The 63,488-nt window shown below is 49.0% G+C and overlaps 3 protein-coding genes across 5 annotated transcripts; 2 read left to right on the top strand and 1 right to left on the bottom strand.

Moving 5' to 3' along the window:
• The first annotated feature begins 6,813 nt into the window (after positions 1-6,813).
• LOC114603414 (transmembrane protein 229B-like) lies at positions 6,814-24,397 on the top strand. Of its 3 annotated transcripts, none has more exons than XM_028742394.2 (3): positions 6,828-6,978; positions 20,345-20,485; positions 22,747-24,397. In XM_028742394.2, exon 3 carries the CDS (start codon positions 22,757-22,759, stop codon positions 23,249-23,251), a length of 495 nt encoding a protein of 164 aa, XP_028598227.1. In that variant the 5' UTR covers positions 6,828-6,978; positions 20,345-20,485; positions 22,747-22,756; the 3' UTR covers positions 23,252-24,397. The 3 variants fall into 3 exon arrangements, with proteins under 3 accessions (XP_077788535.1, XP_028598227.1, XP_077788534.1); XM_077932408.1 differs by lacking the exon at positions 6,828-6,978 and adding an exon at positions 19,041-19,678; XM_077932409.1 differs by lacking the exon at positions 20,345-20,485 and having other exon boundaries at positions 6,814-6,978.
• A 12,747-nt stretch (positions 24,398-37,144) lies between these two features.
• Positions 37,145-37,667, top strand: LOC114601970 (transmembrane protein 229b-like). Its single transcript, XM_028739645.2, has one exon. The coding sequence runs from the start codon at positions 37,145-37,147 to the stop codon at positions 37,628-37,630; it is 486 nt and encodes a 161-aa protein (XP_028595478.2). The 3' UTR covers positions 37,631-37,667.
• A 1,714-nt stretch (positions 37,668-39,381) lies between these two features.
• On the bottom strand, positions 39,382-52,104 carry LOC114603103 (mRNA decay activator protein ZFP36L2-B-like). Its single transcript, XM_028741849.2, has 2 exons — positions 51,945-52,104; positions 39,382-43,308 (listed from the first exon to the last, which is right to left on the bottom strand). Exons 1-2 carry the CDS (start codon positions 51,996-51,998, stop codon positions 42,430-42,432), a joined length of 933 nt encoding a protein of 310 aa, XP_028597682.2. The 5' UTR covers positions 51,999-52,104; the 3' UTR covers positions 39,382-42,429.
• Positions 52,105-63,488: the final 11,384 nt, after the last annotated feature.

The following is a 63,488-nucleotide window of genomic DNA, read 5'->3' as shown; positions in this document are numbered from 1 at the left end:
GGGGGACTGAGCCTAACCAAAGTTTTCTCTGGATTTGTTGTTGTTGATGATGTTGTTTAGTCGTTTAGTCGTGTCCGACTCTTCATGACCCCCTGGACCAGAGCACGCCAGGCCCTCCTCCCTCAGTTTGGTCAAACTCATGCTGGTATCTTTGAGAACACTGTCCCATGGACCTAATAGGTATCTAAAGCCATTTGCACATGCAGAATGTAGGCACCCTATATATTTGTTGTTGTTGTTGTTTCATCGTTTAGTCATGTCCGCCTCTTCGCGGCCCCCTGGACCAGAGCAGTGTGCACAAATTCCTCAGGTGTGCCTTCTCAGACAATGAGGTCTAGCTGCTTGGTTTCCTTCTAGCCCTCCTGCCCCAACTGCTGCCTCGCCGGTCCTGATGTGGCAGTTTGCCTTCATTTCCTAATAAGCGATGAGCAATGCCAGTTTTTCACGCCAGTTTTTCATGCAGATCAGATTACCCATGCAAATTTCCCTGCGCATCGTGTCGAAACGTGCAACGCTGTTGGCTGATGGTGAGAAGTGCAACATGACAAGGGAGGCTCTGAGTCTTGCTTTGCCTGACTTAATGGGAAGCTGAGTTTTTGCAATCTCTGGAAAGAAAGTCCTAAAAGGGCGCTAACAACAACCACAACAATAACATTTTATTTGTATCCCACCCTCCCCGGCCAAGGGCAGGCTCAGGTAAAAATAGCACAGTCTACATAAAATCGCACAGTCAGTTAATTAAAATACATTCTAGAATCAATAAGAAAAGCTTGCTTCATCAGAACATAAGATGAGGAAGCTGGATCATGACCCAACTAATCCAGCCTCCTGCTCTGTTTCTTCTTTTTATTTTTTATTTTAATTATTCTTATTAAGATTTCCCAACAAAAGTAGTGATGTATGGAAGTGAGAGCTGGGCCATCAAGAAGGCTGACTGCCGAAGAATTGACGCTTTTGAATTCTGGTGCTGGAGGAGACTCTTGAGAGTCCCATGGACTGCAAGAAGTTCAAACGTATCCATTCTGAAGGAAATCAGCCCTGAGTGCTCACTGGAAGGACAGATCCTGAAGCTGAGGCTCCAAGACTTTGGCCACCTCAGGAGAAGAGAAGACTCCCTGGAAAGGACCCTGATGCTGGGAAAGATGGAGGGCACCAGGAGAAGGGGACGACAGAGGACGAGATGGTGGGACAGTGTTCTCGAAGCTAGAAACATGAGTTTGACCAAACTGCGGGAGGCAGTGGAAGACAGGAGTGCCTGGCATGCTCTGGTCCAGGGGGTCACGAAGAGGCAGACACAACTAAACGACTAAACAACAACAACAACAGTTATTAGCCAGTGTGTTGCATTTTTGTAAATTGCTTCCCTTTAGGGCAGTGGTGTCCAAACTTTTTTCAAAGAGGGCCAGATCAGATGAAGTGAACATACGTTGTTGACCTTCCTTTAGGGTCCAGGGGGTTACGAAGAGGCGGACACGACTAAACAACATTCATTCATTCATTCATTCATTCATTCATTTATTCATTTATTGTGTCCCCAGATTCACTGGAAAAAAAATCTGGTAACCTTATGCTAACACAGTGCTTTAACGTCACCCCCGGAGGCACACTCCATTTTCTCTTGAGGCAGACGGATGCCAGCCACAGCTATTCTTGTTTTGTAAACCGCTTTGAGGTGTTTACTGGTTTACAGTGGTCCCTTGGTTCTCAAACGCCTTGGTACTCAAACAACATGGAACCCAAACACTGCAAACCCGGAAGTACCGGTAAGTGTTCCGGTTTGCGAACTTTTTCCGGAAGCCGAACGTGCTCCTTTTTGAGTGTTACGCTTCCGATCTGAGTGTTAACGCTGAGGTCTGTCTGTTTTTGCTCTTCATTTTGTGTTTTCGGTTTTGCGGCTTTTTTTGTTTTTGTGACTGTGTGGAACCCGGTTCAGCTACTGATTGATGGATTGATTGTGCGACTGCAGTACATTGTTTATTGCTTTCATTTTATGGATCAATGGTCTCGTTAGATAGTAAAATCCATGTTAAATTGCTCTTTTAGAGGTTGTTTTTAAAAGCCTGGAACAGATTAATCTGCTTTGCATTCCTTTCTATTGGAAAGCACGCCTTGGTTTTGGAACACTTTGGTTTTGGAACGGACTTGCGGAACGGATTAAGTTTGTGAACCAAGGCACCACTGTATTTTACAATCGAGCGGAACTGCAAAAGTCGCCAAGTTTTAAATATGAAATAAAGGGTATTAGGCAATAACTTGTTTTTTACCCCGTGATCTTGAGAAAGCTGAGCCCATGTTCTCTTGAAAGGTTTTCTCAACCCTTTTCCATCTCACGAGGAGGGTGGGGCTCATACTTCAGTCTGGCCTGTTCGCAAGCAAACACTTTTGCCCCTCTCCGTCCGAACTTGACGCTCCTTGAAGGTTCAGACCAGAACATTTACCTGTCAGCAGCACCATGAACAAATGTCACCTGCAAGGACGCCCTTCACTCAGCCTCAAGAGGCATCACCAGACCTAAAGGAAGAAGTGGGGGGGGGGAGGGAGGCAGTGTGGCATAGTGGTTAGGGGGTTGGACTAGGACAGGCATGTCCAAAGTCCATTTTGGGGGCCTAATCCGGCCCGCTGGTCGGATTAATCCGGCTCCTGTGGAAGTTTACTTCCTGGGGTAAAATCCTAAAAAAAACCTCGACAACTTCAACCCTAAAAAAGGTCTGGTAAAGTCAACAACTTTGGTTGGCCCTCACGGCCCTTCACTTCATCAAATCTGGCCCTCTTTGAAAAAAGTTTGGACACCACTGGAATAGGACCTTGGAGAGATCAGATTTCAAATCCATCCCACCTCACACTCCCCCCCCCCCCCCCGAGCCAGATTTAGGTTTGATGAGGCCCTGATCTACTGAAGGCAATGGGGCCCTTTCTATGTCCAGCTGTCCTTTGTCGACAACAAATTGTTGCTGTTTTTTGTGTTATATGCTATACGGTCATTTATGGACCTCACAGGTATCTCGAGCCATTTGCACATGTTTGCATGCAACCAGTTAATGCAGAATGTAGGCACCCTATATATAGAAAGGAGCAAACCAGGGATATTTGAGGGAGCAGGCTAGCAGGCGGGGCCCATGACTTACATCATAAGAGCCTACACAACACAAAACACTGTTGCTGTCTTGTCTAGCCGTTTAGTCGTGTCCGACTCTTCGTGATCCCCTGGACCTGACCCCCTGGACCCTTCCGGGTTTCGACGGTCCGTAACCTGAAAAAACGCAACCTGAAGCATCTGTAACCCGAGGTAAGACTGTATTATTGGGACGCAGGTAGCGCTGTGGGTTAAACCATTGAGCCTCTTGGGCTTGCCGATCAGAAGGTCGGCGGTTCGAATCCCTGCAACGGGGTGAGCTCCCGTTGCTCGGTCTCTGCTCCTGCCAACCTAGCAGTTCGAAAGCACGTCAAAGTTCAAGTAGATAAATAGGTACCGCTCACGGCGTTTCCGTGCGCTGCTCTGGTTCGCCAGAAGTGGCTTAGTCCTGCTGGCCACATGACCCGGAAGCTGTACGCCGGCTCCCTCGGCCAACAAAGCGAGATGAGCGCCGCAACCCCAGAGTTGGCCACGACTGGACCTAATGGTCAAGGGTCCCTTTACCTTATTATTATTGTTATTATTATTATTACTAAATAATAATAATAATAATAATAATAATAATAATAATAATAAATTTTTATTTATACCCCGCCCTCCCCAGCCAAGGCCGGGCTCAGGGCGGCTAACAACCAATAATAAAAACAAGTTGAATAAATACAACTTAAAAACAAGATTAAAATACAACATTAAAACAATTAAAATGCAGCCTCATCACAGGAGGAGAAAGGAAAAAGAAAGAAAAGGCTGGTTGCTTGACCAGGCCTCCAGTCCATCTTCTCCAGCCTCCTTGCCTCACAATGGCCAGCCAGATGCCGCAATGGAAAACCCACAAGCAAGCAAGACCCAGGTATGATCAGAATCTCCTCTCCTGTTGTTTCCAGTAATTGTCCCAGCAAAAGTCGCTTTGGGCAGCAGCAGTTGGTACCTGTTTTGGATTTGAATTGCTTAGTTTAATGTATGTGCTGCTGCTGTTTCAACTCATTTTTATAAGTGCTGGTATATATATATTTGGGACGCGGGTGGCGCTGTGGGTAAAAGCCTCAGTGCCTAGGACTTGCCGATCGAAAGGTCAGCGGTTCGAATCCCCGCGGCGAGGTGCGCTCCCGTTGCTCGGTCCCAGCGCCTGCCAACCTAGCAGTTCGAAAGCACCCCCGGGTGCAAGTAGATAAATAGGGACCGCTTACTGGCGGGAAGGTAAACGGCGTTTCCGTGTGCGGCTCTGGCTCGCCAGAGCAGCGATGTCACGCTGGCCACGTGACCCAGAAGTGTCTCCAGACAGCGCTGGCCCCCGGCCTCTTAAGTGAGATGGGCGCACAACCCTAGAGTCGGACACGACTGGCCCGTACGGGCAGGGGTACCTTTACCTTTTATATATATATTTAACTGTTTTATATATGTTTGTAAACTGCTTCAGGGCGTCTTGTTGCAAATGAGTCACAAATGAAAGGGACTGAAATTAATTCCCACAGAAGAGCTCCCATCGGCTTGCAGCAATCACGTCTTGATATTTTTTAGTGATTGGTCACTTTCCTCACAAAAGAAGTCCATAGAAAGCTACAATTGCAAGACCAACTCTAAAACCAGTTCCTACGAATGCAGCCAATAATCTTATTTTTATTTATTTGTTAGATTCATATACACACCCTCCCCCCCCCCCCATCTGAAGATCCCAGGGAAGTTTGCAAGATAAAAATACAAAATGAAAACAAAAAATGCGTCAGGATAAGAGGAACAAGAGCAAAACTAAAACAATACCCCCCCCAATAAAACACATTTAAAAGGACATAATTAAGACGTTAAAAACCCTTCTCTTTGCAAACAAAAGTCAAGAGCACCAGATTTGAGAAGCCTTGATCAAACAACTTATTAGCACAGGTGAGTTGTGCAACTTCCAAATACAATATTGCAGGGATTATACAATACTCTGTATTGCAGAGATTAGGATTCCGCCCTTACGTCTGTGAACTTAATCAAGGCACAACCAAGCCTTCTTGTTGGAACCCTGTTTCATCAGATAATTTTTAAAAGCAATCCCAGTTCACAGATCTATGGGAAAGATTACTTATCGTAACCATTGAATACAGACTACTAAAAAGCAAGAGAAATATAGATACCGCAGAGAGATAGATGGAAGTCAAAAGGAAATAAATAAGGGACACAAACCGGTATAGAGGTTTGGTAAGAATGGGGAAAGTAGAAAAGTTTAAGGACGGAGGTCAATTCTTTCTAGGAATTTTGCATACAGATTGCTGTATTTTTCGCTCTATAAGACGCACCAGACCACAAGACACACCTAGTTTTTGGAGGAAGAAAACAAGGGAAAAAATATTCTGAATCTCAGAACACAGAACAGCAAGAGGGATCGCTGCGCAGTGAAAGCAGCAATCCCTCTTGCTGTTCTGGCTTCTGGGATAGCTGTGCAGCCTGCATTCACTCCATAAGATGGACACACATTTCCCCTTACTTTTTAAGAGGGAAAAAGTGAGCCTTATAGAGCAAAAAATACGGTATTTAAAATATGGTCTGTACTCCTGAAATGATTCTGTGTATTGGAAAAAATATGTGTTTTTGTGTTTTTTCTATTTCAGTTTTCAGTTTTGTCTGTTTGGGGGCTCTTTTTTAATCTTTATTTTTCACGATTTCGATCTGTTTTGATAATGGATTGTTCTTGTTCGATTGTTTTTTAATGGCAAAATCAATAAAGAATATTAAAAAAACCAAAACAAAGAAGCGAATATTTTTATTTTTCCAGAGATAAAAAAGAACACGGAGAGGGGGAAATAGGAATTGCACAATTCTGGGAATAATGTCACCAGAAATAAAAAAAGAAATGAGACCATTTTTTATGTACACAACAGTAACAGCCAGGATCTTAACTGCAAGAAACTGGAAAAGCGACAAAACACCTACAATAAATGAGTGGCAGGTTCAAATGATAGAATATCTACAGATGGCCATGATGACAGGGAGAATTAGAGGTTACCCAAAACAGAAAGTACAGAAAGAATGGAAAATCTTTAAAGTGTACCAGGGAAAACATTACAATAACAAATATCTCCTGGCAGAAATAGAATGATCCTTGTAAAACAACAAATATAATGTTTTTTGATATCTGACGAAAACAAAGAAAGCGAGACAACGATTTGGAACTGTGTGTGCAAAAATAGTAGAAATAATAACACAATGAGTCTAATCGGAAGTCAAATTTGTTTATTTTGTTTTCTTTTTCTTTTCGTTTTCTTTTTCTTTCTCTCTTATTCTTCCTCTTCTTCTTTCTTTTTTGTACCTCCTATCTTGGTCTTCCTCTCTTTGAAAAAGAGATTAAAAGTGTAATATGAAAACTTCAGCAACTTAAAGGTGATGCTGTGTAATTTGTCAATTACTATTTATATATTGTTAACCAATTTTAACAAATTGGAATGAATTGATGTAGCAATTACTGTGGGTTTTTTTCCCTTTGTTATTGTTGAATTCTAAATAAAGTTAATAATAATAATAATAATAATAATAATAATAATAATAATAATAATAATAATAATAATAAAGAAGGAGATGCCTGCATTGCATGGGGTCAGGCTGGATGACCCTTAGGGGTCCCTTTGGGCGAAAGCTCCCCATTGGCGCGGAGCCGCCACACTCTCCGGCGCCCTCACCTGCCACTCCAAAGGTGGCGCCGGGCCAGGTACAGCGACGCACGCGCGCCATGACGTCACTGGAGGGGCGCGGACCTCCCCTTAAAGGGCCAGCAGCGCGGCAGGTGAGAGGAGCTTCGCGAACAGCTGGGAGACGGAGGGGTTGCGGAGCGGGATCGCCCGAGCGCCGCCTGACACACCTGGGCTCAGGTGAGCAGCAGCAGCAGCCGCAGCAGCATCTGCGGGACGTGTGTGCGCGGGGAGGGGGAAAATGGGCGGCAGACACGTGTATGCCTGCGCTCGTGTGAATGCGAAGTTGCGTGTCGCGGGCAAGAGATGGGGAGAAAGGGTATTTCCCACAGGAAGGAAGGTGTGTGTGGTTTTTTGTCACGGGAAGCGTGCAAGGCAGGGAAGCGGGATAGGATAACAGAGCGAGCGTGCAAAGAAGAAAAAGAAGAAATTTAAGGCAAATCCGCCCTCTTTGCACGCCGGGCACAGACGGCAGCAGCGGCTCCCTCCGAAAGCGAGGGGCAAGGGTGTGTTTTCTGTAGGAAGCAAGGAGCAAAAGGGCAGCTCTTGAGCGTGCAAAGGGAAGGCAGTGTGGTGTTGCGGTTAGAGAGCTGGCGTAGGACCTGGGAGGCTTAACGCGGGGGCGGCCGAGCTCATCTTACTCAGAGTAGACCCATAGGAATCAATGGAGACAGTGTGGTGTAGCAATTGGACCGAGACCTGGGAGAGAGCAGGGTTCAAATCCCACCGGGAAACTCCTCTCAACCCGGGGTTGGGCTAGATGACCCTTGGAACCCCTTCTCACCCTACAATTATTCTTTGAGAGCGGGAGAAGAACTTTTCCCTACCCGCTTTCTCAATGCCGTGCACAATTTTTAAAATTCCTAACCTGTCTCCTCTTGCTTGCCTTAAGTCCCAAACGCCGCACTCTTTCTTCATAAGCGATTCGCTCCACCCCTCGATCATTTTAGTCGCCCTTTTCTGACCCCTTTCCAACTCTGCAATCTCCTTTTTGAGGTGAATTTCGAGTGTGCACTCGCACATTCACAAACAATTCATCAACATAAGATCTCTGTGATCCCAGTCGGTCGAAGCAGCATCTTGCATGTTTTATACGAACAAATTTAATGCGAATCCGCCTTTTTTGCTAATCTTCTGCCCTCCAGATATTTTGGGCCGCAGCCGGAGCAAACTGATTAGTTGCTGCCCGCCTCGGTTTTCCTCCTCTGTAAAATGGGGGCAAAAGTTCTGATCTGTGTGGGTGGATAAATGCCAGGGCAGGCTGCTCTTCCAGCATTGATGCTTAAATAACATATTGCGTGTTCATTTAATTGAACTGGAGCCTGGAGCCAAAAACTTTATTGGGAGCAGGAGAGAAAGAGCAAAGCACATTTTGGATGGTGGGAGCACATTTCTGAATGAGAAAGGATTATTATTTATTGGTTTATTAAATTTGTATTCCGCGCTTCATCCGAGGATCACAGGACAGTTCACGGCGTAAAAATACAAAATGGAAACACAAAAATGCCTAGTAAAACAAAGGCAAAACAAACCAATTATCCGTCTCCCAATAATTTATTTCCATTTATTATTTGGTTATTACCTTATTTGTCTAGTTAAGGCAGCCTTTGCTAACCTGGTGCTCTCCAGATGTTTTCAATTAAGACTCCCACCAGCCCAGCTCAGAACATCTGGAGGGCAACAGTTTGCCGAAGGCTGATTCAAGGCGTTTCTTCCGTGCTTCTCAGCCAAAAAGGTTTGCAACGTGACTTTCCTGCGGGCAATCAAAAGAACACAGGCTCACATTCTGAAAGTTGCAGTCCGAAAGGAAACTGGGATGGGGAGGGAAGAGGAAAAGCAGGAATCCGGGGTATCAATTTGCAAAGTTACAAAGTAGCAACCAGCAGGAATGGAAACAGTTCAGAGAGAGGATGCTTTGAATGGAGCTGGTCTCTCAAGCACCGAGCCAGTGAAGTGGTCTTGCTTGCCTTCTTTCATTAAAGGTAAAGGTAAAGGGACCCCTGACCACTAGGTCCAGTTGTGGCCGACTCTGGGGTTGCGGCACTCATCTCGCTTTACTGGCCGAGGCATTTGTCCACAGATAGCTTCCGGGTTGTGGGACGCGGCTGGCGCTGTGGGTTAAACCACAGAGCCCAGGACTTGCCGATCGGAAGGTCGGCGGTTCGAATCCCCACGACGGGGTGAGCTCCCGTTGCTCGGTCCCTGCTCCTGCCAACCAGCAGTTTGAAAGCACGTCAAAGTGCAAGTAGATTAATAGGTACCGCTCTGGCGGGAAGGTAAACGGTGTTTCTGTGCGCTGCTCTGGTTTCCCAGAAGCGGCTTAGTCCTGCTGGCCACATGACCCGGAAGCTGTATGCCGGCTCCCTCGGTCAGTAAAGCGAGATGAGCGCCACAACCCCAGAGTCGGTCACGACTGGACCTAATGGTCAGGGGTCCCTTTACCTTTACTAGCTTCCGGGTCATGTGGCCAGCATGACTAAGCCGCTTCTGGCGAACCAGAGCAGCGCACGTAAACGCCGTTTACCTTCCCGCCAGAGTGGTACCTATTTATCTACTTGCACTTTGATGTCCTTTCGAACTGCTAGGTTGGCAGGAGCAGGGACTGAGCAACGGGAGCTCACCACACCACGGGCATTTGAACCGCCGACCTTCTGATCGGCAAACCCTAGGCCCCACGTAGAGTGAGTTACAGTAATCAAGTCTGGAGGTGACCATCGCATGGATCACTGTGGCTAGGTCAGAGCGAGAAAGGTAAGCTAGCCTTTCCCACTGGGGAATCCCAGGTTGAAAGGTGCAGATCCGAGACCTGTGCTGTCCTCGGTCCTTGTCAGTCGCTCCTCCACCCTCCTTGGCAAATGTCCTTGGCCGCCCCATGGTCCTGTTGAGCAAGGGGCTGTGACATCTCCTTGCAGGCTCCTCCTCTGTTGCAAGCCTAAAACTGCTCTCTGTTCACCTGAACAAAGTTGACAAACATCTCCTTTCTCCTGGACGGTGGATCAGCCCACACACTTGACAATCAAGTCTTGCGTCCAAGCAGGAAAAGGAGCACTACTCACAGGCAAGCCTCCCGGCTCTCGTCGTTGTGTCTCCTGGGCCGGACACTTCCTGGCAGAGTTCCTGCACATACACTGACCCCACAGTGAATGCCAAGACCTACTGTGGGCACCAGGTAAGTTGTATCAAGCACAACTTTGCTTGGGTGAGCTGGGAAGCTGCCTGTGTTTTGGGGTAGGACTATCTTTCCGATGGACAGGTGAGTGGAAACAGCTGGAATGGCAGCCATCGGTCGATTTGTCTTTGCGTGTGAGAAGCGCCTTGAATTTCAGGTTTCTGCACTCAGGCAGGAAGAACCAGCTGCACAAATATGAGATGGGAGAACATCTGGCTTGGCAGTAGCACATGCGGAAAGGATCTGGGGGGTCTTGGTGGACCACAAGTTGAACAGGAGTCAACAGTGTGATGCAGCAGCAAAAAAGGCCAATGCTATTCTAGGCTGAGGGGACGCGGGGGACGCTGTGGGTTAAACCACAGAGCCTAGGACTTGCCAGCCAGAAGGTTGGCGGTTCAAATCCCCGTGACGGGGTGAGCTCCCGTTGCTCGGTCCCTGCTCCTGCCAACCTAGCAGTTTGAAAGCACGTCAAAGTGCAAGTAGATAAATAGGTACCACTCCTGTGGGAAGGTAAACGGCTTTTCCGTGAGCTACTCTGGTTCGCCAGAAGCGGCTTAGTCATGCTGGCCCCATGACTCAGAAGCTGTACGCTGGCTCCCTCGGCCAATAAAGCGAGATGAGCCCCGCAACCCCAGAGTCGGCCACGACTAGACCTAACGGTCAGTGGTCCCTTTACCTTTACCTTTTTATTCTAGGATGCTTCAGAAATATTATTACTATTATTATTATTATTATTATTATTATTATTAATTGAATTTATATATAGTGGTACCTCGGGTTAAGAACTTAATTTGTTCTGGAGATCTGTTCTTAACCTGAAACTGTTCTTAACCTGAAGCACCGCTTTAGCTAATGGGGCCTCCCGCTGCCGCCCCGCGATTTCTGTTCTCATCCTGAAGCAAAGTTCTTAACCCGAGGTACTATTTCTGGGTTAGCGGAGTCTGTAACCTGAAGCATCTGTAACCTAAGCGTCTGTAACCCGAGGTACCACTGTACCGCCCTATACCTGGATGTCTCTGGGCGGTTCACAGGATAAGAAGTATAAGGAAGTCCTAGTCCTACTCTCTTCTGCCTTGGTCAGAGCACACTTGGGCGTCCTGTGTCCAGTTCTGGGCACCCTGGTTTAAAAAGGAAATTGACAAATTGGAACATGTGTGGGGGAAGGCAACCAAGATGATCAAGGACAGGGGCCAGCAACCTTTTTCAGCCGTGGGCCGGTCCACCGTCCCTCAGCCCTTGTGGGGGGCCGGACTATATTTTGCAGAAAAAAATGAACGAATTCCTGTGCCCCACAAATAACCCAGAGATGCATTTTAAATAAAAGGACCCATTCTACTCATGCAAATGAGTAGAATCCGTGGGCCGGATTGAGAAGGTGATTGGGCCGCATCCTGCCCCCGGGCCTTAGGTTGCCTACCCCTGATCGAGGGTCTGGAAACCAAGCCTTATAAGGAACAGTTGAGGGAGCTGGGTATGTTTATCCTGGAGAATCGGAGAGGGGAGATGATAGCCATCTTCAAATACTTTAAGGGCCGCCACATGGAAGGTGGAGCCAAGCTTGTTTTCTCCTGCTCCGGAGGGTAGGACTCGAACCCGTGGTTTCAAGTTACAAGGAAGGAGATTCCGAATGGAAGAACTTTCTGACAGCAAGAGCTGTTCGGCAGAGTCTCCCTCAGGAGATGGTGGACTCTCCTTCCTTGGGGGTTTCTGAGCAGAGGCTGGGTGTCCATCTGCCATGGATGCTTTAGTTGAGATCCTCGCATTGCAAGGGGTTGGACTAGATGACCCTCAGGGATCCCTTCCCACTCTAGAATTCTACGATTCTATGATTCACTGTCATAGATAAGCCTCTGCCGATCAATTAGCCATGTGGATCTACGGCCACTTGATCAGCGACCGAAAACACTCTTTAGACCAACCCCTGGAATTTTGCCTGGCTGGACAGGGCATCCTTGACCTCTAATAATGCCTCTTGCTGGTCTGGAACAGGGCTGGATTGAGGTTTAAGCTACTGAAGGTAACGGGGCCCTTTATATGTCCAGCTGTCCTTTGTCAACAACAAATTGCCCTGTTTTTTGTGTTGAATAGATGCTATATGCTAATTCATGGACCTAATAGGTATCTGACGCAGGTGGCACTGTGGGTTAAACCACAGAGCCTAGGACTTGCCGATCGGAAGGTCGGCGGTTCGAATCCCCGCGATGGGGTGAGCTCCCGTCGCTTGGTCCCTGGTCCTGCCGACCTAGCAGTTCGAAAGCACGTCAAAGTGCAAGTAGATAAATAGGTACCACTCCGGCGGGAAGGTAAACGGCATTTCCGTGCGCTGCTCTGGTTCGCCAGAAGCAGCTTAGTCATGCTGGCCACATGACCCGGAAGCTGTATGCCGGCTCCCTCGGCCAGTAAAGCGAGATGAGCGCCGCAACCCCAGAGTCGGTCATGACTGGACCTAATGGTCAGGCGTCCCTTTACCTTAATAGGTATCTAAAACCATTTGCTGTGCAACCAGTCCATGCAGAATGTAGGCATGTATATAGAAAGGAGCAAACCCGTGATATTTTAGGGAGCAGGCGAGCAGGCGGGGCCCAAGACTTACATCACAGGAGCCTACACAACACCAAACACGGTTGCTGTATATAGGTTTTATTTTATTTGTTTTTATCTTATATTTTGGAAATGTACATCCAGTTTTTTCCCTTTACATTTTTTGGGGCCCCCAAGAGAGTGGGGCCCTAAGCTATAGCTTGTTTAGCTTATACATAAATCCTGCACTGGTCCGGAAGGAGGGTGGAGATGCTTGTGTGAATGTGCCTCTGAATCAGTGCCTGGGAATCACCCATGGGCAGAGTGCTTCCTCCAGTCATCTGGCCTCCCATTGTGAGAGGGCCTGTCTAGGATTTGGCCTGAGGAGTGGAGTTTTTTTTGGGGGGGGGGGCAGAGACAGAGGCAGTCAATCCACTCAGCTGTCTGACTTCTAAGCAGTGGAGTCCTATCTGTGAGGATGAATGGGCAGCCCTCCGCCAGTCTCCACCTGCTTACTTACAACCAGTAGTGGAGTATCTATTATTGCCATTGCCTCTAGCGCCCTCTACTGTTGGCCTCCCTGCCTTTCACCCTACCAGCTTCTCCCTTGCTTCTAAGACAGTTTTCAGGTGGGCTGTATATTCCCACACAGAAATTGCTGTTGCCCTGCACTTTCCTGAGCAATTATGCCATCACTTTTCTAACTTCTTGGGTTCCGGGCATTTATCCATGGAATGAAGGTCAACGGAGACTGTGTTGTCTTTGCGATGTATGATTTCATTTGCACATACAGTCATACCTTGGGTTACAGACGCTTCAGGTTGTGGTTTTTTTGGGTTACAGGCTCGCTGAAACCCAGAAGTACCGGAACGGGTTACTTCCAGGTTTCAGGGGTCGTGCATGTGCAGAAGTGCTAAATAGCGCTTTGCGCATGCGCAGAAGCACTGAATCGCAACTCGCGCATGCGCAGATGCGCCTCTGCGGGTTGTGAACATGCTTCCCACATGGATCACATTTGCAACCCGAGCGTCCACTTGGTGGTAACTTGGTTCTCAAACTTAATCCGTTCCGGAAGTCCGTTCCAAAACCAAAGAGTTCCAAAACCAAGGCGCGCTTTCCCATGGAAAGCAATGCAAAACAGATCAATCCGTTCCAGACAACCCCTAAAGCAGCAATTTAACATGAATTTTGCTATCTAACGAGACCACTGAACCACAAAATGAAAGCAATAAATGATGTACTGCAGTCACGCAATCCATCAATCGGTAGCTGAACTGGGTTACACACAGTTACAAAAACAACAAAAAAGAGCTGCAAAAACAAAAACTCAAAATAAGTAGCTGTTATGTACTGAGTTGAATAGGATCCAAAATGCAGCAGTCTGATTGGTCCTAGAACAATAGGATTCAGAATGCAGCAGTCTGATTGGCCCTAGAACAATGCAGCAGTATGATTGGTCTGCAGGAGCCACCCAATCCGGCTCCAGATGGAAGTGAATCCACAACCTGATTGGCCTACAGGAGAATTCCGGAATTAGCCAATCACATGCAGCCCATTGTGTAAATAATGTATATAAAACAGATACTTTGAGGGGATTTCCATTCCCTCCTCACCACTATGAGCTGAATAAAGAGCATGAAATCCACTCTCGACTCTGAGTATATTTCAGTAGCAAAAACATACAGACACTCAAATCGGAAGTGTAGCACTCAAAACGGAGCATGTTCGGCTTCCAAAAAAAGTTCACAAACCGGAACACTTACTTCCAGGTTTCCAGTGTTTGGGTTCCAAGTTGTTTGAGTCCCAAGGTGTTGTAGAACCAACGAACCACTGTACATTCATACCTCGGGTTACAGACGCTTCAGGTTGTGTTTTTTCGGGTTACGGACCCGCCGAAACCCGGAAGTACCGGAATGGGTTACTTCCGGGTTTCGGCAGTCGCACATGCGCAGAATTGCTAAATCGCACTTTGCACATGCGCAGAAGCACCGAATCGCAACCTGCACGTGTGCAGATGCGTTGCTGTGGGTTGCGAACGTGCATCCCACACAAATCACCTTCGCAACCTGAGCATCCACTGTATATATATATATAACCTGCACATAGTATGGAGGCCCTCACTGTGTCGGTTCCCAGAATATCTTCTTTCTCCATTCAGATCCAGCTCAGAGCAAGAAGGTCTCTGTGTCTCCAGCTTCCAGCCTCTTTCCAGCTCAGCACACAGACAACACTCTGGCTGTTGTTCTCCTGCCTAGCAGATAGGTGAGGGGGTGGAAGGAAGGCCCACGCATCATTCTTGCAGCTTTTGCAAGAACTGGATGCTGATGAAGACATTGAAGTGGCCAACTTAGGTCAGTGTCTTGCAAAGAAACTTGTCTGGCCAGTTAGACAACTCCCTCTGTTAGTCTCTAGCCCTCTCCGGGTGCAGGAACCCAAGATTTGGATAGTGCTCTGGGAATCATCCAGCCTGGCCCTCCCCAAACCCACAATGATTTTTTAAAAAAGAGAGGAATGATTCAAAAGCACCGAATGGATAGAATATTTGAATATTTCCAGATTCCGTTTCCAAAGGCTGCAATCTCCCCTGTGCAAAAGGGTTCAGGGAGAGGATAGCAACCACATAACTAAATAGTTTTCCTCCTACCTGTTGGAACAAACCCAGCTGGTTTGCAGGGCCCAAGGGGTGAAGCAACCTCCTTGCAAAGTTAAGAGAGCTGTCAAACTAAACTTTGCACAAAAGCACATGACAAATCTACTTTGTTTTCTTTTTAAAAGAAAAAATGTAAAGCGGCCTTAGGCAGAGAATCCAGAGGTGCGGAGGAGGCGCTTAAGATCTTTCCGAACGGGTTTCCCCCCCACTAAAAATAACATACACACTTTATTTTTCCCACCGGCCCAACACACACATTTTTATGGTGCTGGCTCCAGGTTTTGATGAGCCTGCGGGCAAGACACCTTGACCGACTCGCTGAATTTATATCCCTCCTGTCTCTCCAAAGAGCTCAAGCTGGCGTAAATGGTTCTTCTTCCACTCCTTATTTAATCCCTACAACAGTCCTGCGAGGTAGGTTAGGCTGAGAGGCAGTGGCTTCTGGCTGTCAAGGTCACCCCAAGGAGTTTTGTGGTCATTTAGCAACACCCTCGAGGTCCCGGGCCCCAAGGAAGTCAGATTAGCCTCAACCAGAGGCAGGGCCTTTTCAGCACTGGCTCCGGCCTGGTGGAACGCTCTGTCTCATGAGACCAGGGCCCTAGGGGATCTGATTTCTTTCCGTAGGGCCTGGAAGACAGAGTTGTTCCACCTGGCCTTTGGCTTGGAATCGACTTGATCCCCTTCCCCTCTTTTCTTTTCGCTTCCTCCTTCTGTGATGGAACTCCTATTTGGGGACTTCCCTGGCTTTTTTCTGGCCCACATTGGATAGTTGGCCTTGGTGAAGATTTGACGTTTTCATCCCCAAAAAGTTTTTGATTTGAGTTTCTACTAAAAGGAGGCTGCATGTTAATGTTGTATTTTAATCTTGTTTTTAAGTTATACAGTTATATCTCAGGATAAATACGCTTCAAGATAAGTATTTTCGGGTTGCGCTCCACGGCTACCCGAAAGTAACGGAGCACGTTAATTCCAAGTTTCGCCACCCGTGCATGCGCAGATGGTCAAAATGATGTAGTGCGCATGCGCAGAAGCGGCGAAACGCGACCCGCACACGCGCAGACGTATCTTATGTTGTATTCAGGATGCGAACGGGGCTCTGGAACGGATCCCGTTCGCATCCCGAGGTACCACTGTACTTTAATCAATTGTTTTTATACCTGGTGTTAGCTGCCCTGAGCCCGGTCTTGGCTGGGGAGGGTGGGGTATAAATAAAATTTATTATATTCTTATTATTATTTGAACCCTGGTCTCCAAGGGCCTAGTCTAGCGCTCTAACCACTGCACCACACTGTTTCCTTGAGAAGGTAAAGATCAGGCCAGAGGGAGCCCATCTAGTCCAGCCTCCTGTTCTCACAGTGGCCGCCTAGATGCTTCAACGGGAAACCGACAAGCAGGATTCGAACACAAGACCAACTCTCCCCTCCCACGTTTTCCAGCAGCTGGGATTCAGAAGCACTGCTGCCTCCGACTGTGGAGGCAGAACAGAGAAATCCTGGCCGGTAGCCACCGGCAGCCCTCTCCTCCTCCACAAATTTCTCCAATCCTGTTTCAAAACCGTCCAACTTGGCGGCCATCCATGTCTCTTGTGGGAGGGAGTTCCATAGTCTAACCCTGTGCTGTGTGAAAAAAAGGCTTCCTTTTCTCTGTCCTGATAGGACAGTGGGTAGTCCGGTTGGTTAGAGCACGGTGCTGAGAACGCCAAGGTTGCAGGTACGATCCCTGTATGGGACAGCTGCGCATTCCTGAATCTATGTCTATTCCTGAGTCTATGAAACTGAGAGGGAGAGAAACTTTTCCCCCACTGCTTTCTCACTATGAATTTATAAAGTCCCATGCTCTGCAAACTACAGTGGTACCTCTGGATCCGTTCCGGAGGCCCGTTCACAACATGAAAAGAATGCAACCCGCAGCGGCACGTCTGTGCACGCATGGGTTGTGATTCGCCGCTTCCGCGCATGTGCATGACGTCATTTTGTGCTTCTGCGGCTAAACCCGGAAATAACCCTTTCCGGTACTCCCGGGTCGCCGTGGGACGTAACATGAAAGAACGTAACATGAAGCAGTCATAACATGAGGTATGACTGTATTTCGTCATAAGGGAGTCACTCCATCCTAAGAATAACAATGACAATTTTATTATTTCTACCCTGCACATCTGGCTAGGTTTCCCCAGCCACTCTGGGCGGCTCCCAACAGAATACTAAAAACACAAGAAAACACCAAACATTAACAACTTCCCTAAACAGGGCTGCCTTCAGATGTCTTCCGAAAGTCAGATAGTTGTTGATTTGTATATTGATCACGTGGGCTGCTTGTTGCAGAATCCACTCTGGGCTTCGCAAGGTCACTGAACCTGCCCTTATCGCCAATGGCTTCTGCGACTTCGGTTCCTTATCATTCGCTACCACCTGCCTGTTTGCCAGGGAGAAAACGAAGGAGAAAGCAGACTGCGTTCCTTTTACCCGGCTCCCCCCAGTTATTTTCATGAATAAAGCAACTGATAAATATATAATTATTATTATTAATAATAATTACGAACAATACCCCCAAAGTGATTTGCCCATCCCTATCCCGGATGATCAGGGATGTGGGTGGCGCTGTGGGTTAAACCACAGAGCCTAGAACTTGCCGATCAGAAGGTTGGCAGTTTGAATCCCCGCGACGGGGTGAGCTCCCGTTGCTCGGTCCCTGCTCCTGCCAACCTAGCAGTTCGAAAGCACCTCAAAGTGCAAGTAGATAAATAGGTACCACTCTGGCGGGAAGGTAAACGGCGTTTCCGTGCGCTGCTCTGGTTCGCCAGAAGCGGCTTAGTCATGCTGGCCACATGACCCGGAAGCTGTACGCCGGCTCCCTCGGCCAATAAAGTGAGATGAGAGTTGCATCTAGCCATCACAGCCTCCTGTGGAAGGGAGTTCCATAAGTTAACACAAGAACATCAGAAGGGACTTTGGCATCAGCCCATGGTTTCCAGCAACTTTGTGGAGGTAGAGAACATACCCTCCAACATGTATTTGATGAAAATAGGGACGTCCTAAGGAGAAGCGGGACATTCCGGGATCAAATCAGAAACCGGGACGGCTTCTTTAAATCCAGGACTGTCCCTGGAAAATAGGGACACTTGGAGGGTCTGAAGGTATAGCCATTGCTGTTCTCCATGCCATATATCCTTAAATACGCCACCTTAATTCTCTTCTGCTTGGGACCGGTGGAATATTTCGCTGCCCTGAGATTGGGGTGCTGTGTAGCAATATCTATACAGCGGTACCTTGGTTCTCAAACTTAATCCGTTCCGGAAGTCCGTTCCAAAACCAAAGCGTTCCAAAACCAAGGCACGCTGCTTTCCCATGGAAAGCAATGCAAAACAGATCGATCCATTCCAGGCTTTTAAAAACAACCCCTAAAAGAGCAATTGAACGTGGAATTTGCTATCTAACGAGACCATCGATCCATAAAATGAAAGCAATAATGTATTGCGGTCACACAATCAACCCATCAGTAGCTGAACCGGGTTCCACACAGTCACATAGCTGTCAATGTTTCCCTTTTTTTAAAGGGAAATTCCCTTATTCCAAATAGGATTCCTCGCAAGAAAAGGGAAACGTTGGCAGCTTTGCACAGTCACAAAAACAAAACAAAAAGAGCCGCAAAAACGCAAAACAAATAGCAAAAACAGACAGACCTCGGCGTAACACTCAAATCAGAAGCGTAACACTCAAAACAGAACATGCTCGGCTTCCGAAAAAAGTTTGCAAAATGGAACACGTACTTCCAAGTTTGCAATTTCCGAGTACCAAGGCGTTTGAGAACCAAGGTGCCACTGTATAATTATTCCCTCTTGCTTTTCATCTCTCCGGCCGAGACGGCTCGCACTTGAACTGGAGACCCCACCTTTCGTGGCTCCGAGAGCTGAGATCATAATCCTCTGAGACCCGCCGGAGTCTAATTAGCAGGGGAGAATGAGATGTTCTCTAGGAAATCTTCCCCGCTGGCAGAGACGCTGCAGTTTGTTTACCAAGCCTGGCATCGGAGAGACCCAAAAGCAGAGCAAGGTGCCAACCTGGGAGCCCCAGGGAATCTTCAACGGCTGCTGGAAAAACCTACAGAGCAGAAATAAAATGCCAGGCAGTGAATTGCGATTGAAGAAGGCAGGGTGACTTCACACCTACGCTGGAAGCACCCAGGGAGGAGAGAGAAGAGGGGGCGGATCTTGGCCAAATGTGGACCCTAAGGCCTCTCATAAGATGGGAAGAGGGTGCTGGATCAGGCCAATGGCCCATCTAGTTCAGCATCCTGCTCTCACAAGTAGGATCCGAGCACAGGAGTTGGAAGGGGTTCCCAGGGTCATCCAGTCCAACCCGCTTTGCGGTGGCTGCGACGGGCAGTGGTGAAACCATCAAGCCTGATGAAGAACGGTTGAAGGAGCTGGGTAGGTTTAGCCTGGAAAAGAGGAGACCGTGAGGAGATTCATATCTGAACGAGGAGTCTTCTTCTGATATGTGATGGGTTTGCCGCATGGAAGAGGGAGCAAGCTGCTCTGGAGGGTAGGACTTGAACCCGTGGCTTCAAGTTACGAGAAAGGAGATTCCAGCTGAACATCAGGAATGACTTCCTGATGGGAAGGGCTATTTGGCTGTGGGGTGGAAGGTGGTGGGCTCTTCTTCCTTGGGGATTTTAAGCAGAGGTTGCGGGGGGCCATCTGTCATGGATGTTTCAGTTGAGATTCCTGCATTGAAGCGGGTTGGACTAGATGACCCTCGGGGCCCTTTTAACTCTACAATTCCATGGTTCTAGGATTAAGCGGCCTGCCAAGACGTGGTCAAAAGTGGTCTATGGAGGGGGAAGAGTTTGGAAACCACGGATCTGATTTTTGCGTGTCGGAAATGCAGCTTATAGGACGTAACTCAGAGTCCCAACCTTTGTTCTGCCCTGCCTGGAAGGCTCCCCTTCAGGGTTCAAAAGGTTGACGCATCCCTAGCTTAGAAGAAGTCACATCCCTTGACCTGGATTTCTTCTTTATTGGGGTGGTGGTTCGTCAAGTGATTAAAAGGCTCTTCCTGTGATTCTTTTAATTACGCCAGCCTGAAAAGGTCGAATCAGAGGACTTGATTGGGCTTTGGCAAGAGGAAGTGAGTCAACCAGAAAAAGAGCGAGTCGGACTTGTTCTCTGGCACACGACACCAGCCTAATAAAGACTCCTCTCTCCCCAGAGCTAGAAACAGGATTTATTCCACCCTGCTCCAACCACTGGACAACACTGCCTCTTCCAGAGCTGAGAAGAGCTCCAGGGAGTTTGCCTCCATCCGGCCATCTACTTGAGCAAAGCAGAAATCTGCCGCAGCGAATCAGTGGTAAGGACCTCCTTTTGGATGGGAGAGAGACTAAAAGGACAGGGTTCTAACTAGGGCTGGGAGATATTTGGTTTTCAAACAGATCACCAGCTAAACATCGCAATATACAAATATATCACGATATCTGGAAAAAGGATGGAACTATGTAGAGGCAAACAGCAGGGCTGGGCGATATCTGGTTTTTTGATTTGTGATATATCACCCGCTAAACGTCGCAATATATGGGTCGCGGGTGGCGCTGTGGGTAAAACCGCAGTGCCTAGGACTTGCCAATCGCATGGTCGGCGGTTCGAATCCCTGTGGCGGGGTGAGCTCCCGTTGCTCGGTCCCAGCTCCTGCCAACCTAGCAGTTCGAAAGCACATCCAAGTGCAAGTAGATAAATAGGTACCGCTTTATAGCGGGAAGGTAAACGCCATTTCCGTGTGCTGCGTTGGTGCTGGCTCGCCAGAGCAGCTTTGTCACGCTCGCCACGTGACCCGGAAGTGTCTCCGGACAGCGCCGGCTCCCGGCCTCTTGAGCGAGATGAGCGCGCAACCCTAGAGTTGGTCACGACTGGCCCGTACGGGCAGGGGTACCTTTAAACGTTGCAATATACAGATATATCACGATAATCTGAAAAAAGGATGGAACTGTGTACAGTGGTACCTTGGTTGTCGAATTGCTTGGCTCCCGAACAATTCGGTTCCTGAACGCCACAAACCCGGAAGTGAGTGTTCCGGTTTGTGAACGTTTTTTTGGAAGCTGAACGTCCGGCGCGGCTTCCGATTGAGTGCAGGAAGCTCTTGCAGCCAATCGGAAGCTGCCTTGGTTTTCAAACTCCCAGAACGGATTACGCTTGGCAGCCAAGGTCCCACTGTACTCATTTTTACATCCTTAAGATATCAATGACTTCGCTCCTTCTCTTTCCATGGTTCATTTTACATATCATGTTGTTGTGGTTTAGTCGTTTAGTCATGTCCGCCTCTTCGTGACCCCCTGGACCAGAGCACGCCAGGCCCTCCTGTCTTCCACTGCCTCCCGCAGTTTGTTCAGACTCATGCTGCTAGCTTTGAGAACACTGTCTCACCATCTCATCCTCTGTCCTCCCCTTCTCCTTGTGCCCTCCATCTTTCCCAACATCGGGGTCTTTTCCAGGGAGTCTTCTCTTCTCATGGCCAAAGTATTGGAGCCTCAGCTTCAGGATCTGTCCTTCCACTGAACACTCAGGGCTGATTTCCTTCAGAATGGAGAGGTTTGATCTTCTTGCAGTCCATGGGACTCTCAAGAGTCTCCTCCAGCACCAGAATTCAAAAGCATCCATTCTTCGGCAATCAGCCTTCTTTATGGTCCAGCTCTCACTTCCATACATTACTTCCATACATCACTATTTACATATCATAAATCCCTGCATATTTTACAAAAACTACACCATTCAGTATTCCATTACTGCATCCATCAAAACATGTTTACACTGTTGAATTTATCTTAATGCTGCCAGCGTTTTCCGCTGTGCACAATTATTTCCCATATATTAAATCAATGGTTTTCCAATCTTCTCTAAACGTACGATCTTCTTGTTCTCTTATTCTGTATGTTAAGTCTGTGAGTTGCACCTATTCTGTCATCTTAAGTTGCCATTCCTCTTTGGTCTCTCGTTTTCCCTTTTTTGGGCTGATAAAACACGGGCCACAGTAGCGGCACACATAAATAACCTTTTCTGAAACCTGGGAATTTCAGTTTGAATGTATCGGGAAATTTTTAATGCCTAATGTTTTGCGATTTTTTAATGTGCTGTAAGCCGCCCAGAGGGACGCAGGTGGCGCTGTGGGTTAAACCACAGAGCCTAGGACTTGCTGGTCAGAATGTCGGCGGTTTGAATCCCCGCGATGGGGTGAGCTCCCATTGCTCAGTCCCTGCTCCTGCCAACCTAGCAGTTCAAAAGCACGTCAAAGTGCAAGTAGATAAATAGGTACCACTCTGGCGGGAAGGTAAACGGCATTTCCGTGCGCTGCTCTGGTTCGCCAGAAGTGGCTTAGTCATGCTGGCCACATGACCCGGAAGCTGTACGCCGGCTCCCTCGGCCAGTAAAGCGAGATGAGCGCCAAAACCCCAGAGTCGGCCACAACTGGACCTAATGGTCAGGGGTCCTTTACCTTTAAGCCGCTCAGAGTGGCTGGGGAAACCCAGCCAGATGAGTGAGTAATAATAATAATAATAATAATAATAATAATAATAATAATAATTCACAAATGCCCCTCTGTCCCCCATCTGCCCCACGCAGGTCTCCAGCCATGGGGAGCACCGGCGAGCCTCTGAGTCGCTTCTGGCGCTGGTACATCTACGCCATCCACGGCTACTTCTCGGAAGTGATGTTCACGGCCGCCTGGTCCTTTGTGGTGGACCGGGACTGGAAGTTCCAGGGGGTGACCAGCGTCTGGGCCCTCTTCATCTACGGGACCTGCGGCCTGGCCCTCGAGCGCCTCTACGTCCTGCTCAAGGGCCGCAGCTTCCTGGTGACCCGCTGCGCCATCTACACCCTGTGCATCTACCTCTGGGAGTTCTCCACCGGTTATGCGCTGCAATGCTTCAACGCCTGCCCCTGGGACTACAGCCACTACCGGTACAACTTCATGGGCCTCGTCACCCTGGAGTATTGCCTCTTCTGGTTCGTCGGCGCCCTCCTGCTGGAGAAAATCGTCATCCGCAATGCCCTGAGGCTCAGGCTGGATCCGGCCGGTAGCACCCAAGGGCGCCCCTTCCCCAGGTTCGAACTGAAAGACGACTGAGTTTGGGGTAACTCAGGATGGAGAGAAAACCAGGGAGATTTAAGATCCCGGACAGTCAAACTCCATCCTTTTCTTCCTCTGGGCAAATCTGCGGAGGGGACAGCTATCACAATGGCCGCACTCTTCCTCCGCGGTCAAGCGGTGCTCCTGAAGGCCCGTTGCTGGAAGCTGCAGGCGGGGAGAGTTGTTCTCGCACTCAGGTCCCACTTCCGGGTTTCCGGCGGGCCTCTAGTGGGCCACAGGGTGTTGGGCTGGCTGGGTCCCTGAAATATACTCGGAGCCGAGTGTGGATTTCGTGCTCTTTATTCAGCTCATAGTGGTGAGGAGGAGTGGAAGTTCCCCCAGAATGTCTGCTTTATATACATTATTTACACTCTGGGCCCCACGTGATTGGCTAATTCCGGGATTCTCCTGTAGGCCAATCAGGTTGCGGATTCACTTCCACCTGGAGCTGGATTGGGTGGCTCCTGCAGACCAATCAGACTGCTGCATTCTGGGTCCTATTGTTCTAGGACCAATCAGACTGCTGCATTCTGAATCCTATTGTTCCAGGACCAATCAGATTGCTGCATTTTGGATCCTATTCAACTCACTACACAACAGCCCGGATCCAGCAGGCTTTTTCTTCTTCTTTTCAATATACCCCAAGCCTTGCTTTCCCTCCTTGCAAGGTGAGGGGAGAAGAGCGCCTGAACTCTTCCGACTTTGAGTTTGAGCCATGGGTTCGAATCCTCCCCCGCCAGCCATTGGGTGACCCTGGACTCTGGTGACGGTCTCCCACTTTCACCTACCTCACAGGGTTGTTGTGAGATGAAGGCGACAAACGCCGCGATCCTGTAGCCGTGGCGGAAAGGGGTCTCGCGGGATCAGAAGGATCGAACCCAGGACCTTCTGCAGGCCAGGCAAATGCTCTAACCACTGAGCCACAGCCCCCTGGGATCATAGACTTGCAAGCGTTTCAACCCCTACGTACAATGAGCTGGTCTCTCAGTGAATAGCAACACTGGGAGCTGGGTCTGTTTAGCTCATATTGTCAACACTGGGCAGCGTCGGATCTGCAGGAGTTCAGCGGGAGACTTTTCCAGCCCTGCCTGGGCATTTCTTTTTATTTCTATTTATTTATTAAATATGCTGCTGTGGAATGAATTTGAGTCCTGTTCCTGCGTGCGCAGCAGTCGCAACACCCCTGATTCGCGGCTCGCCCCCTAAAAATATACCAAGATGCCAGATTCTGAATAAAGGGATGGTTTAATAGACACACGGGAAGCGACCTTAGAGCAAACCAATCCATTGGTCCATGTACCTCAGTACGGTCTACTCTGACTGGCACATGGCTGTCAACCGTCCCTTATTTGGCGGGAAAGTCCCTTATCCCAGCGCCGTGTCCCGCTGCTGTCCCTTACTGATGATGTCCCTTAAATTTCCCGGGTTTCAAAGGAAGCAGCTCCTCTCCCTCCCTCCCTCCCTGCCGGCCAGGGAGGAGGGAGGCTCCAACTGTGTTGCTTGGCTGCGTTGCTCACCCAATGAGGAGTCTAAGAACGAGTGGGGGGTGGAGCTTGCATGCCTTGTGCCCATCAAATCGGCCGCGTTGCCTGGGGACTCGCCTTTGCTCAGCGCTTCCCAGCGGAGAGGTGACGGTGGTTTCCCTTGCTGCATCCCCTTTGCCGGGTTGCTGCGCTGTGGGAACCACCCTTGAGGCTTCGTTTGGCTGCTGGCTGGGCTTTCTGCCTTTGGCTGGGAGGGGCTCAGAAGTTGAACATACCTGTATTTGGAAAATCCCTTATTTTGGCTGCTGATCCCTTATTTTCGAGGCTGCTGGTCCCTTATTTTCAAATCTGTAAGTTGACAGCTATGGACTGGCAGCAGCTCCCCAGGTTTCCATGCAAAGCGGATGCTCTAACACTAAGCCACAACCTTTGCCCAAAGTGCCCACACCAAGGTTTCCCAACCTGGCTCACTGTTTTTGGACTACCCATTCATTCCCGGGCACTGTTCCTGCCAGCAAGGGATGATGGGAGTTGTAGTCCAGAAACAGCTGGAGAACCAAGTTTGGGGAAATCTGGCCTGCACAATTGACTCCTGTTGCTTATTTCAAATCAGAACCAATAAAGGTGGTGAAGGACCTGTGTGAGTGTCTAGAGGCGGTTGGAGGATGGATGGCTGCTAATGAATTGAGGTTGAATCCTGACAAGACAGAAGTTTTGGGGGGACAGGGGGCGGGCAGGTGTGGGGGATTCCCTGGTCCTGAATGGGGCAATTGTGCCCCTAAAGGACCAGGTGCACAGCCTGGGAGGCATTCTGGACTCACAGCTGTCCATGGAGGCACAGGTCCCTTCTGTGTCCAGGGCAGCTGTCTGCCAGCTCCATCTGGTACGCAGGATGAGACCCTACCTGCCTGCGGACTGCTTCGCCAGAGTGGTGCATGTTCTGGTTATCTCCCGCTTGGACTACTGCAATGCACTCTACGTGGGGCGACCTTTGAAGGTGACCCGGAAACTACAACTAATCCAGAATGTGGCAGCTAGACTGGTAGTGGCTGCCAAGACCATATAACACAAGTCTTGAAAGACCTACATTGGCTCCCAGTACGTTTCCGAGCACAATTCAAAGTGTTGGTGCTGACCTTTAAAGCCCTAAACGTCCTTGGTCCAGTATACCTGAAGGAGCGTCTCCACCCCCATCGTTCTACCCGGACACTGAGATCCAGCTCCGAGGGCCTTCTGGCGGTTCCCTCATTGCGAGAAGCCAAGTTACAGGGAACCTGGCAGAGGGCCTTCTCGGTGGTGGCACCCGCCTTGTGGAATGCCTTCCCACCAGATGTCAAAGAGAAGAACAACTACCTGACATTTAGAAGACATCGGAAGGCAGCCCTTTTCAGGGAAGTTTTTTATGTGTGACATGTGTTTTTAAGCTTTGTTGGAAGCCCCCCAGAGCGGCTGGGGAAACCCAGCCAGATGGGTGAGTTTCCCCAGCCACTCTGGGCGGCTCCCAATCAAGTGTTAAAAACAATACAGCATTAAGTCTTAAAAACTTCAGATGTCTTTTAAAGAGAAGATAGCTGCTTATTTCCTTCACATCTGGTGGGAGGGTGTTCCACAGGGAGGGCGCCACCACCGAGAAGGCCCTCTGCCTGGTTCCCTGTAATTTCACTTCTTGCAATGAGGGAAACGCCAGAAGGCCCTGGGTATAAATAATAAATTATTATTATTGTTATTATTTGCACTCCCGCCATGGGCAGCCTCCAGTTCCTTCTCGAAAGAGCTCTTGAAGCCACGTTGGAGGAGGGTGGGGGGTATGGAGTGGCTCAGGACCCCCCTCCCCAGCCTGCCTGGGCCCTTGGTCAGTCCAGCCCTCCATCCTCTCCGGTCAACAGTGTCACTGCACAACCAGGCGCAGGGATGAGTGTTTGGGCCTATCAGATTCACACCAGCTGAGAAAATACACAGGGGAACCTTATGGTATTACCCAGAAAAGGGGAGAGAAATGTCCCATAGGTGCCAGCTGCAATTGCTCGAAGGGGTAAGGCAGGCATAGGCAGACTCGGCCCTCCAGCTGTTTTGGGACTACAACTCCCATGATCCCTAGCTTACAGGACCAGTGGTCAGAGATGATGGGAATTGTAGTCCCAAAACATCTGGAGGGCCGAGTTTGGGGATACCTGGGGTAAGGGGTAGAGGTGGCAATGAAAACACCCAAATAAAACACACCTGACTGAAAATCCAGACTGTTTGCAGTAAGGAAAGTGACGGGGGAAGCGTGAAATAGCCCCTGCTTTGATGCAACGTCATCTAACATATCCCCACAAACAAATCAGTGCAAGTGCTCAATGAGCAGGTCATCTGGAAGCGTCCAACCTCAACCCAAGCCTACATTTAAAAATAAAATCAAAAAGTCTAAAGGGCTGGAGGATGAGCATTCAATAAACAGGCTGCCAGTGCTTCATCAGCCATCCAGCAGAGGGAGCTGTTGCAGCACTTTTGAGAGCAGGCAAAGTGGTCCAGCGATGATGCATTCCGGGAAGTTTTGCAAGCGCTGCAAAAAAAGTTGGTTTATTTCTCTGCAGAGTCACGCTGTCTTGGCTTGCAGCTTCCACAGGCAACTTGTGCACACAGGCCAGGAAAACACACACGTTCCACACACACCCCACCTTTTAACCCTGCGGGTAGCCAGGACTTTTGCGTATCAAATCTGCATTTTCGGAGCAGAAGGCAAAGAATAGCTTTGTGACCCTGAAGCTGGCAAACACACATTTCAGGAATCCGGAGTGCCAGCATGCCGCTGGATGAAGCGCTGCAGCAGGAGAGACTGCACACAATTAGAATACAGTGGTACCTCGGGTTAAGAACTTAATTCGTTCTGGAGGTTCGTTCTTAACCTGAAACTGTTCTTAACCTGAAGCACCACTTTAGCTAATGGGGCCTCCCGCTGCCACCACGCCGCCGGAGACGATTTCTGTTCTCATCCTAAAGCAAAGTTCTTAACCCAAGGTAATATTTCTGGGTTATCAGAGTCTGTAACCTGAAGCATATGTAACCCAAGGTACCACTGTAATTATTGGTGTTGTTTAGCCATTTAGTCGTGTCCGACTCTTCGTGACCCCTGGACCAGAGCACGCCAGGCACTCCGCTCTTCCACGGCCTCCCGCAGTTTGGTCAGACTCATGCTGGTAGCTTCCAGAACACTGTCCCACCATCTTGTCCTCTGTCGTCCCCTTCTCCTTGTGCCCTCCATCTTTCCCAACATCAGGGTCTTTTCCAGGGAGTCTTCTCTTCTCATGAGGTGGCCAAAGTCTTGGAGCCTCAGCTTCACAATCTGTCCTTCCAGTGAGCACTCAGGGCTGATTTCCTTAGGAATGGATGTGTTTGATCTTCTTGCAGTCCATGGGACTCTCAAGAGTCTCCTCCAGCACCAGAATTCAAAAGCATCCATTCTCCAGCGATCAGCCTTCTTGATGGTCCAGCTCTCACTTCCATACATCACTACTGGGAAAACCATAGCTTTAACTATACGGACCTTTGTCAGCAAGGTGATGTCTCTGCTTTTTAAGATGCTGTCTAGGTTTGCCATCGCTTTTCTCCCAAGAAGCAGGCGTCTTTCAATTTCGTGACTGCTGTCACCATCTGCAGTGATCATGGAGCCCAAGGAAGCAAAATCTCTCACTGCCTCCATTTCTTCCCCTTATAATAATTATAATTATGATTAATTGGGTTCTGATTATGGGCTTCTCGGAAGAGGCATCTGGTCGGCCACTGTGAGAACAGGATACTGGACTAGATGGGCCACAGAGATCTGATCCTGCAGGCCTCCTCCTGTGTTCTTGTGACTTCAATGTGAGGCGCAGCTAAGGAAATGTAAATTGCACAAAAACACACAAACCCCAGACTCTCCAAGTGTCCCTGTTTTCCAGGGACAATCCCAGATTTACGGAAGCCGTCCCGGTTTTTGATTTGATCCTGGAATGTCCCACTTTTCCTTAGGACGTCCCTATTTTCATCAAATAAATGTTGGAGGATATAGAGTTATGGGACCTCCCGATCCAAGGAGATACCGCATTTTTCGCTCTATAAGACGCACCAGACCACAAGACGCACCTAGTTTTGGAGGAGGAAAACAAGAAAAAAATATATTCTGAATCTCAGAAGCCAGAACAACAAGATGGATCACTGTGCAGTGAAAGCAGCAATCCCTCTTGCTGTTCTGGCTTCTGGGATAGCTGTGCAGCCTGCATTTGCTCCATAGGACGCGCACACATTCCCCCTTACTTTTTAGGAGGGAAAAAGTGAGTCTTATAGAGCAAAAAATATGGTAAGTAACTACGCAACCTTTAGAAGTCATCTGAAGGCAGCCCTGTATAGGGAAGTTTTTAAATGTTTGATTTTGTGTTTATATATGTTGGGAGAGTGGCTGGGGCAAACCAGTCAGATGGGTGAGGTATTATTATTATTATCATTATATAGAGGTAAAGGGACCCGTGACCATTAGGTCCAGTCGTGACCGACTCTGGGGTTGCGACGCTCATCTTGCTTTACTGACCGAGGGAGCCGGTGTGCAGCTTCCGGGTCATGTGGCCAGCATGACTAAGCTGCTTCAGGCGAACCAGAGCAGTGCACGGAAACGCCGTTTACATTCCCATCAGAAGGTACCTATTTATCTACTTGCACTTTGACGTGCTTTTGAACTGCTAGGTTGGCAGAAGAGGGACTGAGCAACGGGAGCTCATCCCGTTGCGGGGATTCGAACCGCTGACCTTCTGATCAGCAAGCCCTAGACTCTGTGGTTTAACCCACAGCGCCACCCGCGTCCCTTATTATTATATAGGACGTCCCTATTTTTGTCAGAGAAATGTTGGAGGGTGTCAAACCCAGTGAAGTACTGTATACTTTGTCCAAGCCTGAGTGTTGGCTTATTTGAATCTATAGCAGATGTTCCAGGGAGATTTGGAGTGGAGGCAAGTTCCCATTCATCCCTCTTGGAGCTCTTCCCACTTTTTAAAGGAGAACAAAAGGTCTTTCTTAAAAGCGGGAGGGAAATCCCATCACCTGCCATGTACTGCAAGGCTGCCAGAGATTCTCAAGCCCTCTCCCCAAAGCCTTTCTGCCCTGCTCCTTCCCCACCAAGGCATAATTTCGTGGGAACTGCCCAAGGTCACACAGCCCAACAGGCAGCCTGGGTGAGGAAGGGTTAAACAGAGCAACCCCTCTCACCTGACCCAAGTCTATGGATAATAATAATAATAATAATAATAATAATTTATTATTTATACCCCGCCTATCTGGCTGGGCTTCCCCAGCCACTCTGGGCGGCTTCCAATAGAACACTAAAATACAATAACCTATTAAACATTAAAAGCTTCCCTAAACAGGGCTGCCTTCAGATGTCTTCTAAAAGTCTGGTAGTTGTTTTTCTGTTTGACATCTGGTGGGAGGGTGTTCCACAGGGCAGGTGCCACCACCGAGAAGGCCCTCTGCCTGGTTCCCTGTAACCTCGCTTCTCGCAGGGAGGGAACCGCCAGAAGGCCCTCGGAGCTGGACCTCAGCGTCCGGGCAGAATGATGGGGGTGGAGACGCTCCTTCAGGTATCCTGGGCCGAGGCCGTTTAGGATCCCCTTAAGCAGGGCTGGAAGGCCCTGGACTATCCATGGACAAATAAAGGGGGCTCTGGAAAGTGGGGGGAGACACTCACACTTACCCAAGAGCTCCATTGGTGGAAGGATCGTGTTACAAGAAAAAAACTGCTCCATTATCCCTTATGGGGTGTCCAAAGGAGCCCATATAGAGTCGTTAGGTGGGTCCCCCATCTGTAGGAGAAAATAGCAGAGGCCACCCAGAGAATATTGTTCCCCCCATAAGGGAATAAGGGCAGATTTTCGTTTATTACACCCTCCTCACTGAGGCTTCAATCAGATATCACCCTTCTGAGATACATACTGTATTTTTCGCTCTATAACACGCACCCGACCATAACACGCATGTAGTTTTTAGAGGAGGAAAACAAGGGAAAAAAATATTCTAAACGAAACAATGGATGTATGATTTTTGTGGTTCATGCTGTGGTCACAGACATGTGATCTGACAGTGAGTTTGGAGTAACCCAATGCAAAAATCCTGAGGATCCATGTGGATCCATGTTTTGTAACCATGTTTTTGCACCATTGCAGCCCCAGGCAACAGTGGGTGCGTGATTTTTTTGGTGCAAGATGTAGCCATGGACATGTTATGTGATCTGATGGTGAATTTGGGGTGACCCAGTGCAAAAACCTGAGGATCCATGTGGATCCGTGCTTTGTAACCACGTTTTAAGTGGGGAGGGAAGGAAAAGCACTCAAGGGACAAGGAGAAGGATGCTGCTAATAATGCAGAAGAGGGGTTTAAGGGGAGAAGAGGTGTGTGGAGAAGGATGCTGCTAATAATGAAGAAGAGGGGTATAAGGGGAAAAGGCTCCTCTCCTCTACCACTTCGCTCCTTTAAAGCAAGCAGGCTCTGCTTTTCTCCCTCCTCCCCGCTCATCCCCGGCTTAGCGAGCTGAAAAACTTTGCTGCTCTTTAGCGAGCTGAGTGGGGAGGAGAGAGGGGCAGAGAGCCTGCTTGCTTTAAAGGAACCAACCGGACAGTAGCCGCTTACACTCGTGTAAGCGGCTCCTCTCCTCTCCCGCTTTGCTCCTTTAAGGCTCTCTGTCCCTCTCTCCTCCCCACTCAGTGTCTCTTCTCCCGCTTTGCTGTTTCAAAGCGAGCTACGGAGGAAGGAAGGAAGGAAGGGGAACCATGGATCCTCTGCTCACGACTGCAGCAGATCCCCCCCCCCCCCGCCACCCGTAGGCATTCCCTCCATAACACGCACAGACATTTCCCCTTACTTTCTAGGAGGAAAAAAGTGAGTGTTATGGTGCAAAAAATACAGTAATTCCTTGGGATTCCTTCTGCTGTCTAATTTCCAAGCAGGGATGAATATTCCAGGCTTAGGCAGCCAATGTTCTGGCCATCTAGGAAGACCTGGAGCCTGACTTGGCTTTCCTCCCCTGAGTTTTAAGTTTGCTAACGTGTTTACACGGAGGCACCCAAAGGAGTGAAGCAAAAAAATTGCCCCTCCCTGCGAAACACGTCTAATTACCCCCCTAATTATCAGCAGGTGCCTTTGAAATGGTGTGGAAAGCGAAGCCTCCGTGGGAGGAATTGACACACCCACAAATCGGGGCGTGGAACGGGAACTTCTCGCCTCACTGCTCCAACCACTAGGCATTATTCCCTTCCGGACCTGGGAAGAGGTCCCTGGAGTTCTCTGCCTCTCAGAAGTCCCTGTTTCCCTTTAACCGCTGTGGTCTATTTAGAAATATATGAAAATATAGAAATATAGGCAGCAAAGGAAGATCAGGGGGGAAACCAGCGATTCTGGGGTAAGTAGCTCGCTTTTGGACTGTTTGAATGGGAGGCGGCAGAAAGTGCGGCAGGGTCTGAAACTGACCGATTGACTTCTGTACCGCTTGATATATTAAAAGCATCCCTAAGTGGTATATAGGGAACTGAAGCAAGCGACAGGCAGCTTGCACAAAATATTGCAAAGATACGCTGTCACAGATAAAAATGTAACGTTCGTGAAAAGTTAATAATAATATATAAATCAATATCCATTCATTTTCCTTCTGACCCAGCCTCCCTCTCAGCCTCCAGATTCTCTCATCATCATCACCATCTCTAAACATTGTTCCTGCTGGCTGGTGGGGCTGATGGGACCAAACCCTGACCTCAAAGAATCATAGGCTTGTCGGAAGGGACACCCAGGGGTCATCCAGCCCAACCCACTGGAGTGCAGGGCAAAATAATCCCCAACAGATGGCCAGCCGACCCCTGCTTAAAAACCTCAGCATGCCTTTGTGTGAATATTGTTCAAGATGAATAGGAAGAGGGGTATTTTGTTTTATTTTTAAGTGCATTTTAGGTAACGCCATGTGGTCTGGTAACTTGAATTGCTACTCTGGCCAAATGAATGCCGTTGGCAGCAGATTTAAGAAGCAGACAAATGAGAAATTGCCCATACATTGAATGCTCAGCCTTAAGATACAATGATAGTCACTGTTTTTGATGCCTTTAAAAGAGGAGTCATGGAGGAGAGAGAGAAATATATATCCTACGATGGCTAGTGAACAGATAGGGCAGAGTGGAGCCTCCATGCTCAGGGGGAGTCTATCTGTGAATGCCCATTCCTGGGGCTGGGAATGGAAAGGACTGTTTCCTGCTTATGGGCTTTCCTTAAACCACTGAGCCTCTTGGGCTTGCTGATCAGAAGGTCAGCGGTTTGAATCCCCACGACGGGGTGAGCTCCTGTTGCTCGGTCCCTGCTCCTGCCAACCTAGCAGTTCGAAAGCACACCAGTGCAAGTAGATAAATAGGTACTGCTCCGGCGGGAAGGAAAACGGCATTTCCATGATCTCTGGCTTCCATAACAGTGTCCCTTTGCACCAGAAGTGATTTTGTCCTGCTGGCCACATGACCCAGAAAGCTGTCAGCTCCCTCGGCCTGAAAGCGAGATGAGCGCCGCAACCCCAGAGTCGCCTTGGACTGGACTTAACCATCCAGTTGTCCCTTTACCTTTTTTTGTGTAGCCACAGCTGGAAACAGAGTCCTGGGCTGTGATCTGAGCGAGCTCCCTACACGTTCTTCTGAATTGCAGCTGGTGGGAAATCTTGGGGAACCTGTCTGATGCAGCACCACCTAGACTGGGTTGGGCAACAGAGTAGTTAGAGCAGTCTAATGGGTGAGGCGACTGTGCAAGCTGGGCCGGATCCAGGAGGAACCCACAGCTTTCGTGTTTCATTAATGGCAAAACAGCATGCTTCTAGCCTTCAAGGTTGCAACAATCAAGTTGCAAAACATGGCGATGTGCAGACCCGAGAGTGAGCAGGGCTTTATTTTATTATTATTTTTAAAATATATACAGTGGTCCCTCGGGTTAAGTACTTAATTCGTTCCGGAGCTCCATACTTAACCTGAAACTGTTCTTAACCTGAAGCACCACTTTAGCTAATGGGGCCTCCTGCTGCGCCGCTGGAGCACGATTTCTGTTCTCATCCTGAAGCAAAGTTCTTAACCTGAAGCACTATTTCTGGGTTAGCAGAGTCTGTAACCTGAAGCGCATGTAACCCGAGGTACCACTGTATATATATTATTTTTTAGGTAAAGGTAAAGGGACCCCTGACCACTAAGTCCAGTCGTGGCCAACTCTGGGGTTGCGATGCTCATCTTGCTTTATTGGCCGAGGGAGCCGGCGTACAGCTTCCGGGTCATGTGGCCAGCAGGACTAAGCCGCTTCTGGCGAACCAGAGCAGCGCATGGAAATGCCGTTTACCTTCCCGCCGGAGCGGTACCTATTTATCTACTTGCACTTTGACGTGCTTTCGAACTGCTAGGTTGGCAGGAGCAGGGACCGAGCAACGGGAGCTCACCCCATCGCGGGTATTTGAACCACTGACCTTCTGATAGGCAAGTCCTAGGCTCTGTGGTTTAACCCACAGCGCCACCTGAGTCCCTATGTTATTTTTTACCAACCACCAAAACACAAACAGCGAAACCCCACAGGCGGCTGATACATTGGGTATACAATATTCAACAATATACATATTCAATAATATTCAATAATATATTCAAATTAACCACAAGTACACTTCTATATACCTTAACACTCTTCCTTCCACAAGGTTTATTTACCTTTTAACATTTTAATTGCCCCAAATTGTTCAAACCTACTCAAATAATCTTCTCAAACCAATCCTCCTCCTTCTCACAGACCTTAAACCCTTTCGTTCTATGTATCTTCACAGTTCGGTATTCTAAAATTATAATATTGTTCAGTTTTTCCCTCCACTGGTTCACCCCTAGCTCTTCTGCATTTTCCCAATTACTCGCTATAACCTGTCTGGCAGCAATTATCATCAATTTTACCCATTTGCATTCCTCTTTTGTTTCTAACTCGGTACTACTCAGGGTAATAAGAACCATCAATTTAGTTATTTCCACGTTCTTTCCCACTATTCCCGATATGTGAGTGGGGCTTTATATGCCACACCGTAGCTCTTCTCCAACTTTCCAGATGTTCTGGACTACAACTCCCATCAGCCCAAGTGAGCAGTGGCTGATGGGAGTTGTAGTCCTCAAACCCCGCTTGCAGGTTTTCTAGCCAGGCATCTAGCCAGCCACTGTGCCAAATAGTTCTGCCTGATCCAGTAAATTCCTATGTCCTTATGGAACCTCCAGGTCCAGAGACAGTCTATCTAGACTCCCAGGTTCTTTGGGGTATTCAACCACTGTCAGAATTGAGCCATTGGCCCCATCCTGCTCTTATGTTCTTAGATCTGTGCATTCTGTTTGCTCATATATTGCAAATTTTATGAGTGCTTGTGACTTGCTGATCAGAAGGTTGGCGGTTCGAATCCCCGCGACGGGGTGAGCTCCCGTTGCTCATTCCCTGCTCTTGCCAACCTAGCAGTTCAAAAGCATAAAGTGCAAGTAGATAAATAGGTACCGCTCCGGCGGGAAGGTAAACGGCATTTCCATGCGCTGCTCTGGTTTACCAGAAGCGGCTCAGTCATGCTGGCCACATGACCCGGAAGCTGTACGCTGGCTCCCTCGGCCAATAAAGCGAGATGAGCGCCGCAACCCCAGAGTCAGCCATGACTGGACCTAATGGTCAGGGGTCCTTTATATCCACCTGCCTGCTTTTTTTATATACAGTGGTACTTTAGTTCTTAAACTTGCCATATTTTTCCGTGTATAAGACTAGGTTTCCCCCCTAAAAAATAACGTCAAAAATTAGGGGGCATCTTATACAGGAATATATCCCCCCCCCCCCATTTTCTTAAATCTGAGTCCCCCCAAATAGGGGGCAGTCTTATACTTGGGGGCGACCAATAGACAGAAAAATATGGTAATCTGTTCCGCAAGTCCATTCCAAAACCAAAGTGTTCCAAAACCAAGGCACACCTTCCCATGGGAAGTAATGCAAAATGGGTTAATCCATTCCAGACTTTTAAAAACAACCCCTAAAACAGCAGTTTAACATGAATTCTACTATCTGACAAGACCATTGACCCATAAAATGAAAGCAATAATCAATGTACTGTACTATAAAATAAATAAGACAGTATTGTAGATGAGAAAAATTAAAAATATTATAGCTGACCTGCGTTCCACACATTCATAAAAACAAATTAACCGAAAAAGCCTCAAAAACAAAAACACAAAAGAAAAAGAAAAAAGAAAAATGCCAAATTTAATCTGTTCCAGAAGTCCGTTTGACTTTCAAAACGTTCGAAAACCAAGGCGTGACTTCTGATTGGTGCAGACGCCCCAGAAACAATAGCTGACAGCCGCATTGGATGTTCGGCTTCTGAAAAACGTTTGGAAACCGGAACATCTACTTCTGGGTTTTCGAAGTTTGAGAACCAAGGTACCACTGTACTGTATTGGACTGATGGCTATAGCCTATTCCCTTAAATAATTTTTCTAAGCCCCCTGGCACCTTAGCAAGCACTGGCAGAACGTCTGAGGGCTTAACTCTGGCTCAGACGACCATCCCTCGGAGATACAGTCATACCTCAGGATGAATACGCTTCAGCTTAAATATTATCAGGTTTCACTGCGTGGCGACCCGGAAGTAACGGAGCGCATTACGTCCGGGTTTTGCCGCTCACGCATGCGCAGACGCTCAAAATGATGTCACGTGCATGCGTGGAAGCGACGAAACGCGACCCGCGCACGCCCAGACGCGCAGTTGCATCTTACATTCGCTTCAGGATGCGAATGTGGCTCCGGAACGGATCCCCGTTCACATCCAGAGGTACCACTGTATTTTAAAGTACAGGGGACCTGCTAGGAAGCCAATCCCAACTACCGTATTTTTCACTCTATAAGACGCACCAGACCACAAGACGCACCTAGTTTTTGGAGGAGGAAAACAAGAAGAAGAAAAATTCTGAATCTCAGAAGCCAGAACATCAAGAGGGATCGCTGCGCAGTGAAAGCAGCAATCCCTCTTGCTGTTCTGGCTTCTGGGATAGCTGCGCAGCCTGCATTCGCTCCATAAGACGCACACACATTTCCCCTTACTTTTTAGGAGGGAAAAAGTGAGTCTTACAGAGCAAAAAATACGGTATATTTCAGTAGCAACTTCCTGATGGAAGCAATAGTCATTTGGCCGAGGAACAGACTCCATCAGAAAGCGGTGGACCCCCCTTTACTGGAGGTTGTTGGGTGGCTACCTGTCTGCGCTTCTTCTGCGTTGATCCCCGCGTTGCAGGTTGGGGTTGGTCTAGATGGCCGCTGGAGATCCCCTCCCAATTCTTCCATTTCCACCACCCTCTGCCTGACGAGCCCCATCTCTTCCTGCGCGCAGGTCGCGGCGAGCCATGGGGACGGCCCCTGAGCCCCTGAACCCGTTGTGCCGAGCGTACCTCTACGCCTTCCATGGCTACCTCTTGGAAATCCTGTTCACGGCCGTCATCTCGGGCGAGGACTGGGCCTTCTCCGGGGCCACCACCTTGCTGTCATTCTTCGCCTACGGGACCTGCGGCCTGGCCTTGGAGCGCATCTACCTCTGGCTGCGCAATGACTGCTGCCTCCTGACTCGCTGCCTCCTCTACAGCCTCTGCATCTACCTGTGGCAGTTCTCGACGGGCTATGCCCTCCGCTGTTTCGGCGCCTGCCCCTGGGACTTTAGCGAGTTCCGCTACAGCTTCATGGGGATCGTGGCCCTAGAGCACAGCCTCATCTGGTTCGTGGGGTCCCTCCTGCTGGAGAAGTGGGTCCTGGCCAACGTCCTGAGGCTCCGGCTGGATGAACCCTGGAAAGCCAAACCTCGTCCCATGCCCAAATTTGCGCTGAAGGACGACTGACCGCCAGCTGGTTTTGAGGAGGAGTATAAAAGAGCGAGGGTCTGGGTGGTGCGACTGCATCCTCCTCCTTCTCTTCCTCTTGGACCTATAATCCTCTTTTAAACCCATCCAACAGACTGAGGTTGAATCCTGACAAGGCAGAAGTACTGCTTTTGGGGGACAGGGGGTGGGTGGGTGTGGAGGACTCCCTGGTCTTGAATGGGGCAACTGTGGCCCTGAAGGACCAGGTGCGCAGCCTGGGAGTCATTTTGGACTCACAGCTGTCCATGGAGGTGCAGGTCCATTCTGTGTCCAGGGCAGCTGTCTCCCAGCTCCATCTGGTACGCAGGATGAGACCCTCCCTGCCCGCAGACTGGTGCATGCTCTGCTTATCTCCCACTTGGACTACTGCCATGCGCTCTACGTGGGGCTACCCTTGAAGGTGACCCGGAAACTATAACTATACAGAATGTGGCAGCTAAACGGGTGACTGGGGGCAGCCGCCGAGATCACATAACTCCAGTCCTGGGAGATCTGCATTGGCTCCCAGAACCTTTCTGATCACAATTCAAGGTGTTGGTGCTGACCTTTAAAGCCCTAAACGGCCTCGGTCCAGTAGACCTGAAGGAGCATCTCCACCTCCATCGTTCAGCCCGGACACTGAGGTCCAGCGCCGAGGGCCTTCTGGCAGTTCCCTCCCTGCAAGAAGCCAAGTTACAGGGAACCAGGCAGAGGGCCTTCTCGGTGGTGGCACCCGCCCTGTGGAACGCCCTCCCAGCAGATGCCAAAGAGATAAACAACTACCAGACTTTTTGAAGGCATCTGAAGGCAGCCCTGTTTAGGGAAGCTTTTAATGTTTGATGTATTACCGTATTTTAATACTTTTTTGGAAGCCACCCAGAGTGGTTGGGGAAACTCAGCCAGATGGGCGGGGTATAAATAATAAATTATTATTATTAAGCTTCTTTTTCATCTCTGGGATAGCAGTGAGCCCGGGCGATTCAGCCCTGCTTACGGGGATCAGTAGTCTAGGGTGAGGGTGTTTTAGGGTGGGTCGATCTGTTGAACCCCTCCTCTCCCAGGCTTCCTGTGGGGCTTTTGTGATCTGGGGCCATTCCCGTAAGGCTGTGCACTTTTGTGGGGGCAGAAAGGCGAGCCGGGGGGGGGGTTGAGAATCTCTGGGCATCCCGACATCACAGGGGACGGCGATTCTTCCTTTAAAAATAAAATAAAGGAAGCACGCCTTTTGTTCTCGCAAGAAAGGGGGAGGCAGGGCAGGAAGATGGATCGCTGGGAAAACTCGCTGCAAAGCCCCGAACATCTGTTATGCATTCAAAGAAGCAGCCAGCCAGCCCTGGAGAAAATGCAGAAAAAGATTTTACAGTGTGGCTGGAGGCGAAAAAAGAGGGTTATTTTCTGGGAGGTTTGCACAAATTCAACGCAGGTGAGATCCTTGCCTTGCACGAGACCCGACCCTCCCAGGCTTGGATTTGATCGAAGAATGTTGAGGCTTCTTAATTCATTATCATTTACATTTCTATCCTGCCTTTAAGCTTAGCCCAGACTCAAGGCGGCTTTGCAAATGAAAACCCGAAGATGCAGCTAAAAAAAGAAGAAAAGCTAAAAACGTAGAAAATATTTTATCCATGTACGTGGAACTCAAAGTTCACCCACATTTACCTTCAAGTCTGCCAGAGCACCCTGGTAGGTTCTAGCAGGTTCAGAGTGAGGTTTTTATTTTTTTAAAAAAAAAAAAAATCAAGACGAGAGAGTTTAAAATAAGACAGACTTTATTACGACAGGATCAAACCGGAAATGCAGACGCATCCATTTTAAAAGTCGTTCTGATTAACACAGAAACCCGTTAACGAAAGGGAGACAACTCTATAAATAAAAAGACACAAACAAGCAATAAGTTAATACTGAATATTCCCCCGACACACACCAAATTAAGGCAGACGTTGGCTTTTTCAATTTTTAAAGTTAGCAGATAAACTAAGAACCTTTTACGCACTTCTATAAAAAGGAGAAAAAAATAATATTTGGTTCCAAATATCAGAAATAACCTTCATATATATTTTTTTAAAAGGATGCAATAAATAGCTTACAATATATTAAGGATTCATGGTGGAGTTTTGCCAGTTCCGAGGTTCTCTATCCTGGATTTCCCCTCCCTGGAGACAGTTTATCTCCTGATATGCTTTCTCCATACACAGAACTTGTGTAGGTAGGAATCGCCCGAAATCTCAGGCGACACCATGTGTTCCTGTGCTCCACACATCAAACATTCCTTGGAAGAATGAGCTGCAAAACTAGCACGAGATTAAGGATTGTTTTCCGGTGCACAAAAATATTAGCTCGGTTAGGAGAGGTGCAATTCGCTCACCAATCTCCTGAAAAAATTCTGAGAACCCTCTTTCGCGCACAAATAGAGATTGAAAGGGAATTCGAGAACGGAAACCCTTCCTTTCCTCCTGTTCCATGCAACGTAATCCGAACCTGCAAAATTCCCCCTTATATTTTAAAGGGGAAAAAGAAGTCGTCGTCGTTGTCCCTGTGGGGGAAATACCACACTTTCTTCAAAACAACTGAAGAGAATATCTTTTTTTAAAACACACACACAAACTTGGGGGCTAATCCTGTCCCCACTACAAAAGCATTATTGTGAAGGGCACAGGTGGCCTGACTCTTTAAGAAGACCGGCTGTGCAATAAGGGGATGAGCGAATTAATGCAGGAGACAGACAACGACCCCCCCCCATCTCCCCCCCCCTCAATCTTGGAGACTTGAAGGCAGTTTCAAAAGACAGATCTCAACCCACTTTCTGAGGGAAAACGAGGTTTTAGCAGGACTCTGTCGTTTGCATCGGGGCAGAGGCGTAAAGGGGAACCCCTCTCAACCCATTTTTTAGTCTGCAGACACTGTTTTCTAGATCTTTTTTATCAGGTAACACTCGAGAGACCCAGGCATGAGCCCAAAAAACCAGTGTTGTGTTGACATACTTGTGCGACCGAGAGTTTCCAAGCAAGCCACACGCTTGCCATGGAAAGAAGAATGCCAAGGGCTGCTGTTTCCGTTGCAAAAACCGGAGGGCCAGCCCAAGACGCAATCTGGGGTCCCTCCAGATGTTTGGGACAGCATCTCCCATCAGACCCCGCAAGGGCTGATGGGAAAATCCCAGTTGGCACTGCCCAGCGGCCTCCGTCCTTGGACCCAACTCATCTTCTTCCCAACCTGCTCTGCAAAAATGAATAAATTAAGAAGCACTTGGGTGTTTGGCCTGAGAAAATGCGAAACCCGCCGTTAATACAATCTCTTCTCCCCACCCACCCGGCCATTCAGAAACATCCAACATTCTTTCCTCTAAGGGCTCAAATTTGTGGGAAGAGTTCCGATTCCAATGCGCCGCCGCTCCCTTAAAAATTAAAAAATGCTTTCGGCGTCTGGTCAGTTTTTGAGGTCTTCTCTCCCATTTCTCCCACCCCCTCAGTAAAGACAGAAAGAGAGAGAGAGAGAGAGAGAGAGAGAGAGATCTTGATCTTGGCAGGCGAGTATTTGTCAGTTTAAGTTTTTCATTCTGTCAGTTTCACCCTCCAGCTTTCCTGCCCATAGTCAGAAAGTTCTTGGCTTTCCCTTTTTCCATGTCGCCAGATCCTCAGCTGAAAAAACACAAAGGAAAGCCCTTGCTTAAGGCTTTTTTTTGGGGGTGGGGGTGGGGAAGGCAACCACCAAAATTAAGTTTTTCCATATTGCAGCTTCAAAAAGACAAAAAAGCACAAGTAGCTGCAGATTTGTCGGCTCCTTCTCGCATGGAGACAGGAGCCAACATTCAGGGCCCTATCCAATGCTAGCGCTACACAGAGGAGACCAACTGGAGATAAGGAACACGGCTGACTTAGGTCCCTGAATGCTAGTGGGTCTACTCTGTGTAGGATTTGGTTGAATACATCACAACGGTATCGGAAAAAAGTTATGCAAATCTTTTGGAGTCAGAAACAGAACCCCATAATTCACGGGTCACAATATATTTTTTTTGCCAAGGCCCTAAGCCAGATTTCCCCAACTTGGTGCCCATGCCAGAAGTTTTGGACTGCAATTCCCAGCCATGTGCAGTGATGACTACGGATAATGGGAGTCGTAGTCCAACATATGAGCACCAAGTTGGGGGAGGAGACCCTGAGAAAATGTGAGTAGCCTGGCAGAAAACAACACCCTTCTGGATGCCACAAAAAATCTCGCCACGTTCCATGGAGTCGGCTTTGCTCCAGACTTCCCACATGTCCCTGGCCACTCTCTGTAAAACTATCGCAGCAAGCAGGACGTCGCCTGTTCTCGTGGTTCCACGTCCTTCTCACTCTGCATATAATTTCCTTGATCCCTCCTTCAAGCAGAGAAAATCAGCAGAAGTTGTTCATCTCAGTCCATTGCTTGAGAAACGTCAGTTTTTTTTATCAAACAATAAAATAAAATAAAATCATTGACAGGATAAAAAAAGAGTCTTCCCAAACAACTCAGGATATCAAGAGAAACCAGACCGTTTTTAAGAGCGCTGGAAGTGGTCTGAGAAGGACACACCTCTCGCCCCCCAACAGCATACAAAAACACACACGGTTGCCTCTGGATAAACAGGTCAATGAGGTTTTTGAATCGATGCAGAAACCTAGCGAACCTATTTAAGCAGAGGCAGAAAGTCAGGTGGGCGTCCACACACAAAGAGCAGAGGTTCCTAGCTGCCTCCAGCTCTCTCTGGGAGCGGACAAGGGAAATCTCGCATCTTTCTCTCCATGCTCAGTTTCTCCTCCCAACCTCGAAACGCCCCTTCAGTCGTCGGACACGGAGATCTGGCTGAAGATGGGCAGCCGGCGGCCCAGCGGGCCCAGCCCCGGGGATTCTGATCCACTGCTGCCCCCCGAACTCCCGGAGTCTTCCTGGTCGGAGAGGGAGTCGGCGGAAAGGCTCTTCTGCAGCGTCAGTAGGGCTGGGAAGGCGAAGGGGCAGGACAGGGAACCCCGAGTGGCTCCGGCGGCACGGAGGGGGCAGGCGAGAGTCGGCTGGCTCAGGGCGTCGCGAGGGAAGGAGGTCTCCGGAAGGCGGGGGCCCACAGGCAGGGGGTCAGCGGCGGGGCAGTGGCGAGTCGGCAAGGGTGCCCGCGGGGGCGGCACGCGGCGCTCCTCTGCGTTGTGGATGAAGTGGCAGCGTGCGCCGTAGGGGCAGATGCCCGAGGTGTGGAAGGTGCGGCAAGGCTCCGTCTTGTACTTGGGGTGGCGGCTGAGGCCCCGCAGCTCAGCCACGCCGTGGGCAAACTGGCACTTGGCCCCGTACTTGCAGACGCCACTCTCCTCAAAGGTGCGGCACAGCTCCGTCTTGTAGCGGGACGAGGGCGGCTTGGTGTCGCCGCGGCAGCAGCCCTCGATCAGGCTGGTTGAGCGGTCCGCCCGGAAGGGGATGCGCTGGAGGGACGTGGGCGGCAGCTCAGAGTCCCGGCCCCACGGCTGCTGGAGGGGCCACGCTGGGTCGCTCGGACCGGCCGCGGTGGCATGGGGAGTGACGGTGTCGGCCGGGTGCACTGCACAGCCGGTTCCTTCGAAGCTGGAAGCCGAGAGGGTGACAGGGCAGGCAGAGAAGGTGCGTTGGAAGCGGAGGAAACGCCTGGCATCCGGGCTGTTGTCGTCCTCGTTCAGGTTCAGGCTCAGGAACGTCTACGAAAGAGGGAATTGGGAGAATATTATGAGAACTGAATTTATCAGTCGCTGGCTTGTTTGTTTTTCCAAATAATATTTATTATTTTCAGTAGATAAACATAGTAAAAAAAAAAATTAACAATAATAAAAACAAAGAATAAAAGAGAAAAGAGAAAAAAGATACATACAGCATATTACCACTTAATTAATTAAAATTAAGTACCATTCATCTTCTTAAACATAGTATTTGACTTCCTTCAATCTCTTCCATCCAAAATTCTTAGTAATTATATGTAGCAGTTTCCAATATCAGTGTTTCAAAAGACCATATCACAGTCCTATTCATATTACATAATCTTCCTTATCGTACATTTTCTTATTTATAAATTTAATTCCAGTTTAATCCTAGGCCTAATTGTTTCTTTCAAGTGGTTACATATCTTTAATATTACAATATTTATTCAAATAGTCTTTAAATTTCTTCCAGTCTTCTTGATGTTCCTCTTCTTTCTGGTCGCGAATTCTCCCGGTGAGATCAGCCAGCTCCATAAACTCCATCATCTTCATCTGCCAGTCGCTGGTTTTTTTGGTCACAGGCAACTCAAAGCGATGTACAGAAAAATGGAAAACCCAAACATAACTTACCGTATTTTTCACTCCATGTGACACACTTTTTTCTTCCTAACAAGGGGAAATGTCTGTGCATCTTATGGAGCGAATGCGTGGTCGCTGGAGCCGAATTGCCCAGGGGCAAAAAGCAGATCATGGTTTTGTTTTGTTTTTTGAAAGAGGGAAGGGGGTGTTGAAACGAAGCCGCTGATCGGCAAGCGATTGGGAGGGAGATAAGGGATGCTAGAGATAAAGGAGGCAGCCTGGGATGGGTGGGGGAGGTAAAGACAGCAAACTTGCAAAGGGGGGAAAGAGGAAGACTAAAGCAATGAGGAGAGAAATTAGAAGAAAAGGAGGAGCAAAAAACTGCCCCAGCTAAGGAAAAGACACTAAGGCAAACAAGAGGGAAGGGAGTGTTGAAAGGAAGCAGCTGATCGGTGGGATTGGAAGAGAGATAAGGGATGCTACGATAAAGGAGGCTGCCTGGGAGAGGGAGGTAAAAGCCCATGGATCCTCAGGATTTTTGCATTGGGTCACCCCAAATTCACCATCAGATCACATAGCATGTCCATGGCTACAGCCTGCACCCAAAAAATCACGCACCCACTGTTGCGTGTGGCCGCAATGGCGCAAAAATGTGGTTGCAAAGCACGGATCCACATTGATCCTCAGGATTTTTGCATTGGGTCACCCCAAATTCACCATCAGATCGCATGTCTGTGGCCACAGCATGAACCACAAAAATCATACACCCACTGTTTCATTCAGAATATTTTTTTTCTTGTTTTCCTCCTCTAAAAACTAGGTGCGTCTTATGGAGCGAGAAATACATTACATTAAAGCCAGGGGAGAGAGAATAATAGAATTGTAGAGTTGGAAGGGACCTCAAGGGTCATCTAGTCCAACCGCCTGCAATGCAGGAATCAAGACATCCCACTCACTCTAAAAGGCCATAGATGGGAAAAGCCACAGGCCTGGTTAAGAAGGAAGGTTTTCACCTGGCAGCTGAAGATAAGTAATGAAGGTACCAGGCGAGCCTGGGCAGCTCCCAACTGAATGTTAAAAACACAATACAGCATTAAACATTAAAAACGTCCCTGTATCTTCTAAAAGTCAGTTGTTTATTTCCTTTGCATCTGATGGGAGGGCGCCACCACCGAGAAGGCCCTATGCCTGGTTCCCTGTAACCTCACTTTTCGCAATGAGGGAACCGCCAGAAGGCCCTCGGATCTAGACCTCAGTATCCAGGCTGAATGATGGGGGTGGAGACGCTCCTTCGGGTATACAGGACTGAGGCCATTTAGGGCTTTAAAGGTCAACACCCACATTTTGACTTCTGTTCAGAAACGTACTGATTAGCCTGGAAAAGAGGAGACTGAGAGGAGATATGATGGCCATCTTCAAATATCTCAAGGGCCGTCACATGAAAGAGGGAGCAAGCTTGTTTTCTCCTGCTCTGGAGGGTAGGACTCGAACCCATGGCTTCAAGTTACAAGAAAGTAGAATCCGACTAAACACTCGGAAAAACTTTCTGACAGTAAGAGCTGTGGAACAGTCTCCCTCGTGAGGTTGTGGACTCTCCTCCCATGGAGGTTTCTAAGCAGAGGTTGGGTGGCCATCTGTCATGGATGCTTGAGCTGAGATTCCTGCATTGCAGCGGGTTGGACTAGATGTCCCTTGGGGTCCCTTCCAACCCCACATTTCTACGATTCTATAATTCCATGCAAGTCCCTGATGCAACTACGACTTCCACACTTCTCTGCAGGCAAAGAGTTCTCTCGTTTTCAACGCTTGACCTCCAGGGACCAGGGCTGCTCTCTCGCGCCAAGTGACGCAGAGGAGGAAGCGATTTGCCGGCCGACTCGTCCTCCCCGTGGGCTAATTGTTTTGAGCTCTCTGTGCAATCCGGCGACGTCTAAGCCCAGGCCAGCCGCTCTGAGCCCTCCCTGGGTTTCCCCCATGAGGGACAAGCTTGTGGCCGCACTCTCCCTCTGCAAATCGCTCGGACGGAGGCAGCTCGCCCCAGAGGATGCGATTAACTAAATGGATCTCCATCTGGCCGCTGGGCGGATGACACCTGCCTGGCCCAGCGCCTGAGGAGGGCACCCAGTGAAGGAGCCTTGAAATCAAGGGGGAGGAATGCGAGACCCTCCAAATATTGATGGACTTCAGCTCCCATCGTTCACAGCAACCAGTGTGGCCAAGGGGCAGCAGAGGCATTTTAATGTTTCGCTCCCTGGCAGTGTTCGAAATACCCCAGGTACAGGTCTAATAAAATAATAATAATAATAATAATAATAATAATAATAATAATAATAATAATAATAATAATTTATTTATTTTTACTCCGCCCATCTGGCTGGGTTTTCCCAGCCTCTCTGGGCGCCCTCCAACCGAATATTAAAAACAATACAGTGTCAGACATTAACAACTTCCCTAAACAGGGCTGCCTTCAGTTGTCTTTTAAAAGTAAAATAGTTGTTTATTTCCTTGACATCTGATGGGAGGGTGTTCCACAGGGGGGGGCGCCACCACCGAGAAGGCCCTCTGCAACTTCTGGTCTTCTGGCAGTTCCCTCACTGCGAGAAGCGAAGTTACAGGGAGCCAGGCAGAAGGCCTTCTCGGTAGTGGCACCCTCGCTTCAGAAGTCAAGGAGATAAAGAACTACACAACTTTTAGAAGGCGTCTGAAAGCAGTCCTGTATCGGGAGGTTTTTAACGCTTGATTTTTCTAATGTTTTTAGAAATGCTGTAAGCCGCCCAGAGTGACTGGGTTAACCAACCAGATGTGCAGGGTATAAATAATAAACAACTTCTTCTTCTTCTTCTTCTTCTTCTTCTTCTTCTTCTTCTTCTTCCAGTGGTTACTGGGACGCGGGTGGCGCTGTGGTCTAAACCACAGAGCCTAGAACTTGCCGATCAGAAGGTTGCGGTTCGAATCCCTGCGACAGGGTGAGCTCCCCTTGCTCGGTCCCTGCTCCTGCCAACCTAGCAGTTCGAAAGCACGTCAAAGTGCAAGTAGATAAATAGGTACCACTCCAGCAGGAAGGTAAACAGCGTTTTTGCGCGCTGCTCTGGTTCGCCAGAAGCGGCTTAGTCATGCTGGCCACATGACCCGGAAGCTGTACGTCAGTTCCCTTGGCCAATAAAGCCAGATGAGCGCCGCAACCCCAGAGTCGGTCACAACTGGACCTAATGGTCAGGGGTTCCTTCACCTTTACCCTCTTGACTCAGCACATGGTTAAACTATGGAACTCCCTGCCACAGATGAACGGGATGGTCACCAAATTGGATGGCTCTAGAAGAGGATTAGAGGAGGAGAGGGCTGTTGATGGCAGCAAGCTATAATGGCTATGCACTGTGTCCGCATTTGAAGGCAGTAATGCGTCTGGGTACCAGCTGCTGACGCGGGTGGCGCTGTGGGTTAAAGCCTCAGCGCCTAGGACTTGCCGATCGAAAGGTCGGCGGTTCGAATCCCTGCGGCAGGGTGCGCTCCCGTTGCTCGGTCCCAGCGCCTGCCAACCTAGCAGTTCGAAAGCACCCCCGGGTGCAAGTAGATAAATAGGGACCGCTTACTAGCGGGAAGGTAAACGGCGTTCCGTGTGCTGCGCTGGCTCGCCAGATGCAGCTTGTCACGCTGGCCACGTGACCCGGAAGTGTCTGCGGACAGCGCTGGCCCCCGGCCTATAGAGTGAGATGGGCGCACAACCCTAGAGTTTGGCAAGACTGGCCCGTACGGGCAGGGGTACCTTTACCTTTACCTTACCAGCTGCTGAAAGCTGCAAGAGGGGAGAGTTGCTCTCGCACTCGGGTCCTGCCTGCAGGTTTCCCACAGTGGGCATCTGCTTGGCCACAGAGAACAGGACCCTGGACTAGACAGGCCATTGGGTTGATCTGGCAGCCCCGCTCTTCTGATGCTCTTCTGGAACCTCCAGCTGCAGGGGCAGTCTATCCAGATTTCTATAGTTCCCCTAGGAAACTGTGAGAACAGGGTGCTTGCTGGACTAGACTCCCTGGTCCTGAATGGGGTAACTGGGCCCCTGAAGGACCAGGTGTGCAGCCTGGGAGTCATTCTGGACTCACACCTGTCCATGGAGGCGCAGGTCAATTCTGTGTCCAGGGCAGCTGTTTAACAGCTCCATCTGGTACGCAGGATGAGACCCTCCCTGCCCGCAGACTGACTCACCAGAGTGGTGCATGCTCTGGTTATCTCTCGCTTGGACTCCTGCCATGCGCTCTAGTGGGGCTAACTTTGAAGGTGACCTGGAAACTACAACTAATCCAGAATGCAGTAGCTAGACTGGGGACTGGGAGCGGCCGCCGAGACCACATAACACCAGTCTTGAAAGACCTACATTGGCTCCCAGTACGTTTCCGAGCACAAATCAAAGTGTTGGTGCTGACCTTGAAAGCCCTCAATGGCCTCGGTCCAGTAGACCTGAAGGAGCGTCTCCACCCCCATCATTCTGCCCGGACACTGAGGTCCAGCTCCGAGGGCCTTCAGGCGGTTCCCTCCCTGCGAGAAGCCAAGTTACAGGGAACCAGGCAGAGGGCCTTCTCGGTGGTGGCGCCCGCCCTGTGGAACACCCTCCCACCAGATGTCAAAGAGAAAAACAACTACCAGACATTTAGAAGACACTGTTTTAGAAGACACAGGCAGCCCTGTTTAGGGAAGCTTTTAACATTTGATGCATTACTGTATTTTAATATTGTGTTGGAAGCCGCCCAGAGTGGCTAGGGAAGCCCAGCCAGATGGGTGGGGTATAAATAATAAATTATTATTATTATTTAGATGGGCTGTTGCTGTGATCCAGCAGAGTTCTCCTTTGGGATCTCTCTCTCTGCATGGGCGAAACCCAGTTCCTTACTCTTTTTGCACCTTATTGGGGGGCGAGCGCCCGCATGGCGTGTGAAACGCTTCGGCCCTCAACACAGACATCACCCTGCTCTGTCCAGCAGGTACCAGCCACCACCGCAAGTACCTCCAGATGCCCCTAAGATGCAAATCCTGGTCTGAATAGTGGCTTTTATCCCACAAGGGAGGACCATATGCTACAGGTCAATACTCGGGGTTGCCAGGGAAACAGACAGGGCAGCGGGAACAAAAGTCTCACCACAATGGCTCCCTAGAGTCACCGCCAATTGTGATGGAAATTTCCACACTCGATTCCGAATACCATCACATGTAAACACCTCCAGCCCAACTTGCACCCCAACCGGGGAGGCCAAACCACAAACCTTCCTTCCTATGTTACTAATATTTCCTGTACGTTAAGAACTCTCGATTAGGCACAAGATAAATGGTGTGTTTGGGGGTTGTTGTTTTTTACTTCGCTTCTCTCTCTCTCTCTCTCATTGCAACTTGGACATTGCTTTGTATACAACATTAGCAGCAATGCCCTGACCGACTGAAGCATAGCTGTCAACTTTTCCCTTTTTTCAATGTGAAATTCCATTATTCCGAATAGGATTCCTCGCAAGAAAAAGGAAAAGTTGACAGCTTTGAACCAAACTTGCAGCCAGGCGTTCTAACCCGGCAGACCCCCAACATTTTACAGTTGCAGGGCCCACCTTTAATGCGTATTTGGGGACCAATTGCTCACTCTTTTACCATATACAATGGTACATGAGGTTACATGCACTTCAGGTTATAGACGCTTCAGGTTACAGACACCGCTAACCCAGAAATAGTGCTTCAGGTTAAGAACTTTGCTTCAGGATGGGAACAGAAATCATGCGGCGGCAGTGGGAGGTCCCATTAGCTAAAGTAGTGCTTCAGGTTAAAAGCAGTTTCAGGTTAAGAACGGACCTCCGGAACGAATTAAGTACTTAACCCGAGGTACCACTGTATTTGCATGGGTGTAGGGCTGGTGGAGAATTGCACCTTGGATCAGGCCGTGACCCGGGAAGGGGTCCCGACCCACCAGTTGCAGACCACTGTATAATACTTGCAAGCACCCATAACCTCTTTATTTCTGCAAGCACATCAAAGACTAAGCGGGGCATTGATGTCCCAAAGGGTCTCCAATTCTTGTAGGCAAAAAGGGGCTTTTACATCTCTACTTAGAAGCTGCCCTTCAGGCAAACTGTTAACTAACTTGGAAAAACTTGCTAGGTTCTTATTTTTCCTAAACACACAAAATTATACACGCAGCTGTGTTCAATATTTGGTTTTAAGCGGGAATCATAGAATCCTAGAGTTGGAATAGACCCCAAGGGCCATCGAGTCCAACCCCCTGCCAAGCAGGAAACACCATCAGAGCACTCCTGACATATGGTTGTCAAGCCTCTGCTTAAAGACCTCCGAAGACGGAGACTCCACCACACTCCTTGGCAGCAAATTCCACTGTCAAACAGCTCTTACTGTCAGGAAGTTCTTCTGAATGTTTCGGTGGAATCTTCTTTCTTGTAGTTTGGATCCATTGCTCCGTGTCCGCTTCTCTGGAGCAGCAGAAAACAACCTTTCTCCCTCCTCTATGTGACATCCTTTTCTATATTTGAACATGGCTATCATATCACCCCTTAACCTCCTCTTCTCCAGGCTAAACATGCCCAGCTCCCTTAGCCGTTCCTCATAAGGCATCGTTTCCAGGCCTTTGACCATTTTGGTTGCCCTCCTCTGGACACGTTCCAGGAAACAAGATTGATGTTGACCCCCTGAGGCTTCCCCATCTCTACCTTACAAACAACCCTGTAAGGTATGCCAGCACGATTACCCGATGGGCAAGAACCAGGCGGGGGAATCTCTGTCTCCAAGGCCTTCCAGCATGTTCACAGCAGAAGCTAGATTCAAACAGGGAACCTCTCTGGATATCTAACTGTGCACCCTGACTTGGGACTCAGCACCAGACAACACAGCAGGATGCTGCCCCAGTTCACATGCGGTCAGGCACCATAGCCAACGTGGCACCCTCCAGCAGCAAGGACTTCTGGGATATGAAGTCCAGGCACAGCATGACGTCCACAACACCCCTAGTGCGTCTCCATTTTGCAGGCAATGTGCAGAATCTCTCCCTCCCTTTCACGGGGCAAAGTCTCCTTCACCTTTGCAGGAAGGAAGCATCATCTAAAAGCAGACCTCGATTCGAATTCAGGGCCCCAGCAGAACAGAGACATACCGCCTGGGGCTCAGCCAAGGCTCAAATTATGGGGAGGTAGGGAGCCCTTGCCAAAACTCAAAAACTCCCCATTTAACACCCAGGCACTGCTTTATACGCACCCCAAAGGGAACCCTGCAAATGGGATGCTGAGAGAGAAGAGAGAGAGAATGCAAGGCAGGAGGAGAAGACGGTTTGATGAAGAAAAAACAGGTGGATTAAAAATAACTGCAGCAAAAAATCCCCTCAGTATAAAGGCCCAAAGCGATGGGTCAGTTTTTTCAGTGGCGCCTGCCCCCTGCAACCAGGAAGTCTCTCCAGAGGAGAGCGGATTCCTTCGACATACATAACAGATGGTGATGGGATCCAGTGATCCAGAAAGCTCGCTCCATGCACCAAGCAAGCAGCTCAGGAGAAAGCAGAAGACTTTTGGGGTATCCTTGCATTCTTAGACAACGCTGAGTGAAGTCGGGACCTGTCGATCTGGCCCAGTAACTTCCAAATTGGAGGTTTTATTTTATTTTATTTTTTGCAAGCGAAGTTACAGCTGGAGAGGGAAAGAGTTTGCTGCAGTTTCCTTAAAACACTTTGATAGCTTCCATAGAAATAGGGGCAGAGTCCCTCAGCAAACAAAACAAAACAAAACAAAACAAAACAAAACAAAACAAAACAAAACAAAACAAAACAAAACAAAACAAAACAAAACAAAACAAAACAACAACTGTTTTAAATGACTTTTCAGAGTACTCTCTGCCTTCTCCTGCCCCCCCTAATTTTAACTACCAAGGTTTCTGGTAGCTAAAAAAGGGGCAGTGAGTTTGCAGAGGCTTAAGCAACACGAGGAAGTTGCAAGGCTAAAAATAAACCGGCAGAAAAGCGCTTTTCCTGAACTTCTGGGAAAGTCCAGCAGCTAAGAACAACTCCAGCATCCTACAAACACACCCCTTACCTTGCAGAGAGCATCATCCAGCTCCTGGAATGGGCTCAGGAAATACGAGGGCATCTTCTCCTCCAGGAAGCGTCTGGCTCTTAAAAAACCGCCCACCCTCCTCCCCGCCAGGGAGAACCGATTAAAACCCAGAAAGCCCTGAAGCGGCTCTTTTAAAAGCCGCCTGCCTCCCATCTCAGATTTGGGGGGTGGGGGGGAGAGCCACGCCTCCTGGTCCAGAGTGGGCGGGGCATAGGCGGGGAGGGCAGGGCGGGAGAGTCCCAGGCAAAGAAGGGAGCTAACAATCTGGTGGGATGGAGGGATGGAAAGGGAGGGGGGCGAGAAAAGGAACAGGATGGAGAAAGAGGAATGAATACCTGTGGAAGGTCTTTTTGCACAAGAGCAGCAAAGCACCTGGGCTCCTTAACTGGAGCTGTGCTTTTCAATCAAAGGAAGAGGTGTAGGCTTCAGAGCTATGCAGAACTCTTGGTGCAGCAGAAATGGGTCTTCTTCCTCTTCCTCTTCCTCTTCCTCTTCTTTGGCGATCCCTCGTAGCCAAGTAAGATTGTCTTCCATGAACACGGTTTTAACAATGAGTCCGTAAGTGACTGTGGAGGCCAATTCTGGATCCACACGTCCTTCCACAGTGGGGACATTGGTTTCCGGGTGAGAGTTGATCCCGGTGTGGATTTGCCAAGCGTGCCTTCCTCTTAGCGCGTTTCTCCCTTGCGTCCTGAGTTCGAGTGTCTTCAAAGCCCATGACACCTTTGGTCAAGGCTGTTCTCCAGCTGGAGCACTCGCAGCCCAATTGTTCGGGACGCGGGTGGCGCTGTGGGTTAAAGCCTCAGCGCCTAGGACTTGCCGATCGAAAGGTCGGCGGTTCGAATCCCCGCGGCGGGGTGCGCTCCCGTTGCTCGGTCCCAGCGCCTGCCAACCTAGCAGTTCGAAAGCACCCCCGGGTGCAAGTAGATAAATAGGGACCGCTTACTAGCGGGAAGGTAAACGGCGTTCCGTGTGCTGCGCTGGCTCGCCAGATGCAGCTTGTCATGCTGGCCACGTGACCCAGAAGTGTCTGCGGACAGCGCTGGCCCCCGGCCTCTTGAGTGAGATGGGCGCACAACCCCAGAGTCTGTTAAGACTGGCCCGTACGGGCAGGGGTACCTTTACCTTTATACTACATTTTTTAAGATTTGCCTTGAGACAGTCTTTCAACCTCTTTAAACCAGCATTAGGCTTCCATTTTTAAGTTCGGAATAGAGTACAGTGGTACCTCGGGTTACATACGCTTCAGGTTACAGACTCCGCTAACCCAGAAATATTACCTCAGGTTAAGAACTTTGCTTCAGGATGAGAACAGAAATCATGCTTCAGCGGCGCGGCGGCAGCAGGAGGCCCCATTAGCTAAAGTGGTGCTTCAGGTTAAGAACAGTTTTAGGTTAAGAACAGACCTCTGGAACAAATTAAGTTCTTAACCTGAGGTACCACTGTAGTTGCTTTGGAAGACGATCATCAGGCATCCGCCCAACATGACCAGTCCAATGAAGTTGATGTTGAAGAATCGTCGCTTCAACACTGGTGATCTTTGCTTCTTCCAGTACACCGGTATTAGTTCACCTGTCTTCCCAAGTGATGTGTCAAATTTTTTGGAGACACTGTTGATGGCTTGAGAGCAGTACATGTGAAAAGGATCTAGGAGTCTTGGTTGACCACAAACTTGACATGAGCCAACAGTGTGACGCGGCAGCTAAAAAAGCCAATGCAATTCTGGGCTGCATCAATAGGAGTATAGCATCTAGATCAAGGGAAGTAATAGTGCCACTGTATTCTGCTCTGGTCAGACCTCACCTGGAGTACTGTGTCCAGTTCTGGGCCCCACAGTTCAAGAAGGACACTGACAAACTGGAACGTGTCCAGAGGAGGGCAACCAAAATGGTCAAAGGCCTGGAAACGATGCCTTATGAGGAACGGCTAAGGGAGCTGGGCATGTTTAGCCTGGAGAAGAGGAGGTTAAGGGGTGATATGATAGTCATGTTCAAATATATAAAAGGATGTCACTTAGAGGAGGGAGAAAGGTTGTTTTCTGCTGCTCCAGAGAAGCGGACACGGAGCAATGGATCCAAACTACAAGAAAGAAGATTCCACCTAAACATTAGGAAGAACTTCCTGACAGTAAGAGCTGTTCGACAGTGGAATTTGCTGCCAAGGAGTGTGGTGGAGTCTCCTTCTTTGGAGGTCTTTAAGCAGAGGCTTGACAACCATATGTCAGGAGTGCTCTGATGGTGTTTCCTGCTTGGCAGGGGGTTGGACTCCATGGCCCTTGGTCTATTTCAACTCTAGGATTCTATGATTATAAGTGGTCCGTGTTTCACAAGCATACAGGAAGGTTGGTAGTGCAATAGCTTTGTAAACAAGCATTTTGGTTTCCCTGTGAATGTCCTGGTCCTCAAACACTCTGCACTTCAATCGGGAGAAATCCAAACTTGCAGAGCTCTGGCGATGCTGGATTTCGGCATCAGTGTTGGCCATAGGACCCAACGTAGCAAAGCAGAAATGGGTAGCTCACCCGCAGCTGAGCAGTGAGCAGGGTGGGCAGCAGCTAATCTAACCAAGTACAGTGGTACCTCAGGTTACATACGCTTCAGGTTACAGATGCTTCAGGTTACACATTCCGCTAACCCAGAAATAGTACCTCAGATTAAGAACTTTGCTTCAGGATGAGAACAGAAATCGTGCTCCAGTGGTGCGGCGGCAGCAGGAGGCCCCATTAGCTAAAGTGGTACCTCAGGTTAAGAACAGTTTCAGGTTAAGTATGGACCTCCGGAACAAATTAAGTACTTAACCAGAGGTACCACTGTAATGGGTTTTTTACTATTGTTTATGTGATGTTTTATCTCTTTTCATAGCCGGTCTGGTGCAGCAGTTAGAGCGTTGGACTTAGGCCTGGGTTCGAATCCCCTGTACTCTGCTCATCACTGGGCCAGACTGGGCCAGTTGTGGCCTCTCAGCCTAACCTACCTCACAGGGCTGTTGTTTTGGCAATTACGTGAGGCAGGGGAGAATGATGCCCATCACATTGCGCTCCTTGGAGAAGAAGTATACCGGAAGGAGCGTCTTCACCCCCATCGTTCAGCCCGGACACTGAGGTCCAGCTCTGAGGGCCTTCTGGCGGTTCCCTCATTGTGAGAAGTGAGGTTACAGGGAACCAGGCAGAGGGCCTTTTCGGTGGTGGCGCCCGCCCTGTGGAACGCCCTCCCACCAGATGTCAAAGAGATGAACAACTACCTGATGTTTAGAAGACATCTGAAAGCAGCCCTGTGTAGAGAAGTTTTTAAGGTTTGATATTTTATTGTGTTTTCAATATTCTGTTGGGAGCCACCCAGAGTAGCTGGGGAAACCCTGTCAGATGGGCGGGGTATAAATATATTATTATTATTATTATTATTATTATTATTATTATTATTATTATTAGATGTAAATGGAATCAGTGCAACCCATCAATAAAGGGACCCCTGACCATTAGGTCCAGTCGCGGACGACTCTGGGGTTGCGGCGCTCATCTCGCTTTACTGGCCGAGGGAGCTGGCGTACAGCTTCCGGGTCATGTGGCCAGCAGGACTAAGCCCCTTCTGGCGAACCAGAGAAGCACATGGAAACGCCCTTTACCTTCCCGCCGGAGCGGTACCTATTTATCTACTTGCACTTTTATGTGCTTTCGAACTGAATCAATAACCAATGAATAAACCTTGAGGACAGATTGCTGAAATCACCTACAGTAGAAAGAACTGTGGTTGCTGGTTTTACCCTAGCTCTGTACTCTGGATTCATACTGGCCAATGGCCCACGTAGTCCAGCATCCTGTTTTTATGGGGGCTGACCGGATGCCGCAAAGGGAAATCTGCAAGCAAGACTCTCCCCATAAGAGCCCTCGCCGCTCTTGCAGATTCCAGCAACTCGAATTCAGAAGCATTACTGCTTCCGATCGCAGCCTGGTATCCATCCATAGCCCTCTCCTCCTCCATGAATTTGTCCAACCCTAAAGCCGTCCCAGTCGGCAGCCATCCCTGCCTCTTGTGGCAGTGAGTTCCACAAGTCAACTATGTCCTGCATGCAGGATTTTCTGTTACCCGTCCTGATTCTTCCCACTTTCGCCTTCATTAGATGTCTACGAGTTCTAGCATTGCAAGAAAGGGAGGAGAACGTTTTCTCCGCCTGCTTTCTTGACGCCGTACAAAATTTTCTGTACTTCGGCTCACTTTTCTCTAAACTGAAAACCTCTCCTTGTGGGAGAGTCTCTCTGGAGGGGCATTCCTGCAGCACTACAAAAGTGGGGAATATGGGGTAGGGGAAGTTATTTATGTACAGTGGGAAGTCAAACTCCTTGGGTGTAACCTTTGACGCCTCTCTTTCCATGGAGCCACAGCAAAGGTGGCATTTTTCCATCTCCGCCGTATCAAGAAGTTGGTCCCTTACCTTTCCCGCCCTGATCTGGCCACAGTGATCCACACGACGGTCGCCTCCAGGCTTGACTACTGTAACTCGCTCTACGCGGGGCTGCCCTTGAAGCTGCCCCAGAAACTCCAGCGGGTGCAGAATGCTGCAACGAGGCTCCTTACGGGGTCTTTGCCACAGGATCACATTCATCCAGTGCTTTACCAGCTGCACTGGCTCCTGCTGGAGTACAGGGTCAGGTTCAAGGTGCTGGATTTGACCTTTAAAGCCCTACGCGGCTTAGGACCTTCGTATCTATGGGACCGCCTCTCCTGGTATGCCCCGTGGAGGACCTTAAGGTCCACAAATGACAACACCTTGGAGGTCCCAGGTCACAAGGTGGTTAGATTGGTCTCAACTAGGGCCAGGGCCTTTTCAGTACTGGCCCCGACTTGGTGGAACGCTCTGTCACAAGAGACCAGGACCCTGCGGGACTTGACATCTTTCCGCAGGGCCTCCAAGACAGAGCTATTCCGCCTGGCCTTTGGTTTGGACTCGGTCTGACCCTTATGTTTCCCTCCCCTTATGGTTTTGATCTATGGGCTACTTTTCAAATGAGGCTGCATTTTAAATTGCATTTTAACCGGTATTTAAAATTGGTTTTTTCCCCTATTATGTTTTTACTGTAATTTTACTGGTGTTAGCCACCCTGAGCCCAGCTCTGGCCGGGGAGGGCGGGGTATAAATAAAATTTATTATTTATTATTATTATTATTAAGTCATACATTTTGGCTCATGAATGCCACAAATCCGGAAGTGAGTGTTCCGGTTTGCGAATGTTCTTTGGAACCTGAATGCCCAGTCATAGCTGTCAAGCGTCCCTTATTTAGCGGGACAGTCCCTTATCCCAGCGCCATGTCCCACTGCTGTCCCTTATTGATGATGTCCCTTAAATAAGCTACTGAAGGTAATGGGGCCCTTTCTCTATCCAGCTGTCCTTTGTCAACAACAAATTGTTGCTGTTTTTGTGTGTTGAATATATGCGATATGGTAATTTATGGACCTAATAGGTATCTAAAGCCATTTGCACGCAACAAAATATGTATTCTATCAAAGTAATTGTTGATCCCTTATTTTGGCTGCTGGTCCCTTATTTTCAAATCTGTAAGTTGACAGCTATGTGTTCAGCATGGGTACCGCAGCTTCTGATTGGCTGCAGGAGCTTCCTGCAGCCAATCGGAAGCTGCGCCTTGATTTCCGAATGTTTTGGAAGTCAAACGGACTTCCGGAACGGATTCCGCTCGACTTTTGAGGTATGGCTGTAGTTACTTGTTGTACTTTCTCAACAGAGCTCAGGGTCCTGCAGTGGCTGAGAGTTGTGCGGGGATCGGGACCCTTGAGGGCAGGCAGGCAGCATTGAGAACACCTGCTGCTCCAGCTGCTAGGAAGGCGGTCTGCCAACACGGAGAGGCGAAAAACAGGACTCGATCTTCTGGGGCTGCACTCCCACAGAAGTCCTGCGACTCGCACGGGATCACAACCCCCAAATACACTTTTTTGGGGGGTTGCCACTCCAAAACATGTGTTTTGGGGTGTTGTGCAAGATTGCACCCAGGGCCAGATTTAAGTTTGATGAGGCCCTCAGCTCCTGAAGGTAATGGGGCCCTTTCTGTGTCCAGCTGTCCTTTGTCAACAACAAATTGCCACTGTTTGTTGTGTTGGATTCTGTATCTGCTAGAACGGTAATTTATGGACCTCATAGGTATCTCTAGCCATTTGCACATCACGAAATGTGTATTTTCTCAAAGTAATTGTTGAACTGATATACAATGAAGAAGTCTATTAATGGTGAAATACAATTAAGAAGAAGTCTATTAATAGTGAAATAATTATTAAGCTCTAACTTAAAATGAGGGACACGGGTGGCGCTGTGGGTTAAGCCACAGGGCCTAGGACTTGCTGATCAGAAGGTTGGCGGTTCGAATCCCCATGATGGGGTGAGCGCCCATTGCTCTGTCGCAGCTCCTGCCCACCTAGCAGTTCGAAAGCACGTCAAAGTGTAAGTAGATAAATAGGTACTGCTCCGGCGGGAAGGTAAACGGCGTTTCCGTGCACTGCTCTGGTTCGCCAGAAGGGGCTTAGTCCTGCTGGCCACATGACCCGGAAGCTGTATGCCGGCTCCCTTGGCCAGTAAAGCGAGATGAGCGCCGCAACCCCAGAGTCATCCACGACTGGACCTAATGGTCAGGGGTCCCTTTACCTTTAAATGATTTTAAAATGATTTTTTATTCATAACAAACTTAATAATGCAAACACATTGGCATTTGGCAATAAAATAAAATAAAAGTTCCTATAGAAATGAGCAAACCAGTGATATTTTAGGGAGCAGGCTAGCAGGCGGGGCCCCTTTCTTACACTATAGGGGCCTACACAACACAAAGCACTCTTGCTGCATGTAGGTTTTATCTTATTTTTTTACTTTTTATCTTATATTTTGGAAAAGTACATCCAGTTTGTTTTCCTTTAATTTTTTTGGAGGGTCCCCAAGAGAGTGGGGCCCTAAGCTCTAGCTTGTTTAGCTTATACGTAAATCCAGCACTGATTGCGCCCCCCAACTTCTTTGGGGGGGGGGGGCAAGATCGCAGCACCCAAAGTGGCCACCATGTTCTCGTGCCAAACCACAGGATGTCCCGTGTTTTTCAGGACAATTGAGGGGCATCTGTAAGATGTGGCCAGGCTGCAAAACAGATAGCGCCAGGAGCGCAAATTATCAATATAGTTATTTATCAAATTGCCTATTTCCTTTATCTTGCCCATGGCAACTCAAACCCGCTCACATCCAAACAAGCAAACGGAAACACAACCCCTCTTAAATGCATTAAAACCAAGAGGAACAGGGGTACGTTGAAAACATCCTACCCACTTCTAAAAGGCTACGGATTGTTAGAGGCCAAAAGGCTACAGATTTTCCCGGCGCCTAAAGCTATAGAATGAGCACCACGGATGAACAATAAAATGGGTTTCTGTGCAGCCCCAAGGATTTCATCAGCAGAGGGCAAAGTGATTTTTAAAAATTAATTCTAAAGCAATAAGTTCATAAGTTATGTTACTTTGTTGCTCAATTCTTTTTTTACTCTTGTTTTTAATGTATTGTGGTCTTTTATGCCGCAATTGGGTCGTACCTTTGTTGTCGGGACGCGGGTGGTGCTGTAGGTTAAACCACAGAGCCTAGGACTTGCCGATCAGAAGGTCAGCAGTTCGAATCCCCGCGACGGGGTGAGCTCCCGTTGCTCGGTCCCTGCTCCTGCCAACCTAGCAGTTCGAAAGCACATCAAAGTGCAAGTAGATAAATAGGTACTGCTCCGGCGGGAAGGTAAACGGCGTTTCCGTGCGCTGCTCTGGTTTGCCAGAAGCGGCTTAGTCCTGCTGGCCACATGACCCGGAAAAACTGTGGACAAACGGCGGCTCCCTCGGCCAGTAAAGCGAGATGAGCGCCGCAACCCCAGAGTCGGCCACGACTAGACCTAATGCTGAGGGGTCTCTTAACCTTTACCTTACCTTTGTAGTCATATTTAGGAAAAGGTGAAAGATTTGTATGATCCGAGGAAAAGCCAGAGCGCTGATATTTTTACTGATTCTAATTCAGCAACTATTTATTGTTGGAAGCAAAATTCTGCTTCGTTATTCTTTGCTGGCATTGCGAGAGTTAATTTCATTGCATGCTATTATATGCAAATAGGGTGTCGAATATCACTTGATTCAACACAAAGTGGCTTGTTTCAAAGTCATATTTTTTGCATTGGGTCGCATTGTTAGAAGGCTTGTGGCCGTCCAAGGCCATCTTAACCATTCGGCGTAGTGGCGCATCAAGCCAAGGCGCCAAGCAGTGGAGTGCGCCAGGCGGAGCGTCCGGGGAGGGGAGAGCGGGGAGGTAATAATAATAATAATTTATTATTGATACCCCGCCCATCTGGCTGGGCTCCCCCAGCCACTCTGGGCGGCTTCCAGCAAAAAAAATAATAATACCGTAATACATCAAACATTAAAAGCTTCCCTAAACAGGGCTGCCTTCAGATGTCTTCTGGAAGTCTGGTTGTTGTTTATCTCTTTGACATCTGATGGGAGGGCATTCCACAGGGCGGGTGCCACCACCGAGAAGGCCCTCTGCCTGGTTCCCTGTAACTTGGCTTCTCGCAGGGAGGGAACCGCCAGAAGGCCCTCAGAGCTGGACCTCAGTGTCCGGGCAGAATGATGGAGGTGGAGACGCTCCTTCAGGTATACTGGACCGAGGCCGTTTAGGACTTTCAAGGTCAGCACCAATACTTTGAACTGTGCTCAGAAACGTACTGGGAGCCAGTGTAGGTCTTGAAATGAGCATGAGGCCTAGTGGTTAGATCTGCGGCAGATGCCTCGCCGAGCTCTGCTTGCAAGACCTTTAAGCTACCCTGCTCCTCACATGCTTCTGCAATTTCTTCGTCGCTCTCACATTTTCCCCTTGCGGCTGAGACCTCTCCCATCAAGGTGTGCTTATATAATGCTTTGCCTCGGCCACGGTTGAAGCCCTTCCTGCCTGCCAGCCACACGCCGGGTGTTCGCACAGTCACACTCCAGGCAACACAGGCATCCGGAACGCGCCTGCCTCCGTTTCACACCGACGCCCCCACTGGGTCCTGCAAAGGCCTCAGCGTTGCGTCTGTAAAAGCACCCGCTCCTCTTCTCTGTCCCAGGTTATCATTGCCCGATTTACGTATAAGCTAAACAAGCTCTACCTTAGGGCCCCACTCTCTTGGGGGCCCCCCAAAAAATCAAAGGGGGAAAAACCGGATGTACATTTCCAAAAGATAAGATAAAAATAAAATAAAATAAAACCTACCTATATATATATATATAAAACCCAATGTAAATTGGGAGGAGAATTTCTATATTGATTGTTTTTCTCGTGGATAGTCAAATATCAAAATTCAGCTGTGGTCTGAAATTCACATTTGTGTGTAGGTGTGTGTGTGTGTGTGTGTGTGTATTAAACGCTGGGTGAATGTTAGGTTCCAGCCCTGATATTTGGCAAGTGTTTCCTAACAACGCTTGGGTAACCTTGGAAACTCAGGCATCACGTTCCGCAGAAACATTTTGCAGAACCTCAGCTTGTGCAACACCTTGGATCATTTTTGCCTTGAACGTTGCAGGACTGTTTGGAGTTAGTCAGGGTAGGGGATGAATGGGGCTGCCTTAAGGGTGCCAACTTTTATTTCCAGCGAGGCTCCTGTGTCCTTAGGAACTACATGATGTAGCAAAATCCAGCAGGTTATTAAAGGCCCAGGAGCCCTGTCAAAGAGAGAGAGAGAGAAAGGAAGGAAGGAAGGAAGGAAGGAAGGAAGGAAGGAAGGAAGGAAGGAAGGAAGGAATCAGATCTCAACTCCTTTTTGCTTTGGGGAGGAATGCTATTCTAGGCTGCACCAAAAGGAATTATAGAGTCCAGATCAAGGGAAGTCATAGTACTGCTCTATTCTGCCTTGATCAGACCAAAACTGGAATCCTGTGTCCAATTCTGGGCACGCAGTTTAGGAAGGATGTTGACAAGTTGAAACGTGTGCAGAGGAGGGCAACCAAGAGGATCAAGGGCTTGGAAGCCAAGCCTGATGAGGAACGGTTGAAGGAGCTGGGTATGTTGAGCCTGGAAAAAAGGTGACTGAGAAGAGATATGACAGCCATCTTCAAATATTTCAAGGGTTATCACATGGAAGGTGGAGCAAACTTGTTTTCTCCTACTCCAGAGGTTAGGACTCGAACCCATGGCTTCTTCTTCCACCACCGCCTGCTGTGCGGTCCAGGAGGTGGCTGCGCTTCCTGAGCAGAGGACGAAGGGCTGACTGACACAGCCAAACGGCCCCATAGCGGTTCTCCCCAAAAACCCACACAGCCCAACGGCTGTTTCGTGGGCAATGCCAACAGGAGGCACCTGGAGAAGGCAGTGAACAACCCCCCAGCCCGTAATCTTTCCCTTCCTCTTCTCCAGGGCGCCTTGCCCTCCCCGCTTACGCTCCTTGCCAAAGACAGGCCCATCTCCCTCTCTTCTCTCCCTCCATTTTGCCTGTTTGCAATAGAAGCGGAGGTGATCGCCCTGACTAGCAGGCTGGTCGCCCAAGGTGCACATACCTTGCAAATGGGTCTAATGTTGAGGCAATATTTCTCCGATGCAAATATTGATGCACATGTGAGTGTCTGGAGGCGGTTGGAGGATGGATGGCGGCTAACAGATTGAGGTTGAATCCTGACAAGACAGAAGGACTGCTTTGGGGGGACAAGGCGGGCGGGTGTGGAGGACTCCCTGGTCCTGAATGGGGCAACTGTGCCCCTGAAGGACCAGGTGCGCAGCCTGGGAGTCATTTTGGACTCACAGCTGTCCATGGAGGTGCAGGTCCATTCTGTGTCCAGGGCAGCTGTCTCCCAGCTCCATCTGGTACGCAGGATGAGACCCTCCCTGCCCGCAGACTGTCTTGCCAGAGTGGTGCATGCTCTGGTTATCTCCCGCTTGGACTACTGCAATGCGCTCTGCGTGGGGCTACCTCTGAAGGTGACCCGGAAACTTCAACTAATCCAGAATGCGGCAGCCAGACAGGTGACTGGGAGTGGCCGCCGAGACCATATAACAGTCGTCCTGAAAGACCTACATTGGCTCCCAGGGCGTTTCCGAGCACAATTCAAAGTGTTGGTGTTGACCTTTAAAGCCCTAAACAGCCTCGATCCAGTATACCTGAAGGAGCGTCTTCACCCCCATCATTCTGCCCGGACTCTGAGGTCCAGCTCCGAGGGCCTTCTGGTGGTTCCCTCCCTGTGAGAAGCGAAGTTACAGGGAACCAGGCAGAGGGCCTTCTTGGTGGTGGCACCCGCCCTGTGGAATGCCCTCCCACCAGATGTCAAAGAGAAGAACAACTACCAGTCAAAGAGAAGAACAGCTACCAGACTTTGAAAAGACATCTGAAGGCAGCCCTGTTTAGCAGCGGCGTAGCGTGGGTTGTCAGCACCTGGGGCAAGGCAAGTAATTTGCGCCCCCTAACCCATGGATTTGCGCCCCCTAACCTGTGGATTTGCACCCCCTAACCCGTGGATTTGCCCTAACCCCAGATGTTGCGCCCGGTG

Source organism: Podarcis muralis, chromosome 7 (genome assembly GCF_964188315.1).
Source record: "Podarcis muralis chromosome 7, rPodMur119.hap1.1, whole genome shotgun sequence".
Classification (NCBI taxonomy): Eukaryota; Metazoa; Chordata; class Lepidosauria; order Squamata; family Lacertidae; genus Podarcis; species Podarcis muralis.
The sequence above is the reverse complement of the archived record's forward strand: the minus strand, read 5'-3'. Positions and strand labels throughout refer to the sequence as shown.

Bases quoted from the DNA above. Each gene is read 5' to 3' on its own strand.
- LOC114603414 (XM_077932409.1), top strand. From the start codon at position 22,757: ATGGGGAGCACCGGCGAGCCTCTGAGTCGCTTCTGGCGCTGGTACATC.
- LOC114601970 (XM_028739645.2), top strand. From the start codon at position 37,145: ATGGGGACGGCCCCTGAGCCCCTGAACCCGTTGTGCCGAGCGTACCTC.
- LOC114603103 (XM_028741849.2), bottom strand. From the start codon at position 51,998: ATGCCCTCGTATTTCCTGAGCCCATTCCAGGAGCTGGATGATGCTCTC. The intron at 43,309-51,944 runs GTAAGGGGTGTG...CCTCTTTCGTAG, and splicing joins TGGATGATGCTCTCTGCAAG to ACGTTCCTGAGCCTGAACCT.